Raw genomic sequence first — 72,089 nt, forward strand, 5'->3', positions numbered from 1 at the left:
GCTGGGAACCGTGCTTGTACTTGAGTCCAAGAAATGCTTATTAAACCCAGGAGATACCAGGAGTCTGCCATTAACCTGTCTGTAACTCAAGAGTAGTTATGAGGGAGAACACGAGAATTAAAACGCGTGGGAATATCCGATCACCAGGTAGTCCCGGAGCAGCCCTGGGGAGCTCTCAAGCGGGGTCCCCTCGGGGGTCCCAGCCGCACGTGGCGGGCTCGGGCAGGAGCGTCGCGGCGGTGGGGGAGGGGAGCGGCGTGAGCCCGGGCGGAGGGGTCTAGACAGCCCGGGATACGTTTGAGCAGTCGTGGAGTGCGCAGGCTCGGCCCAGGCGCAACCAGTGCGCGTAAGATCGAGGGGGGGGCACCTGGCGACTGCGCGTCCCGGGCTCCGAGCACGGGGCTAAAGTCCGCTTGTGCGCACCTCCGGACTGTGTGTGATGATCGAGTCGGAGGACTGCTGTCGCCCAGGCCGGTGGCGTCCATTCCGGCCCGGTCCCTCCTCCCGTCCGTAGCTGTGCTCCCCCTCTCCGCGCAGCCGCAGTGGTCGCTCCCGCCTCGCAGCCCCGCCGCCAGAAGGCCTACCCGTGCCGAGTGTCGCGCGTCGGCGCCGCTGCCAGCCCTGCTTTGCGCCCTCCGGCTCTCCCGGCTCCCGCCGCTGTCCCGCTCCGGGCTGCCCTTGCTCCGAGGGCTGCCGAGCCGGCCGTCTCCGTTAGCCCACTTGTCTGGCCGCTGGGCCGCGGCGGGCCGGAGCAGCCGGAGGAGGAACCGCAGCCGGGAGGCGGCGGCCCGAGCCCATGGCGTACAGTCAAGGAGGCGGCAAGAAGAAAGTGTGCTACTACTATGACGGTGAGTGGCCCGGGCGCCTGCGGCGGGGCTGCGGGGAGGAGGTGTCGAGGGTGGCAGCCCGCGGGGACATCGACACGGCCTACCCAGCGGTCGCGTCTCGCGGACGCCCACCCGTCTTCGCTCCTCTCGGGTGCTCCTCTCGGGTGCTCCTCTCGGGCACGCGCAGGTTTGGGGTGCACTGCCTCGGATCGATCTCCGAGGAACCCAGTCTGCACCCGGGGCCCCGACTGCACAAAGCCGGCGGGCTGGAGCTCCGCCCCACGTCCCTGTCCCCTCCCCCGCTCTCCGGGTTCCCCACTTCTCGCCCCCGATCTGTCCGCGCTGCGCTTCCCAGCCTCACCCGGGACCCCGGCACCCGGGTGGGGCTGCGGAGGAGTTACTGCTGGCCGGGGGCCAAGTTCGCAGAGCCGCGCTGTCTCCGCTGGTGTTTTGCGTGGACTCCATCCCTCGCCTTTGTTCGTCGTGTTCTTCTTCGAGTTCCACTTTGCTCAGGGCTCAAATGGAAGGGCTGCCCTTCCTCGGTGACAATTACGGGGTTTGGAGTTGGAAGTCGGTAGGTCTGTGGGGAAGTGATCGGAGAGAGGGAAGCGTGCGGTTGTTCTTGTTTGGTGGGTCCCGGCGGCTTGTCTCTATGGAAGGTTATTACCACCCACTTCTTTGTTGCTCTTTGTTCGATCTGTAGTTGTACCCTGCGGGGGTGGGGGGTAGGAAAGAGCATGGACATCTTGCTTAGGAAGTCTGTCCTAGTGTGGTGGAGACGTTGCTGCAGGAAACTTTGAGAAGTGGACTAAATATTCCAAACAGGGCTGAGCTCACAATGCAGTGAACGGTACAAGGTAAGGAAGGATTCTCTAATTTGGAGTATGAGCAGTAATAGTTTCTGGGTTCGGTTACACTAAATAGACAGTGCCCTTGCCTATATAGATTTCACCCAAGACATTAATAGGTACCTATTGAGAGAAATAATAAGGAAACTGGACAGAACTAGCGAACCACCACATTGACTCAACGCTTGATCTCTAAGCAATATGAAATTAGGAGCGTTTTCTGTAGTTGCGTTGAAGTCATAGTGTCTGGGAGAGGTAGATTAGAAAACTAGACTGAAAAAAAAAGAAAACTAGACTGAATGAAACCGACTTTAACTTGAAAATAGTCGTGCGTTTTCTTGGTTTGGCAGGGTTTTTTTTGTTGTTTGTTTGTTTGTTTGTTTGTTGTTTTTGTTTTTGTTTTTGAGACAGCGTTTTTTTCTGTGTAGCCCTGGCTGTCCTGGAACTCACTCTGTAGACCAGGCTGGCCTCGAACTCAGAAATCTGCCTGCCTCTGCCTGGGCATTAAAGGTGTGTGCCACCACCACCAGCTGGAAAAGACTTTTTGTTTGTTTGTTTTGAGACAGGGTTTCTCTGTGTAGCCCTGGCAGTCCTGGAACTCACTTTGTAGACCAGGCTGGCCTTGAACTCAGAAATCTGCCTGCCTCTGCCTCCCAAGTGCTGGGATTACAGGCTCGTGCCACCACAGCCCGGTTTAGGAAAAGGCATTTTAAATGGCTGGGGTTTTTTTTTGTTTGTTTGTTTTTTGCTTTTTTGTTTGTGTTTGTTTGTTTGTTCATTTTTGTTTTTGTTTTGGAGACAAGCTCTCACTAAGTTGACCTGGCTGCCCTGAAACTCACTATGTAGACCAGGCTGGCTCTAACTCAACAGAGATCCACTTGCCTCTGCCTCCCAAATCCTGGGATTAAAGGCTTGCCATGCGCCACCATGGCCCAGCTTAATTGGCAGTTTGAGAGGACTACCAGTTGCAGGTTTATTTGAAGTTACACCATCATGGAGAGCAGAAGTGGGAGAGCATGTCAGTCTAAACACGAATTCCATTCGTGGCAAACATCCCCCTACCCCCCCATCCCCCCACCCCCGCGTGCGCACGCGTTCTCTGATCCATTGCAAATTTCTCAAGTAAAGGCTTGCTCTTGTTCAAGGTTAGAGGCAAGCTGTGGAGACAGCTTAGGTCACATGTAGCTTTCACCAAGCCTGAAGGAGCTGCTCCCTTCTTCCTGGGTTCATGTGTAGGGATGAACCTTTGCTGAGGGATGGGATAGACTCTGGTCATGGAGATGAGGTATGAATGGAGGTATTTTTCAGTCATGTGATTTTTTTTTTTTTTTTTTTGGCTTTCGCTCATGCAACTGCTTTACCTAGTTGTAAGTGACCAACTGTATAATTGATGGTGGAAATCTGTTGGGTTATCTATCTGTAGTTCTTGTTTTTAGGATGGACTTAACTTACTTTCATTCTGAGTATTTGCATTTGGGGAAAGCTAACAAAAATTGAAGGGGTATACAAATTGGTGTCATAGTTAAGCTAACTAACATGTAATAGCATGTTAGACTACAGAGAGTTCTCTACTGGTCTGTCTTGATTATCAAAACCCAGTTAGTTTATGAAAGTTAACAGCACTCTTTGTCTTTATTAAATTCTGAACACAAGGTGCAAGTAAAGTAACTTTCATACCAAGAAATACATGACTTTTAGAAGCACAAAGCGTTGGGTTTGCTGGAGGACCATGCCAGTTGTATTGAATGGTAACTAGTCTAAGTTAGCTGGTTTTCACTTGGTTAGTAGAGGAAGAGAACGGGGCGGGAGTAGGTGTAACAGGGCGCGAGGCACCCAGAGAGCCTCTTGACGGCGCAGATGAGTGTTTCAGTGCTGGCTGTGTGCTTAGTGAAGAATGCTTCTGCATGTGAATGTGGTCTCCTCCTTGCGTGTGTAGTCTTCAGAACTGTACGGCTAGATCTCTGTAGCTCATCTGTCGACTTGGAACTATCCCTAAACCTCAGCAGAAATCAGAGTTGTTCTTAGTAGACTGACTATTGACTGCTCCTCCTAACTCCCAGAAACACATTTCTGAATGTTGGCTACTCTCTCATTATACTAAAAGATCAAAGCTTCATCAAATGATATAAAGCTAATTATGTAGACAGTAAGATCTTTCCGACTTTTTTTCCTTTTTTCTCTACTAAAGTGTGACTTAGCAGATAGAGCCACATTAGTTCTTAATTCTTTATCTAGAAATGTAAACTGTGCCTTGTTTAGCGTGAAGCTTGGGACCAGTCATGTAGTGCCTTCTAATGTGTATTGTATAACAGAATCTAATGTATGCGTAATTTACATAATTAAACACCAATTGGCTTTATGCTTTGTTTATTTTCTCTGATAGAGATAGTGGTAATCATAATGTTTGGAGACACAGTCCAGAGGAAAGCACTTAGAAACACAAATATGGACTATAACACAAATATGGACTATAACAATTCCAAAATCATACTTCCCAGTGTATTCCTAACTTAACAGATACAAGAGTTATACAGAGCGGCATCCGTTGTCAGATTTATTTTTCTTTTATTAAAAAGGGTAGTGTCAGTGTCATTGGCTAGGTAGCTTTGGTGGTGGTGGTGGTTTGGTTTAGTTTTCACTGTGTAGTCTTGGCTGTCCTGAAACATAACCTGTAGACCAGGTTGGCCTTGAACTCACAGAGATCCACCTGGGTCTGCCTCCTAAATGCTGGTATTAAAGGCACTCAACATCAGCGCCTGGCCTCTGAGTAGCGTTTTTGTAGTCGTTCCATGGGTTTTTAACTGCTTTGGGGTTCATAATGGATAATTGTTTTTTGGTTGCAGACTAATGAACTATTATGGCAGTCTGTGACTACAGATGTTGTTAACACATAGCGTGTAAGTTTGGTAGATGGTAGGTAATTCCCACAGAATTCCCTGAGCCTTGGGTTTCCTCACATTTCACCCGCCCAGAGAGGCCTTCCTGGGTTCTCAGTTGCCTTTTTGTTTGTTTGTTTGTTTTTTGCCTGTCACTTCTATGGCTGAAGTTTTTCTTTTCCTACTAGAATAAAGTTTCAAGAGGACAGTTTCTAAACTTGGACTGTGAATTATTGATAAAAAAAATGACTAGTGAGTTAGTGATTTTTTTTTTTTTGGATTTGTTCCCCCCACCCCCCACCCCCAGACAGGTAGCCCTGGCTGTCCTGGAACTCACTCTGTAGATCAGGCTGGCCTCAAACTCAGAAATCCGCCTGCCTCTGCCTCCCAGAGTGCTGGGATTACAGGCGTGCGCCACCACCGCACAGCTGAATTCTTATGAATATTGTAGGTAGCACTCATTCACATAAAAATTCATATCTATTCTTGTTTAAAAAGAGTGTTATATTCATGAGTGCTTTGCCTGTCTGATGTATAGCCATCTTATGCATGCCCGATGGATGCCCTAGATGTTTAGGAGCCCTTGCGACCTACCACGTCGCCTCCAAACTCGGGTCTTCTGGTAAAGGCTCTTTACCTACTTTCTAGCCCTTGGATTCCCATCAAGTCTTATAGATAGAGGCAGGAGGATGGTAAGGGTTCTGCTGCTTTTAGATGAAAACGGGTGAACACTTCATACTTTCCACATGGGTTTCTGTTTTAAGGAAAGATTAGCACCTAGACTACAAGGATTATTTTTTTTCTTTTGTAGAGTTTTGTTCTTCTGTCCCTAAAATATGTATTAATTGGTATGAAGCGTATTAATTTTAACTTCTTACTAAAATTAAGTATTAGCAAATTCTTAGAACATTTGGAGTTGGTGAAGTAAAGCAGAATTTCGTATGTTAGCAAAATAAACTGTGAAGCCGTTATATAACGGTTTGGGCTTTTTCTAAGACCGCCATTGCTCTGCATAATGACCCGGAGACTTAACTGTATTTATTAATTAATGCCTAGGCCTTAAGCTAGGCCTGCTCACAACTAGCTTATAACTCAGTTATCTCATTTGTACTTCTCAGTTTCCTACAACCAACTTCCTCCAAGTCTGAGTGGGGAACCCCCATGCCTAATTCTCTCCCAGAGTTCCTCTCTCTCTTCCAGATGTCCCATGGGCGCCTTAGGCAGTCAGGGAAGGACAGAAGCACATCTTCACACCGTGTACAGAAACATAACTCCAACACCATTACATTGAGGTTCTGCTCTAACTGTGGTGGTTGCTCGGTCTCGTTGGTTTGATGCATGAAGTCAGTTTTGGGTTCAGAAACATAAGATTGTTTAAAGACCCTGCTTTGTGCTGTGTAGACAAAGATTACTTAACAAGGAAATGGATGTTGTAATAGAGTAAGAGAGGGAACCCTTAATGGAGTAATAAGACAAGCATCTCAAAGAAGAACATGTATCAGTCTTTAAAAGCCAAGTCCTTGGAATGTGTCCTACCCAAGAGAACGGAGACCCAGAGATAGGGACACTGGGCTGAGCCCCAAGGGGCCAGGCACAGCAAGCTTGATTGAATGAGATTCAGACTTCTATAGGGAGTGTCTTGAAGCTTTTAAAGTGGAGGCTAGTCTAAGAGAATTGGTGAGACATAGCGTGTAGGCTAGAGGCAATTTGTCTATTTAAAGTGAAACTAAATGGTTGTCTTTAGACAGAATTGGGTACATTGGACAGTGGTTTATAAACCAAGAAAAAAATCTTGGTTTATAAGATCATCAAAACTACTTGTTGGTGGCTTGGACAAAGGGTTAGAGCTGGCGATGGCGATTACTGGACTGGGCATGAGATGGGCCTCAGACGGCCCATTGAGATTATATGGAATCAAGGGCTCAATGTTGGCTCTTATGTATTTGAGATCTTTATTTAGATCAAATGAAAATACTTTCAAAAATTGCCAGAAACCCAGGGGGAAGTAGTGTTTCTCAGCTGGTAAGTGGTAAGTACTGAGTGATGAAGGGGATGGTGTGGAGAGACAGCCCCCAGGATCCTTCCTGAGAAGATGTAGGACAAAGCCCGCACTCCTGGTGTACTGCTTGGCCAGTGACAAGCTCTTGACTTGTTAGACTGATGAGCAAAGTGAGGAAACTGAGGTTTAAAAGGTCTGAAGGGAACAGGCTTAGGTTAAGGAACACAGTGGAGGGGAACAGAAGTATGGAGATCTCACTCACGACATCTCAAAGAGGAGGGTCTGGCAGAATTAAAGCCTTTTCAGAACCAGTGTGTGTGGCACACAGAAAATCACTGTAGTCTTGATATTCTTGTTCCCTCCCCTCCCCCCCCTACTTTGGGCTGCTTATCTGTCTATGTACAGGGTGAAAGTACTATTCACAGTCCTGAAATTTACAGTGATCCAAAAGTTTTGTTCACTCAGAATCAAAAGCTTATCCTGAATTAATGTAATTCCAATTTATTGTTTTTATTCCACTGTGGTAGTTAGACATTTTTCCTTCAGAAATACCTTTGATTATAGGATGTTGTCCCAGTTTTAGTACATTATATATTTTTATCTTGAGTCAAGCTTTTCCGGTTATTCTTGATAGGTAAAACTATATTTAAGTATTTGAACAAAAATGCGATCACATTTTAAATGCCCAAATTTTGTAACTGACAGCGACCATAGGTACTTGAAATTAAGGAAAGAAGAAGGGGTCCGTGTTGAGTGATCTTGATGAGTATGGTAGTACTAAGTGCAGGCCCAAGACCTGGAGTCTGCACGCAGACCCGTGTCACCTAGGCCCAAGCTCTAGGTGGTTTAGCAGTTTAAAACAGTGGGTACACTTTCAGAGGACCTGGTTGGATTCCCAGCACCCACGGGGTTGTTTACAACAGCAGTCGGTCACTACAGCCCCAGGGGATCTGATACTGTCTCTCTCTTACCCTCCATGGCCACCAGACACAGACATACTTAGAGCAAAATACCCTGTGCATATTAAATAAAATTGAAAAAGAATCAGTTCAGAAAACATTTTCTTAAAAAAGAAAACGGCAGAAAATTTTTTATTAAGAAGTATATGTCTACAAAATAGCCGTATATAGAACTAATACTGAGCAGGAAACATTAGAAATTATTCTTCTTCCCTCTCCCCTCTGCCATAGAGTGCCGGTGTTAAAGGTGCTGCGCCTGCAGAATGTTCTTGTTTGTTTGTTTTTGAAATGATATGATTACACCATTTTCTTCCTCTCTTTCCTCCCTCCAAACCTTTCTGCCTTCCACCTGCTCTCTTTCAAATTCGTACCCTCTGATTTCTTTAATTGTTGTTGCTTATATACATTCCTAAGTACATAAATACAACCTGTTCAGTGTATCTAGTGTTACTTGTATGTTTTAGAGCTGGCCATTTGTTATTGGGTAACCAGTGGCTGGGTCCTTACCTGGAGAAGGTTCTTTGTCCTGTCCTCCGTACTTAGTCACCTGTAGTTCTTTGTTTAGGTCTGAGGCCCTCCTGTGCTTTCCCCTACTGAGGTCCTTGTTCAGCTCATGTTCCGCCAGTCATGTTGGTGAGACTTCATGGGTGTAGCTTCTGACATGTCTAGTCAACAGTCGCGCAGTAAACTCCCTGTTCTTCAAGTTTTTTAAAGCCTTCTTCCTCTCCCCAATGACCCCTGACGTTAAAGTGCAGGGGTTGTAGTGTAACTGTGTCTCTTGGGACTGGACTCCAAAACTCTGCATTTCAATTGGTTATGGTTTTCTGTAATGGTCTCGGTCTGCGGCAAGGAAAAGTTCTCCTTTAAAGGGGTAGGAACTACACTCACCTCTGTTTACACAGACAAATATGTAGACTGTAGACGGGGATTATGCTAGTTTCAGAAAATAGCAATTGTAAATTCTATTCTAAGATGGATGACTTCAGTAGTGCTAAGGAGTTGGCTAGGTTTCCAGTAGTACTAGGCATGATTTCCCTCTTGCTGAGTGGATCTTAAATCTAATTAGAAAGCTGTTTGTTACTGCAAAGGTCTGCAGGCCACCCCTGCACATTCACGGTGCCATGGTGGTGGTTGCTGTGGTTCATGGGTGTCATGGCTAGGTAGGACTGTTGGCTGCTTCCCTCCTCAGGAACCTTGCAGAGTAGTCCTCGAGGAGGATTAGGCTTTCAGTTCTGTCCAGCTCAGAGGCCTCTTGGGCTCTGCTTCTGAATTGCACGATGTCCTCAGCAATATGCAGTTACCTTTGGGGCAACTGAGGGCAACAGCACATACGGTTTGGGGTCTCTTGGACAGTCCTGACCTGTCCTCCAAAGATAGCTTCTCATGCCTAGTATTTTTTTATGGATAAAATGTTAGAAGCTCCACTTCCGTTCCCCTTACATTTCTTCTCCTCCCCCTTCCTTCTTCCTCTCTGCGTTTCCTCCCCTTCTCTTCCCTGTTGTAAACCAAAGGTCTGTACATGCTAGAGAAATGTTCCGCTATTGTATAGCCCAAGCGTTTGGAGGGATTCTGAAAAAGTCATCATTTGTGGCTCAGCTGCCCGTGAGGTGTGAATGTGTCTTTTAGGCTGAATGACTAATGAACAAGGATGATGCTGACAAAAAAAACATGTATACTATATTCTTTCCTCTTTAGCCTTTGTCCTACTGTTACTTTGTTGTGACCCTGCCATTGCTCTGCCAGTGACAATACAAAAGAATATTTACTGCCTGCGGCGGTCTGTCCTTCCCGAATCTGAATGTAGCTCCTATCTGCTAGTTGTGGAATGTTGGCTACATTATTTATTTAACAGGCTTCTCGGCTGTAGAAAATTGTGGCATGTCCTAGAGTTGAGAGATAAAAACTGATGCTGAGTATAGGTAAATGTCCTTGCTGTTACTTCTCTTCTAAAACACTACAGCTTAAAGTCGGCTGTGTAGGGACAGGATCTCAAGGATCGGGAGGGGGGAAATAGGATCAAAATATATTTAAACCTAAAGTTAAATATAATAAAAAAGACAATTTCTACATAGGCCAACAAGATGCATTGTTTTCTGGCTCTAAAGTTTACATTTACCTTTGAAAAGCTAGTTGGCATTCTGAATACTCCTGAATTTGTAAATTATTTGTATTGAAAATGAAACTAAACAAATCAGAAGTACTATACCAACAGAGTCATACTGTTAGAAGACAGGTTTTCTAAACCTGAATTGACTATTCAGCTGGGTCTGGTGGCAAAAGCTAGTGGCCTCTCAGTCGGATCATGAATTCAGTGCCTACCTGGGCTACATAATAATTACTAGAATTTTGTCTCAAGGGGAAAAAAAACAAATGTTTCCTGCATTATTGTCAAGTAGATAGTATGAAACTTTCGGCATTTTTGATTGCCACTGTACAAATGAAAAGGTATTATGAGAGGAGAGTTTGAAATAGGAGTGTTTTTTGAGAGAGGGTCTTACTGTGTTGTCTGGCCAGCCTGGATTCCTGTTTGCAGGTAGATAAGGCTTGCCTTGAGCTCACAGAGGCTCCTCTGCCTCTGTTTCCCCGAATGCTAGATTAAAAGTGTGCACTACCATACCCAGCTTAAGCTTTGACATTCTAAGGGCAGATATATGGGATCTGGAGCCTTTTATCGTATAAACCTGGGCTGTTAAGACAGGTCAACTGTCCTAACAAATTATGAATATTTCATTTTAAACTGCAATATTAATAGTAATTTCTCATTTCTTGCTTGATAAGGCCATTGTAAAAGTATTCCTTATAGGGCTGGAGAAACTGTTCAGCAGTTTAGAGCTCTGGTGCCTCCTACTAAGGCCCAAGGGTTCTGTTCCTAGCACCTAGCATCTGTAACTCCGTTTCCAGGGGATCTGACACATTCTGACCACCGCAGGCACCAGGCAACTGTGGTACGTGTGGGCAAGCCTGCAAAGTGAATAGTGCCCCTCAACTTAGAAAAGTGATACATACAGGCGTTCTCATTGTCAACACTTCATGAGAAGTAGTAAAACCTTGCCTAAAAGTATTTTGTGATTGAAAATTAGATTTTGGCATTATTTTGAGTGTTGTTTTAAGACATTGCCATCTATCTTAGTTTGGGTTTTACTGCTGGGAGGGGACACCATGACCAAGGCAACTCTTACGAATGCAAACATTTACTTGGTACTGGCTTACAAGTTGAGAGGTTCAGCCCATTATCATCATGGTGGGAAGCATTCCTGCATCCAGGCAGGCATCGTGCTGGAGGAGCTGAGAGTTCTACATCCTTATCCAAAGGCAGCAGCGGGAGACTCCTTCACAGGCACACTGGGTAGAGCCTGAGCATAGGCGGCCTCGAAGCCCACCTACACAGTGACACACCTTCAGTAAGGCCACACCTCCTACTAGGGCCTCTTCCCTTGGGTCAAGCATATTCAAACCACCACAGCATTTAAGATGTTTTAATGCACAGGCTACTACTGTCCTTGTTACCCTGAAAAATGCTGTGAGTCCCCCTCTTGTCCACACTTCCATAATACCAGCTCGACTGTAAGAGATTTCTACAGGATGCCAGGAAGTTATCCAAGAAGCAACACTAGCTGACAAAGTGGATCCTACTCCATACTTCATACACCTTATGTATCTAAATTTACAAAATAAACAACAAAAATCCACAAAAAATGGTTTCACCTTAAGGAATCAAACCAGGGAATTTGGAGAACTAAAAGTCAGATAATGCCATGCAGTGGTGGCGCACGCCTGTAATCCCAGCACTCTGGGAGGCAGAGGCAAGCGGATTTCTGAGTTCGAGGCCAACTTGGTCTACAGAGTGAGTTCCAGGACAGCCAGGGCTATACAGAGAAACCCTGTCTCCAAAAAAAAACAAATCAAAAAAATAAATAAATAACATAACTAAACTTCTTCTCTCCACAAAGAAAGTGAATCCTAGGCATGTATAAAATCTGCAAAATGTATTAATGTCTAATGTAATTTGAATGTTATAAAAATAATGTAATTTTTTAAGAACTCTTTAAAATTTTTTTTTAATGTTGGATGCCTGTCAGAGGTGGTGTTTAATGAGCTTCTCTGCTCTTTCAGGTGATATTGGAAATTATTACTATGGCCAGGGTCATCCCATGAAGCCTCATAGAATTCGGATGACTCATAATTTGCTACTAAATTATGGTTTATACCGAAAAATGGAAATATATGTAAGTACTCATTGGCACTGTTTTTTTAAACTGGTATTTGAAAGTTCTTCTTAGGCTGCTGTGGGAGATGCACGTAGTGGATGGAAAGGTCTGAATGAGCACAGACTTTTGTGTTCCTCAGAGAAGGCTTGAGGATTGGATTAATAGTCTCTTCCTTCTGATCATTTCAGACACCTCCCAGTGCTGCTAGAAACAGTTGCCCTGGGGTTGGTGAGATAACTTGATAGGTAGAGGTGCTTGCCACCAACTTGATGACCTGTGTTCCTTCCCCAGACTCTCACAGTAGAAGAGAGACCTAATGCCCCCAAGTTGTCTTGTAATTCCACGTGGGCATAAGGACACACCTCCAATAATGAGTAAACACAATGTAATTTTAAAAAGAACAAAAAGAAAATTGACTTGGACTATTGCAAGAGTTTGGTAGAACGTTAATTAAATAATTACTTGGTTAACATACATATGAAATACTGTTAGACAGGAAGGCAAGTAAAAAGTGGTGTGAGACACACAGCCACCTCGGGAGTCTGCACAGTTTGCAGGAGTGTGCATAAGAAGTGCAAGGAAGGACAGGCTCAGCTGCTCCAGGGGAAGAGGGCTTGAAGCAGCTCAGGGCTGGCCAGTGCGAGAGGAGCGTGTCTGAAGTCACAGACAGATACTGTCGAGGAATGGGGGGCCTTGTGGACCAAGTCTGTCCGAAATGAAATTGAGCTCTTCAGAACAAAAATTAGAATAAAAGAAGGCTAAGGAAGTTCTCAAGCTGATGTTCTTAGAAACATCACAGAGATTATCACAAATAATTATTTACTAGTGGTGAATAGAAATGAATCTTTTTAAGATTTCTGTTCAGAGTTGCCTGAATAGGTGTTTTTTTTCCTAGTAATTTAAAATATTAATATAATTATTAATTCAGAAGGTCATTGGATGAAAGCAGTGGGTAGAGAGCAGTGAGGGTGTGATGGGAAAGGGTCTGTGAAGATGTGGCCTATGTTAAACAGTAGCATTAGCTGGGAGATGAGTATGAATTTTGGATTAGCATTGTAACTTGTTACTCGGGTGGATCTGGGTCATTTGGAGAGACTCATTGTGGAAACTTACACGTATCATTTGATAATTCTGACTTAACAACTAAGACTTCCAACATCTTGGTGTTTTTCTTTTCAGAGGCCTCATAAAGCCACTGCTGAAGAAATGACGAAATACCACAGCGATGAGTATATCAAGTTTCTACGATCAATAAGACCAGATAACATGTCTGAGTACAGTAAGCAGATGCAAAGATGTACGTTATAAATAATTGTTTGCTAGTGGTTAATGGAAATAAATCTTTTTAAGATTTCTGTTCAGAGTTGCCTGAATAGGTGTTTTTTTTTCCTAGTAATTTAAAATATTTAATTATTAATTCAGAAGGTCATTAGACCAATAATAATGTTGCTTTAGAAAAAAAAAGCCTGTTTAAGTTTCTTCTTTTACATTTTATTTTGCACCCATGATAACTTTGGGGTTGGTAGAGAGATCACAGAATTTTATAAAGGGAAAATATATTTCATTCTTTTTTCTTTTTTAATAAGGTTTTTGAGACAGTCTGACTTTATAACCAGGTGTCCTGGAGCTTGCTAATGCAGACCAGACTGCCTCAAACTCATAAAAATACACCTGCTTCTCCCTCCCTAATTCACTATCATATTTAAAGAGAAACCAGATTTGTGCCTACTTTATTTTAATATAGGCTTTCAATTTATTTTGTTGTTGGTGGTGGTGGTTGGGTATAGTTACTTCACAAATATCCTAATAAGATTTGGTAATGGTATTCCATAGATAACAATTTAATCTTGAATAAAATAAGTATTGTATTGTAAAATTATACGTTTTATATTACTGCCTGTGAATTTTAAAATTCATAGGTAATGTTTTAAAATTACAAATTTTACATTGCTCCCATGAAATATGCATTGTATCAGTGCCTGTGATTGCCTGAAATAAATGCTTTTAATAGTTTATAGTTTATAAGAAAAAGCCTTCAATGACTTGATTCACCTTCACAGTTAACGTGGGAGAAGATTGTCCGGTGTTTGATGGACTCTTTGAGTTTTGTCAGCTCTCCACTGGTGGCTCAGTTGGTGAGTATCCTGGCGAGGATCTGAAGGGTTATGGTGTCTGCGTGGTTGAAGCGGATATGGTAGTAAGATTTGTTTGCCTTATTCTGCTTTGTTAGGCTGCATCACCCAGGTAGGCCTCAGCCCCGTCCCCCTCTGTGGCTGCCTCCCAAAAGCTTGGCTACAGACACGCGCTATCATTCCCACTTAATGGAGATGAACTTGTTGTTTTGGTTTGGTTTTGAAATTGTAGCTTACTGAGGAGCCCAGGCTAACCTTGATATTGTAGACATCCTCCTGCCTCAGCCTCTCAAACACTGGGCTTAGAGGCATGGATGATTATGATACTGCTGTTCACTCTTCTGTTAGTGTAACAGAATCTGAGGCAACTGTTAAAAGAATGGTTCACAGTTTGGGAGCTTGGCTGGCCCTGCTCTGGGGACTGCGATAGCACACATTATGGTGTGTGCTTTTGGGGAAAGCTGGTGTACCTCATGGCCGATGAATGGCAAAAACAGGATTCCAATATCCCTTTCCAGCAAGATCAGACCTCCAGTAAACTAAAATCAGATCTCGGCTCTTAGAGAGTCCATCGCTCTCCGGTGGTACCTCACTGGTGACTAAATGCTCCCTGGAGTTCTTAGGAGGCGTTTCAGGTTCAAAGTAGCAAGTATAATGCTCTTTAAAATGCCAGTGTTTAACAATTAGTACTTGGACATGGTTTTAAGGTTGTGTGTTTTTACTCAGAGACCTTTCCCCCCCTCTTTTTTCCTCTGCCATTTTTACTAAGACTTTCCATGTGTGCTGCAATTATAGTTGGGTAAACTGTAGGAAAATAGTCACCCAAGGAAAGCTTAGGCTCCTAAATTATGATCCTTTGCTTTCGAATGTCAAAACCTTTTCTGCTTACACATGGCATATTCAATAGGGTTTCATTGATGTGCATTTTGTGTAATCTGATTTTTTTTTAATTCCAAATATTTTATAAATACCATAGCATGTATCTCTCTCTTAGCTGGGGCTGTGAAGTTAAACCGGCAACAAACTGATATGGCTGTCAACTGGGCTGGAGGATTACATCATGCCAAGAAGTCAGAGGCATCAGGGTTCTGCTATGTTAACGATATCGTGCTTGCCATCCTCGAGTTACTAAAGTAAGTTAATTCAAGGTAATTAATTCAAAGTTAATTAAAGTAAGTTAATTTTCCCTGTGATCAGATCTCTTCACTGAAAGAAAAATGATTCTAAAGAATATCAAATAAATGATATAGGTTAATGCGGAGTCTTCCGGGGCTCATTGTGAGCCACTGCAGAAGTGTGAGAAACAGACCACTGCTACGGGAGAGCAAGAAGGCAGACAGCACCTGAGGTGGCCGGTTTGCAGTAGTCTGAGCTAATGAAAATGACTGCTAGGAGTCCAGAAATGTGAATGCTAAAGTAACTTGAAGACAAAACTTTGAAACCTGTGTTATAAGAAGTTTGTCTAGCCATTTAGTAGCCTGGCTGACCCCAGTTCCCTGTCCAGTATGGTTCTGTCCTCTACAGACACACAGAAAGATGCAGAGGCACACAGTGATGCCCAGTTGCTGAAGGGTTTGGAAGTTATTGTCAGTGCTGTTTCAGAAGTGTGAAGGTCCTCAGGACTGTGGACATTTATACAACTAGATGATTTTCCACTGTTAGCTGTAATGCTGTAGTGAGTCGCATTTCAGCGTTGACTGCACTTGTGTTCTGTCGGCTTTGAGAGTGATGCTCTTGCTCCCACGCACATTCCAGAAACTAACCTACTGACCTTAAATAAACAGCAGCTGAAAGTGTCGTGGAACACAGCTGACTCACCAAACCAGCAGATCCTGAGCTCTCCTTCATTGGCTTGAAGCTTCTGCCACTGGCTTCAGCTCTGAGTGTTCTGCTGCTCTTTCCTTCGTAGCCTGGTCTTGAGCAAGCTCAGTTCTGTCCATGTCTTCACATGCTAAAACCGAGCATGATTTAGGTGGCTTGGTAAGCAGCTCTCCTTGCTCCTCCAGACACGTTGGCCACTCTGGTCATGTTTGATTTTTTAACTTTATGAAGAAGTTCTGCTGTCATGAATCCTGCCGTTTGCAATATTTCAGATGTTCTTAGTGTTGCTTTTCTGTGCCTTGAGAACATAAATGCCTGCTTTGATAATGCCAGCTTACATTGTATGGGCACAGTTATGGCATCTTTACATAATAAATAAAATGCTTTGAGTCAGCCGCAGTGACAAGATGATCATTTACTACCTTAAACGGTGAGTTCAGATTTTGTTTTGTATGTATTGGTGCTTTGTCTGCACATGTGCCTATGCACCACATGTGTGCAGTGCCCATGGAGGACAGAAGAGGCCAGTAGATCCCCAGGAGCTGGTGTAAAATGTTTTTTAATACATTTTTTTCCTCTTGGCACTTTGACATAGGTATGGAACTGATGTCAGTCTATGGTGGAGTGACTCCAGAAGTTCATTTGAGCTGTTGCTGTGACTGGTGGTGTACAGAATATCGGAATGATGAGGGCACGTGTGATGTGTCACAGTCTTGAGGTCTTAAGTATAGGGCAAAGGATGCTGTAGATGAGGCGTAAATTAATAGATGTGCTCATCTTGCTGTAAAGGTGTTCATGCATATGGACATTTGACTGTCACAGACCTGTCATGTTATAAAACACTCTGAGTTTGATTTTATCCTTGAACCATTGGAAACTGGGGAGCGGGGGCTGCCACACCCGTGGGGAGTCGGGGGGGGGGGGATGGCACACATCCTATATTGCAGAGGCAGGTAGGTTTGAGATGAGCCCAGATGAGAGTATAAGTAAAACAACCATAGGGAAAAGGGAACAACCTGCAGCTCCGATCACTTCAAAGCTGTTTAAAGAATAAAAATAATAACGGCACTATGTTGGTTACAGTTGCCCCTGGATTATTTTATAATGCTGAAATAGTTTTTTTATTGATTGATTGTCATTCTATGTCATTGGTGTTTTGCCTACACATATATCTGTGCAAAGTGTTGGATACCCTGGACCTGGAGTTAGAGATCATTGTGAATCTGCTGTGTGGATGCTGGGGACTGAACCTTGGGCCTCTGGAAGAGCAGCCAGTGCTGCCAACTACTGAGCCATCTCCGGGGCCTGCCCTTCCGCCCGTGTTGTGTTTTGTTTTGTTTTGTTTGAGGCAGGGTTTCTCTGTGTAGCCCTGGATCTCCTAGAATTTGCTCTGTAGACCAGATTGACCTCAAACTCGAGATCCACCTATCTATACCTCCTGATGGCTGGGATTAAAGGTGTATGCCACCAAGCCCAGCAATTCTGAAATTCTCTAATGTATCAATTAGCATAATATTTAGTTGTGAATATATAGATAATATATTCCTGTTTTTAAAGTGTAGGTCTCGGAGAAGACTAGATTGTCTTGGTTAGCTAAAGGAGACGTGACATTCTGGGGTCTGGATGCCCTTAGCCTGGCTGTGGGGTAAGAAGTTTGAGCATTGTTGTGAGGTGAACATGCTTCTGAATTCGGGCCTACTTGTGCTTGCCTTTCTCAGGTATCATCAGAGAGTCTTGTATATTGATATAGACATCCACCATGGTGATGGTGTTGAGGAAGCTTTTTATACCACGGACCGCGTGATGACCGTCTCATTCCATAAATATGGGGAATACTTTCCTGGAACCGGAGACTTGAGGGTAAGACCAAATTCTGTCAGTAAATATAAGATGTGCATAGGAGGTTGCTGAGTTCTGCAGGAGCCGTGTTGTCGCGTTCATTGTGTTTGTGTATTTGTGATGGGACGTAGGAATGTGGTGTGCATGGTTTGTTTGTGGAGATGCGGCCTCACCTTAGTTGAGCAGTTGTTCGGATCATTGCTTACGGTTAAGATTTGTCAGGAGTGGAGCAGCTGGATGCTGCTGGTGTTTCGATGACTTTGTTTATGTAGGAACGAGGGATTGGAAATGGTCTTAGCTCAGTTAGGCATAAGTGCTGATCCTAAAACGTTTGGTGACCTCTCCAGGTTGCATAGGTTGTCCTTGGGTAGCAGGGGCTGGGGTCACAATGGGAATGGGCTGCTCTATAGGTGTGGGGTACAGGATATCACATGGTCTTGTGGTGGTGGGTTGGGAGACGCCGAGCAGGGCGTAGAATATGGCAGGTTCCAGGGTGTCTTGGTAGGTGGTGTTGAAAGCTGATTTTGGGGTCCCTACCGGGGGTTGTGGTCACAGGACTCCATGTTGCCCCAGAGTGGTGCACTGGATGTAGAAGCTCTGAGGATTCCTACCTGTGGAATTCCTGTCTGGGTCATGGGACTCCTCAGTTTGAGAATGGTGTGATAACTGGGCTCTACTTTTACATCTTGTAAAATTGTCTCATGCCTCATCCAACCGAGGTTTGTAAGAACGTTTTAGTTTATTTTGTGTGGTGGGGAGGGCACACGTGTGCCATGTTACACACGCAGGAGTCCTGCCCTGTGGGCGGATCCCGGGCAGGGCAGACCTGTACCACTTTAAGGGATAACATAGGGAGTCAGTCCGCTCCTGCCCTGTGGGCAGATCCCAGGGACCCAACTTGTTGGGCTTTATCTGCCCACTTATGTCACCAGCCCAAACTATAATACCTGTTGTTATTTGTATTAACTATTTGTCACTGTTAAGTTTCTTCTCTAAAAACTGCCTTAGAGCTTTAAAAGTACTTCTACAAATACTGGAACATTTAATTGCTTATTTTATTTATTTATTTTTTCAGAATTGTGTGTTACTTGGTCTTTTAATCATTTTATAACATGTCAGGCTGAGTCTCTTAAGATCTACTTTTGTGTTTTAGGATATTGGTGCTGGAAAGGGAAAATACTATGCTGTCAATTTTCCCATGAGAGATGGTATAGATGATGAATCGTATGGACAGATTTTTAAGCCTGTAAGTACTGCTTTCAGAAATAAGATGGAGTTGCAAAATATCCTTAGATGCTGATGTGTCTTATTCTGTGACTAGATCATCTCAAAAGTGATGGAGATGTACCAGCCTAGCGCTGTGGTGCTGCAGTGTGGTGCAGACTCCCTGTCTGGGGACAGGCTCGGGTGTTTCAATCTAACTGTCAAAGGTAAGCGGTTCACATTCCCCCTGTTGTGGTTTTCCTCCTCCTCCTCCTCCTCACGAACTTCCCATCAAAGTTTTCATTGTTGAGGCCTGGACTCATGTTCTTTTTGTGGAAGACCTGGGTTGGATCCCAGCTCCCACATGGTGGCTAAAAATCCAGCACCTTCTTCTGATTTGCAGAAGGATTTGCATGCATGTGGTACACACCATACATGTTTTTAATTTCTCATTGTTATCTTTTGCTTGCCAACTTGATGCCAAACTCTACTTGAATTTTTAGTGGATTTTTATCCTTTCATGTTTTTTTGAGGGGGAGGGATCATGTGGCCGACTAGTTTTATCTAGTTCCCCAAGTCTTATATGTTAACATATTTAATATTTATACATTTATTCATGAATAGTTTGTTGCTATACCAATGCCTGTGGGGAGTTGCCAGTGTTTTTATCAGTTTTTTTTCAGAAGACCTGTACCTTGTTGCCTGATTAAATTACTGTTAAAGAGTATGAGGATTTAGCTTGGCATACTTTATTCTAATATGCTAACTTACTCTCTTCCCTACCCAACCCATAAAAACTTGGGTTGCTGTGGTCAGTGCTCAACGGCATCGCTTCTTAGCTTAGAGTCTTCTCTACTGGCAAGACTCTTGATTTCTGGATTTTTTTGTTTGCTTAGTTTCTCCATTGCTTATTTCTAAACTGTACATCTCTAATATATTCCGCTCGGCTATCTTAGGTGCTTGGTGACTGAGCCCCTCCTGTCTGGATGCAGGGTTTTCTTATGTCTCCTGATCAGTTTGCACTCTGTGTCCTTAGTCGTTACCTGACATGATGGTGGAACACATAAGTGTCTTCATGAGGAAAGAAGTCTAAGGGTAAACGTGTAAGGTGCTGTCGTAATTGTTAAGTCCTCACGAAGGGCTGAAGTCAGGATGCTCAATAGAAGCCTTAAATTGCTGTTATGGAGTGAACTTGGAGGGTGAAAGAAAGCAAAGTTGGATGCTTTGAAACGCAGGATTGGGGCAGCAGAGAAGGATGGCCGGGTCTGCAGAGCAAGCTCCAGGCCAACTGAGGCTTCAGAGTAAAGCCCTGTCTCTCTCACAAAGAAAAAGATAAATAAAATAAATCTTTTTAGTAAAGTTAATGTTTGGATTAGAAGTGACTTAGCTTTTATTCTTGCAAACTTTGAGGTAGTAAGTTAACGTCTTGTTTTGAGTTCTCTCACAGAACTTTAAAAATAACTAACTATAGATATTAAGAACTTGTCATGATTGTCCTCTGCAGACCAGCCTGAGCACTTTGGCGTGCTCTGATACTCTCCTTCATATCGAGTGGCGCCACACAAAATGAGGCACCCACTTTCCTGTAGGTGGGCACTCAGTCAACAGCACTGTCATGGTGGCCATAGTGTTCATAGACATCCAGTGTGTCAGAGCGGATAAGACTTTCCGGAAGTCGTCGGCCACCACTCAGTCCCCTTCTTTCTAGGAGCTGTAACCCCAGTGTAGACTGTCAGTGTTCTCTTTTGTAACTGAAAGTTATAATGCTTATATTTAAAAGTAGTAGCTTTCACTCTAAAGTGCATTTGACTCTTTACAGTACATCTGAGACTGTATTATCTCTTCAACTATATCATCTCAGGCCTAGTGAAGCCAAGCTACTGTCCACCTCACCTCCTTAGTTATTCTTGTGGTGTTCCCTTCCACGCTTCCTTTGTGGGCTCTAGTTTTCATTTTTATAAAACCCCTTTGTAGCAATTTTGCCTGCTGTTGGGTGGTAGAATGCTGGTCTTGTCTGTGCTCTTTCCTTGTGGTCTGAAAGTTAACTTCTGTCCTTAATATCCTAGAAACACTGTTCTAATAGAAGATGCCTGGCTGGTAATTATAATAAAAAAGGAAAATTAGACACTATAAACTTTGATTAGATAATGAGGAGTTTTTTCTTTTGTGCCATTTAATTTTTTTCAAATATTTTAAGCTTTGTTATAAGAAAACAAAACAAACAAACAACAAAATAAAATCACACACTGAAATTAACCAGACCCAGAGATCCAATGGCTTCTCTGCTTAGAGGAGCCAGCATCTCAGTGCCAGGTGAGAGCCCACTGCTAAAGGGTTTGTTATTTTTGAATAAGGCTAAATCTCCGCTCTCATCACTGAGGGACTTCTCTCTTTAGTGGTTCAGTTGTGTGCCTGAATGGCTCCAGAAGGTATTGGTCATTCGTAACTCGTTCCCCTGTGAGGTTTATAATCTTAAGAGAATTAAGAAAATTATTCGTAATACCAGCACTAAAGATACTTTGTGGTCAAACTTTTTGGTATTGCTTTGCATAATTAAGCCACACATGTCTGTGTGGGAGAAACAAAATTTAGCATTTGTAGAGTGTTTTCTCTCCCTTATGAGATCTCTCATGAACATCTTCTATGGTAGTAAAATACATGTGTGCACATTTTAATACTTAATGCAAGTTATTTGTTGGATACAGTCCCTGTCATCCCAGTCATTGCTCCAACCCCCCCTCCCCCATGGGGTCCCCACCTTGGATGGGGAGGCCTGCCTTGTAGTCATGCTGTGTAGTCTAGACTGGCCTCCGAGTTCTGACCCACCTCCCTCTGCCTCCAAAGAGCTGGGATTGCGGGTATGTGCCACTCTGCCTGGCTATCTACAGACCTGTTTTTGGTTGAGTAAAATTGTTTGTATTTATCCTTTTTAAGGTCACTGTTACCCAAATCTTCTTTGTCTTAGGTCATGCTAAATGTGTGGAAGTGGTGAAAACTTTCAACCTGCCATTGCTGATGCTCGGGGGAGGAGGCTACACGATCCGGAATGTCGCTCGGTGCTGGACGTACGAGACTGCAGTTGCCCTTGACTGTGAAATCCCCAATGGTAGGTGTCCAGGGGGCAGTCTCTAGAGAACATCGGCGGGTAGGAGTGGATGCAGTGTGGGGCTCTTCTGGTGGATGAGTGGTTAGATTGTAAGTCTGTGTGAGAGCAGTCCGACAGCTCACTTTCAAGCTTTCCTTGGGAATAATGGTTCTTTTATCTGGATCTGGACTGTTGCTGAGTTTATATGGAAGCTAAGCTTTCAATGTGTAACTTGCTTTTCATTTTTTTTAATAGAGTTGCCATATAATGATTACTTTGAGTATTTTGGACCAGACTTCAAACTGCATATTAGTCCTTCAAACATGACAAACCAGAACACTCCAGAATATATGGAAAAGATAAAGTAAGAAATCACTTTGGCTTAATAAAATTTCAGGAGGTTATAGAAGGTCAAATAAAGGAAGTTGTTTTAGTGTATACATCTGATACTTTTTTTTAAATAGGATTTGAAACCTTAAGGATATTTGTGTTTTTTAATCTGCTATATTAATATGAGTGTATAACCTTTGTAAATAGAAACATTTTTATTAGATCAAATGCTTTATGTCTACAGAACATAGACACATTGATCGGAGCAGGCTGTGTCCTCTCCCATAGGCCAGTGTATGGCGTTGACAAGCACATTTGTTACCTCACTGTCAGATGGGGTGCCGTGGGTTCAGTCAGTTAATGTGTGCAATGTCTGATGCTTGTTCCCTTCAGTGGGTAGCTAGATGAAAGCTGACTTGTGTAGTTCCTCCTGTGTATAACGGAAACTTTACATGCGGTGGATTTTGTATAATAAATTGTGTCGTTTAGACAGCGTTTATTTGAAAATCTCCGTATGTTACCACATGCACCTGGTGTTCAGATGCAAGCTATTCCAGAGGATGCTGTTCACGAAGACAGTGGGGATGAGGATGGAGAAGACCCGGACAAAAGAATTTCTAGTAAGAAAACCTTGATGTGTCTTTTAGCATTTTTCTTGTATATCAAAATAAGACTTAAAATTGAAGGTGCACAGGGCGTGGTTCACAGCACATGTTGTGATTTTCCTTCTCTCCATTTTAATTATATATAGATTTAGCTTCCTGATGTCTCAAAGCCTGAATTAATATCACCAGTTTCATTTTGTGTGACTACACAGACATGGCTGTGTCCAGAAAGTAGGCACTTGATATATCTATATCTATCTATCTATGTAATGATTGTAGAACCTGTGGCTATTAGCAAATTTACAAAAAATGTTTTGTGTATCAGTTCGAGCGTCAGACAAGCGGATAGCTTGCGATGAAGAGTTTTCAGATTCTGAGGATGAAGGAGAAGGCGGTCGGAGGAACGTCGCTGATCATAAGAAGGGGGCAAAGAAGGCTAGGATTGAGGAAGACAAGAAGGAAGCAGAGGACAAGAAGACAGGTCGGCTCATGTTGTGGTGCCATTGCATTCTCACTACCTACGGGTTGCACTGTGTCTCTTAGGGGTCCTACAGTCACACGGGGTCAGGAGGGGGCGTGAGGCAGGTAACGTTTCCTGGTGTAAGTGATGCTTACCTCTCACACTTACTGGTTAATGCTTCAGCACGGACTCAAAGGTTTTTAAAGTGTGTGCTCAAATTTTCTTTGTGGTAGAGAAATCTCTCCTTTTAATAACACAGACAAAAAGAGTAGCGGTTACATGCTACAGAATGGGGCTCAGGAGTGACAGTGGTTACCGACGTTGGGCCTGGCGGTAGCTTAGCGGGCTTGGACTCTGGGACTGAAGGCATGCCGGTGCGCCTGGCTGAAATGCTAAATCATTTGTAACTGGTTAAAGTTGACTTCATGAAGCAAACGTTAAGCTCCATAGTCCTTTGAGAAGTTGCTTTAAGAGTTAAGACTTCAGGAATTGAAGGCTGCTATTGCTACTTACTGGACTAGCCTTGGACTCTTGCCATTGTTCTTGCCCAGGTGCCTGGGTGCTAGGATTATAGAAATGTGCCGCCACATCCAACTCAGTTTCTTTTTATTTTAAAATATCATCTGCATTTTCCTTTTTCTTTTTTCTCCAAATAGGGTAAATTGATTCTCACTATTTTAGAGAAAATTAGTGTTCTTGTAGACAAAAAAAAAAAAAAAAAAAAAACACCAAAATCTATAGATCAAAATCTAAAATAAGACCCACCATCACCCCCTCGTTGGCACTCTGAGTAAAAATTTAGCTAGCCAAAATTAGCCAAGACACTAAAAGGTGAAATCTCCATTGTAGGCCCGTGGATGTGTAGGAAAGGTGGCGGCAGTGCCCTGCCGTGTCGGCATTGGCCAAGTGTGCTGCTGTCACTGCACCTCGTCACTGCACCGTTAGGCCATTGCTTCATAACTCAGGTTCAGTTTAGTGGTAATTAAAAATGTAAGGTGAGAACAATGGAATTTCTTTCTTGTGGCTCAGCAAGGTGGCTCAGCCGGTAAAGGCACTTGCTGCCAAGCCTGGTGACATGATTCCCAGGACCTGCATGCGGGAAGAAGACTGCTGACTTCTACGGGCTGTGTTTTGACCTCCCCGTGGATGTCATGCCATGCATGCCCAAACACACACACACACACACACACACACACACACACACACAGCCCGAGTAAAAAAATGTTTAGAAACAAACCTAATTAGCTTCTTGCCTTTAGGATCACGTCCGTACAGTGCAGACACCGCTCTCTGTGGCTCCTCCTCTCTTACCACTGCCTCCTTGCCTCAGTCCTTCTACGGTTTTCTCTGGAAGATGCCCTCCCTTCTTCCCTGAGCGTTTGTTCATTCTTTGGGACCCCCATTCCAGTGTCCTTCCCTGCTGACAAACAACTCTCCTGACCTGTGCTCTGAAACTCTTAACAGAACCTGTAATGCCCTGATGCTTCTGAACTGAAGCTAAGAAGGGTGAGAGCACACAGTCTCGGGGATAGTGAACCTGGTGTCACTTTCCAGTGGCACAGCTCATGAGTAGTGAAATTGCCTTGCACAGCAATATATATGTTTTATATTTCAAAATAGGTATTAATCTTTTCCTTCTGTCTTTAGATGTTAAGGAAGAAGACAAATCCAAGGACAACAGTGGTGAGAAAACAGACACCAAAGGGTGAGTGACGCTTCTCTGTAAAGGTCATACATGACTCAGGGAGGGGCACACATACGTGGGAAATACTGACTCGACCTGAGAGCGTGCTGTAAGCACCAGTCTGAGTGTGAGCAGTGTGTCTGTAAGCACCAGTCTGAGTGTGAGCAGTGTGTCTGTAAGCACCAGTCTGAGTGTGAGCAGTGTGTCTTAGACCCTTTCCCCGGAACTCTATGTGTATGTGTGTGGTTGTGGTCTTCAGGATGCTCTTACTCCTATGCTTGGAATACGTTGGTGTTAGGAGACAGGAAGGTAGTTTAAGGAAGAAACCTTGGTTAGGCGAAAGCCTGTTTAAGCATTGTATTATCAGAGCGCATGGATGGCTAGGTCGGTGAGGAGGCCGGAGCCATAATCTCAGCACACTGGGGAGCTGAGGACAGAGGATTGCCATGAATTAAATCCACACTAAGCTACATAGTGAACTTTACGTCGGATCACTCGGGGCTGCAGAGTCTGTGTATGAAGCAAGCCCCTGTGCTTGCTGATGCACAGTGGTATGCTAATTGTGAAGGATAATTTAGAGTGCCCAGGTGTAAAACAGCAGGGAACATTAAGGCTTTATCGCCCAGAAAAACAGTGAATTACTTGGTGTGAATCTACAAGACTGGACGAGTAGCTAGATCAGAGCTCTTAAACCAAGACTGTTGTTTTTAATATTTCATGATCCTCTTTCAACAGAGCCAAATCAGAACAACTCAGCAACCCTTGAATTTGAACTTTAGGAACCTCAAAAAGTGAGATGATTCTGGGATAAGAAACCTTCGCTGTTTGAGGACATTGGCTTCATTTTATACTGTTTTGGCATGGACTGTATTTATTTTCAAAATGGCTTGTTTTTTCTTTTCTTGGCAAGTTTTATTGTGAGTTTTTCTAATTATGAAGCAAATTTTTTTTCCCACCATGCTTTATGTGATTGTATTTAAATTGATGTGTTATTATGTCAAAAAACGGATCTATTAAAGAAACAATTGGCCTTTCTGAGCTGATTTTTCCATCTTTTGTAATTATCTTTATTAAAAAATTGTACTTGGATTGCCTTCTGTCTGTTTATTATGAAGGCCTGTTTGTCTTCGTCTGTTTATTATGAAGGCTTGTTTCCATGCTAATGACTTGATGGTCTGTAAGACTGGAACATAGCAAACGTAATTTCAGTGTCAGAGACCATCACTGGTCTATACAGTACTTACTGGCTCTAACAGGCATATCTTACTGCAATAAAAATAACACCATGGGGCTGGAGAGGTGGCTCAGCAGTTAAGAGCACTGACTGCTCTTCTGAAGGTCCTAAGTTCAAATCCTGGAAACCACATGGTGGCTCACAACCATCTGTAATGAGATCTAATGCCCTCTTCTGGTATGTGTGAAGATAGCTATAGTGTACTTAGATAAAATAATAAATAAATCTTTAAAAAAGATATAACACTGTTTCTGGAAGACTGGGATTTCATAAATTATTTCCAAAGTTAATAAACTATGCAGTTGAGATGAAGGAATTAGTTTTGAACTGAATTAAATACTTAGAAATTAGAAATTGTGAATTGAAAAAGAATCCTCTCCAGTCAATAACTGACCCAACTTGAGACCATCCATGGGCAAGCACCAATCCCTGACACCATTAACGATACTCTGTTATACTTACAGGAGCCTAGTATGGCTGTCCTCTGAGAGGCTTCCCCAGCCCTGACTCAGACGATGCAGATACCCACAGCCAAATAGTGGGTGGGGCTTGGAGACTAATGGAGTAGTTGCGGGAAAGACCGAGGGCATGGAAAGTGACAGAAACTCCACAGGAAGACCAACAGAGTCAACTAGCCTAGACCTTTGTGGCTCTCAGACTGAACCATCAACAAAAGACCATACATGGGCTGGACCTAGGCCTCCCCACATTATGTGTAGCAGATGTGCAGCTTGGTCTTCATGTGGGTCCCCAACAACTGGAGAGGGGGCAGTGCCAAAAGCTGTTTCCTGTCTGGGTCTTCCAGCTGGGCTGCCTTGTCTGGCCTCAGTGGGAAAGGATTCACCCTGCCTCAAAGACTGGATGTGTCAGGGTGGGGGTGTACATGCGGTCCCCACTGTCTCAGAGTAGAAGGGGAGGTAGAAACATGCCCTCTTGTGATGTCAGTGTAAAATTAACCAGCTAGCAAAATCTGATTCTTGTCCTGTGGTTTGATCACAACCAGGGTTCCTACTCAAGAAGTAGAACTTAGCATGCTTTGACTTTCGGCACCTAGCTATTTAATTGTCTACTCAAAGATTTTGGTAATTAATGCCGCAGAATAAAATTGTAAACTTACTTTGTTACAGCAGAAACCCCACAAATGGAGTTTCTGCTCCCAGTGTGTACAAGAGAAAAAAATGTTTTTAGGAATTTGCCAAAGTTGGTGAAATCATCCTACTTGCTAGAACCTGGTTGCTTATTTTGAAATTAGGAGAACAGATTGGTGGAAGGCAGTGTCGTGGAGAATGTTCCTACACTGCCCTGGAGTTCAAAGGGTTCATGTGTATGATTTCCCCCTTTTGCTGTGTGTTTTCCAGGAGTCCAGACCCTTAATGACTAAGGCAGCAGGGTCCCTTCACTGCAGAGACCGTTCAGTGTGTAGTGTTCACGAGACGAAGTGTATCACTTGGATACTTCATCTGGTATCATGATCTGCCTTCTGGCACATGTAACTTAGTAATTACTGTGTGTTAAGTTCCAGTCTATGAATCTACTAGAATCACCTCTCAGATGCCACAGTGAACCTCATTGACTGGATCTGGGAGGTTCTGGTTAAATGGTTTAAGCCAGTGAAACTAAAGCAGTTTCAGAACAGGTGATTTGGGATGGTGAAAACACGCAGATAACCAGTAATTTGTAAAGTCAAACCACAGCCCACATTGTTTGGAAGAACAAAGGTACCTTTTACATAGCAGTAATCACAATTTCTACAAATGTGTAAAATGAGTAATGTGAGTAATAATGAGTAAGGTGGGTGTTAATAATACACTGTGGGGACAAAGGTTGAAATTCAAAACAGTGAGGAGACAATGAGGACCAGGTGAAGGGAGAACTGAAGATCCAGAAATGAACCCACACACCTATGGCCACTTGATCCTCGACAAAGCAGCTGAAAACATCCAGTGGAAAAAAGATAGCCTTTTCAACAAATGGTGCTGGTTCAACTGGAGGTCAGCATGCAGAAGAATGCGAATTGATCCATCCTTGTCTCCTTGTACTAAGCTCAAATCCAAATGGATCAAAGACCTCCACATAAAGCCAGACACTCTGAGGCCATTAGAAAAGAAACTGGGGAAGACCCTTGAGGACATGGGCACAGGGGGAAAGTTCCTGAACAGAACACCAATAGCTCTAATAGTAATAGTAATAGTATGCTCTAAGATCAAGAATTGACAAATGGGACCTCATAAAATTACAAAGCAAAGGACACCATTAAAAGGACAAATCGGCAACCAACAAATTGGGAAAAGATCTTCACCAACCCTACATCAGATAGAGGGCTAATATCCAATATATACAAAGGACTCAAGAGGTTAGACCCCCAGAAAGCCAAACAACCCTATTAAAAAATAGGGTACAGAGTTAAACAAAGAATTTTCACCCGAAGAACTTCGGATGGCGGAGAAGCATCTTAAAAAATGCTCAACTTCATTAGTCATTAGGGAAATGCAAATCAAAACAACCCTGAGATTTCACCTTACACCAGTCAGAATGGCTAAGATTAAAAATTCAGGAGACAGCAGGTGTTGGTGAGGATGTGGAGAAAGAGGAACACTCCTCCACTGCTGGTGGGATTGCAAATTGGTACAACCACTCTGGAAATCAGTGTGGCAGTTCCTCAGAAAACTGGGCACATCATTTCTGGAGGATCCTGCTATACCACTCCTGGGCATATACCCAGATGATTCCCCAGCATGTAATAAGGATATATGCTGCACTATGTTCATAGCTGCCCTATTTATAATTGCCAGAACCTGGAAAGAACCTAGGTATCCCTCAACCGGAAGAATGGATGAAAAAAATTGTGGGATATATACACAATGGTGTACTATTCAGCCATTAGAAACAACGAATTCATGAAATTCTTAGACAAATGGATGGAACTGGAGAACATCATACTAAGTGAGGTAACCCAGTCTCAAATGATCAATCATGGTATGCACTCACTAATAAGTGGATATTAGCCTGGAAAACTGGAATACCCAAAACATAATCCACACATCAAATGAGGTACAAGAAGAATGGAGGAGTGGCCCCTGGTTCTGGAAAGACTCAGTGTAGCAGTATAGGGCAAAACCAGAACAAGGAAGTGGGAAAGGGTGGATGGGAGAATGGGGAGGGAAGAGGGCTTATGGGACTTTCGGGGAGTGGGGGGCCAGAAAAGAGGAAATCATTTGAAATGTAAATAAAAAATATATCGAAGAAAAAAAAGAAAAAAAAAGGTATGGGAACCATAATGGACTTGTTTCACTTCAGAGAACGTTATTTTAAAAACAAAAAGTCGTTTTTGTTTTGTTTGTTTTTGGCAAGGGGGTAAAGAGAAAATTCAGTGATTAGGAGTATTTGCTGCTCTCACAGAGGATTCAGGTTCGATTCCAAGCACCCACATAGCTGCTCACAGCCATCTGAAGATCTCCCACCCCTTTCTTTGAGTACCAGGTGTACACATGTATAATACCCATACATGTTAACTAAAAATAGCCTAAAAATGTGACAAGTTCAGTGAAACCCATGAATATAGTGTCTTGTTATGAAAAAACACCATGACCAAAGTAACTTGGGGCTAGCTTTCCATTTCATAGGTTCAGTCCATTATCATGGTGGAGGCATGGCTTGCAGGTAGACATGGCCTTGATCAACAGGGAGCAGGAGACTGTTCCACACTAGGTAGAGTTTGAGCATAGGAGACCTCAAAGCCTGCCCCCATAATGACACACTTCCCCCAACAAAGCCACACCAACAACAGCAAGACCACTAATGGTGCCACTACCTATGGGCCAAACATTCAAACGTGTCTGGTGGTGGGTGTGGGCGGTAATACCTACTCAAACCACTACATTCCACTCCCTGGGCCCCCATAGTCTTGTATCTACAGCATAATGCAAAATGAATTTAATCTAACTTCGAAAGTCCACATAGTTTATCACAGTCTCAGTAATGTTTAAAAGTTGAAAGTCTCTTCTGAGATTCATGCACTCTCTTAACTAATTCCCTATAAAATCAAAATCAGAACCAAATCTCGTACTTCCAGCATACCATTGCGCAGGAGATACATTACCATTACGAAAACATAGGGAAGGGAACATGATGAGGAAATACTGGACCAAAGCAAGACTGAAAACCAGGAGGGTAATTTCCAAACTATCTCCATGCCTGATGTCCAAACGCTCTTCAGGTCTCCAACTCTTTCAGTTTTAGTAACTGCAAGACACTTCTTTTTCTGGGCTGGTTACATTCCGTTAGCTCCCCTTGACAGGTATCCTATGGCTCACATATCTCTAATTTTTGGGGGTCTCCACAGGAACCCAGGCTCCACCCTCACACAGCAGTCTCTCTGGGCCTCCATGCAGAGACACCCCTGACACATTCCCAGTCTCTGAAGCTTTCCTTAATTGTGGAGAGAAATCCCATAATCCCTTTCCTCTATCCTTGATTCTAATTCCAGAACCAAATGGTCAAATCTGACAAGTTCTGCTGCTGCTTGCTTGGGCTGGAACATGGCCCCTCTCGTTCAGTTACATGTTCAGAAGCGCTCTGTTTTCTGTGGTTTTCTTCACGACCTAAGCTTGGCTGTCCTGGAACTTGCTCTGTAGACCAGGCTGGCCTTGAACTCAGAGATCATATGCCTCTGTCTCCTGAGTGCTGGGATTAAAGGTGTGCACCAACATGCCAGGACCTAAGCTTTTAATTCCTGTTTACAAGATGGAACCTTAGCTGGGTGGCATCTTGTCCCGAGATCATCACTCCCTTAAGTCCACTTAATATCTGTTATCTGTTTATCTCCTTGAACAAAGAACTGAGCTCTGCTCCACGTCCTGGTGCCCTTTAATCTTTGAACCATACATTTTGTGTTTTTCCTTCCTAAGCTTTGCTTGATGAAAATGCTCCTCATAAGAGTGAACCACAGGACGAAGTCTAAAGTAGGCTTTTCTGAGATTTCCTTTGCCAGTGCAAGGAAGTAATCAATATCTCTTCATCTTAGCCTCAGGCAGATTCTTTGGACAAAGGGGGGGGGGGGAAAACCCACTCACATTCTTCACCAAAATATCCCAAGTACAATCTCTAGGCGACATCCTAAAATTCTGCTCTGAAACCTCAATCTGAGCCAGGCCTCCACAGTTCACAGCATGTTCAGCCCTGTGCTTTTACTACTATGGCCCGTTGAGCAGGTCCTAAAGCATTCTACTGCTTTCCTAACACAAAGTACCCAAACCCACATCCTTCTAAACAAAGCATGGTCAGTGTTACCACAGCAACACCCTAGTCCCTGGTACCAGCTTCTGTCTTAGTTAGGATATCATCGCTATGAAGACACGCCATGACCAAAGCAACTCTTATAAAGGGAAACATTTCATTAGGGCTAGCTTACAGTGTCAGAGGTTCAGTTTATTATCATCACTTCGTGTAAGCAGACATGTACTAGAGGAGCTGAGAGGGCTACATCTTGATCCAAAGGCAGAAGAATGAGGCAATTTCACACTAGGCAAAGCTTGAGATTAGGAGACCTCAAAGCCACAGTGACACACTTCCTGCAACAAGGCTACATCTACTCTCTCAAGGCTAGACCTCCTAATTAGTGCCTCTCTTCCTGGGCCAAGCATTCAAACACAGGTGTCTATGGGGCCATTACCTACACAAACCACCACAGATAGATTAAAATAATCTCCTTTGTTAGGATTACTAATAGGACTCAGCACTTCATGGGGGGGGGCGAAAATGGACATTTTATAAACATGATTTGAAGATTCTGTTATGTAATACTAAAACAATTTAAATTTTCTGTAAGGAAGAGTTTAAATGACACTTGTGAGTGAACTCTGTGAATGCAGCCTTAACAAATGAGGTCATGGAATTTTGTCCAATTTATGTCAGAAACTGAAACGAAGAAGTTGTATCCCACATCTTTACTCCCAGCACACAGAGGCAGACACAGATAGACCTCTGTGAGTCTGAGGCTAGCCTGATCTACATGGCAAGCTCCAGGACAGCCAGCTCCTTAGAGAGACCCTGTCTCAAAAACAACAACAACAAATGGAAGATGTGAGGCATATGACATGTGCATTTCTACAAAATACAATGTTCAGCGATTTCACTTCCATCCTGGGGAAGATTCATGAAAACTGTGCATCAGAGCAATGGTTGCCTGCAAGGGGATCTGAGCACTGAGCCTTGTGGAGAGTTTTCTGTAATTACAGACAGGTAGTTCCAAGATAATAATCCTCTGTACTCCTGTTCTTTAGAACCCAGTCGTATAGTTCAGGAGTGCTTTAATGGTAGTGGACTAGTCTCCTTCCTTTTATATGCACAAAAGCCCTATTGCAGACAGGGTCATCTGGAAGAGTCATGTGGGAAAAGTCACAATGAGCTACATCCTTGTCTCCTTAAAAATTACACGTAAAGACAAGACTTCAGCTTGGAAATCCAATTATTTATGAAGAATTAATTATGAATTATTTATTGCTTTGCCCTTAGAGTTTCTCCATTTTCAGAGCATCCTGTTCTAAACCAGCGTTGGTGCTCTAAGATAAGATTGCAACTAACCTGTCCAAGAAAGCTTCCAGAAGTCTTCCAGCCGCTAATCTATTCAAATATTTATTTGTGTGTGTTTGTATATACATTTGCATGTGTGGGCACACACCCGTACAGGTGTGCATCCACATGTGTGCAGGTGCAGAGACCAGATGTTGACACTGAGATTTTTATCTTCCTTGATCACTCTCCACCATAGATAAGAAGGCTAGCTTTCACTCTAACCCAGCGCTCATTGATTTGGCCATAGCCAGGTTACCTAGGTAATCCTCCTCCCTTTCTTCCCAAGTGGTGGAATTGCAGGTAAGCTATGATACCTGTCTAGAATTTATGTGCCCGTCGAGGATCTAAGCGCTGATCCTGGTACTTGCATAGCCAGTGCTTTACCCACTGAGCCATCATCTCTTTAGCCCGGGATCCCTTCACCATCATCTCATGCAAATTTTCTTCTGTGTGCCTAAACTGGAAAGACACTCCACAAGGACCTTCGCTCAACTACGCTCGTAGCAGCTTTATTCAGAACAACCAGAAACTAGAAACAACCTAGGTGTCCCTCAACTGAAGGATGGATAAAGAAAATGTGGTTCATTTATAGAGTGGACTACTACTCAGCTATTAAAAAACAAAGACGTTGTGAAACTGGCAGGCAAATGGATGGAACTAGAAAACGTCATCCTGATTGTTAATTAAAATGAGAAAGAGGTCGCTGGTGGTGGCCCAAGCCTTTAATCCCAGCATTTGGGAGGCAGAGAGAGGGAGGTGAATTTCAGAGTTCGAGGCCAGTCTGATCTACAGAGTGAGTTCCAGGATAGCCAGGGCTACACAGAGAAACCCTGTCTCGAAAAACAAAACAAAACAAAACAAAACAAAACAAAACAAAACAAAACAAATGAGAGAGAGATAATGTTTCCTGTTGGGTTCTTTGTTAAATTCAAGTAAATGTCTATGCAGTGCAGCAAACCCAAGCAAGGCAGAGGGTTGTGGAATGGTGTGAGAAAAATGATCACTTCAGGTATTTTTACCAGATGGGCTGATTTTGAGCTTTCGTTGCAATTTGACGCCTTCTGAGTTCAAATCAATAGATCATGGTACATACAGAAGCAATCTTCAAGGCTTCGTTTCCTGGAGGAAATGAATAAATTTTGGCAAGTTTATGGAAATATTAATCTCCTAGTAATTTGCTAGTTATAATTTCAAGGAAAATGATGGTCAAGTGGGTCAAGGAACATGATTACTATTTATGGTCGTGGTAATGTAAATGTGGAGTGAGGAAGTCCACAGCTTTCCAAGCTGCTCCGTTGCTTTTCTGCTATCCTGCCACTAGAGGGCAGTGTCTCCCTATAGAAAAAAAAGTTGTCTATTGTTTCCCAGTAGTTGTTCTTTTAATCAAACAGAAACACCTTGCTAAGGTGCTTCTTTCTTTTCTAGATCTGAGGACATAAACCAGAGCAGTGGTAATTCAATTGAAGCCCCACCCCAAGGTTCTTTTGAACATATAGTTTAATTTGGAGTATTGATCAGGTTTTTTTCTGTATATCAAATAATTGTTACACTAATTCCAAGTTTATATATCCATAAAGCACTGTATCTGATAGCAAATAGTTATTCGTGAATTTTCTAGTTGGAAGTAGGTTAGAACCAAATATTAGAGTCGAAATAATTTTTATTTTTGGCTAGATGTAGTGCATGCTAATAGAAATAACAGTGGAGGATGTAGCGCTGTTTCCAGGAATTCAAGTTAATAGGGTGAAATTGAGATTTAAGGGGATTGGAACACTGTCCCATGGCTGCTGTTAGGAATCTTTGAATAGAGTTGTGAGTGAGGGGTGGGGGGGGGCACCTGCCTGCCAACCAATCGCAGGCCCCGTTTAACCTCCCCAGCTCCACAGTCTGACTGAACAAATGAGAGTGCACACCTGGACGATAGCCTATTTGTTCATGATAATTTATGAGTATTTTATTCTAAATGGTGACCAAAGTTATGAACAGGTAGAATGCTGTGGCTGTTCTGCCTGTGTCCAGTGGTTTGTGTTTAGGAATGAGGCAAACAAAACTGTGGATGAAACCTAAGGCTCTATTTTTAACGTTGTGGTGTGTTGGGTTTATTGATAAGTCAGACGTTTCTAGTATCGGTTGTGTATTGTCTAACGCGTCATCTTTTTCTCTCTTTAGAAACCAACATTTATATTACTTTACAATCATCATTTCTGCAACTGGCTACGTGGCCTTAGGTGGTATTTATAACTACCTTCCTCTGCTACCCATTCTGTATTTCCTTCACCCTCAGCAAGCACCTCAGCAGGTCTTGGCTCTTTTCCTGGAGGATTGACCCATACCTTCATTCCTGATGGGTCTTCATCCTTTGTCATCCTGCTCGGATTAGGCTGTTGTAGTTTCTTTTTGATTTTAATCACAGGACATGGTAGTACTATGAGATGCCCTAAGGGATCTCCTGCACTCCAGACATAATCCTGCTTACCTCCATTGTGGAGAGGCAATCCAATTTCCCCATGGTAATCTGGATCTATCACCCCTCCTAACACTGTTATTCCTTTCTTAGCCTGTTGGTTTAAGGGCATTAGAAGCCCAAAATGGCCAGGGGGGAGGCTGAGCTTCCAGTTCAATGGAATGTTTCTTGTGGCTCCTGGTAGGAGCACTCTCCCCTCTGGAACCAAAACTTCTAGGCCAGCAGAACCTAAAGTTATGGGGGTAGGAAGCAAAAATTTTCCTAAAGGGTCACTAGAAGGGATAGTGAGTGGAACTATTCCCTTTTCTACCCCTTGATTCCTGAATCCATGGATCCTAGCTATGGGAGAAACCATACCATATTATCAGACTCTGATTCAAACCATATACTGCCTTCTGAAGAGCTCTGCCTGAGCCCCCCACGCTGCTGCCACCTTATTGGCACTGTAACTGTGTCTTCAAAAGGCCATTCCATCTTTCTATCAGACCAGCTGCTTCAGGATGATGGGGAACACGGTAAGACCAGTGAATTCCATAATCGTGGGCCCACTGTCGCACTTCTCTGGCTGTGAAATGAGTTCCTTGGTCAGAAGCAATACTGTGTAGAATACCATGACGATAGATAAGGCATTCTGTGAGTCCACGGATGGTGGTTTTGGCGGAAGCATTATGTGCTGGAAAGGCAAATCCATAACAAAACGTTGTCCTTTCTATGGGGGAAGGGGTCCAATGTAGCCAACCTGCCACCAGGTTGCCGGCTGGTCACCTTGAGGAATGGTGCCATGTCTGGGGTTCAGTGTTGATAGATCTTGCATTCAGCAGCAGCTGTAGCCAGGTCAGCCTTGATGAGTGGAAGTCCGTGTTGCAGAGCCCAAGCATAACCTCTGTCTCGGCCACTATGGCCACTGAGCCCATGTTCATGTGCCCATTGAGCAAAGACAGGGATGACTGGGGAAAGAGACTGACTGTCCACAGAATGGGTCATCTTATCCACTTGATTATTGAACTCCTCCTCAGCTGAAGTCACCCTTTGATGAGCATTTACATGGGACACAAATATCTTCACATCCTTTGTCCATTTGGAGAGATCTATCCATATACTTCTTCTCCAGATGACTTTCTCACCAATTTTTCAATTGTGATCTTTCCATGTCCCTGACCGTCTGGCCAATCCATTGGCTACAGCCCATGAGTCAGCGATCAATTGTATATCTGGCCATTTTTTCTTTCAAACAAAGTATAATACCATATATCCTGCCCAAAGTTCTGCCCACTGTGAAGATTTTTTTTCACCTGTATCCTTCAGGGTTGTCCCAGAAAGGGGTTGTAATGCTGCAGCTGTCCACTTCTGGGTGGTGCCTGCGTAACGTGCAAAGCCATCAGTAAACCAGGTCCTAGTCTTCTCTTCTTCAGTCAGCAGGTCATAGGGAACACCCCACGAGGCTATGGGCGCATGCTTGGCAGCAGATGACATTGTAACAGGATTAGAAACCATAGGCATCTGAGCAACTTCTTCATGTAACTTGCTTGTGCCTTCAGGACCTGCTCTGGCCCGATCACGTATATACTACTTCCATTTGATAATAGACTGCTGTTGTGCATGCCCTACTTTATGACTTGGAGGGTCTGATAGCACCCAGCTCATGATGGGTAGTTCAGGTCGCATAGTAACTTGGTGTCCTACTGTCAAACGTTCAGTTTCCACTAAGGCCCAATAGCAGGCCAAGAGCTGTTTTTCAACGGGAGAGTAGTTGTCTGCGGATGAGGGTAGAGCTTTGCTCCAAAATCCCAAAGGTCTCTTCTGTGATTCACCTACAGGGGGCTCCAAACAGCAGCTCTATCTGCCACCGACATGTCAAGTACCATCGGGTCTGCTGGATTATATGGTACAAGTGGTAGAGCAGCCTGCACAGCAGCCTGGACCTGTTGAAGAGCCTTCTTCTGTTCCAGGCCCCACACAAAGCTAGCCGCTTTCAGGGTCACTTGGTAAATAGGCCTGAGTACCATGCCCAAGTGAGGAATGTGCTGTCCCCAGAATTCAAATAGACCCACTAAACATTGTACTTCTTTCTTGGTGGTGGGAGGGGCCAGGTGCAATAACTTATCTTTCACCTCAGAAGGAATATCTCTGAGGGGGAGAGCGAGAAAGCAAGCGAAAGAATTTGTTTCTTCCTGTACTGGCAGAGCTCCTACAAACTAACATGAAGAGAGGATTTTTAAAACTTGTTGCACTTTTTGCAAGAAATATGGAAAGTGCCTACTTCACAAAGGGGCATAGCACAAGACGGGAAAGGCTTCTGTCTGCCCAGGGAAGCAGCTTTCTGAGTGGAAGCCCCCACTATGGGTAAACCAAGCCTGTTTCCCACAAGGCTAAAGTCACAGAGGATTGTGTTCAGCCTTCAGAGTGCTGAGCTCAACTGCAGAGGTAACAGAGTGCGGAGCTGGAGCTGGGAAGAGGTGTGAGCATCTCAATCAACGGAGAGGAGGTTCAAGGGAAGGGCCAAGCGGTCCAGTTCATCTCACTTGGCTGCAGATGGTCTTTTGGATGAGAAGGCAGTAGGGTTATGTGAGAGAGAGAGAGAGAGAGAGAGGGAGAGGGAGAGGGAGAGGGAGAGGGAGAGGGAGAGGGAGAGGGAGAGGGAGAGGGAGAGGGAGAGGGAGAGGGAGAGGGAGAGGGAGAGGGAGAGGGAGAGGGAGAGGGAGAGGGAGAGGGAGAGGGAGAGGGAGAGGAAGAGGGAGGAGAGGGAGAGGGAGAGGGAGAGGGAGGGAGAGGGAGAGAGAGGGAGAGGGAGAGGGAGAGGGAGAGGGAGAGGGAGGGGGAGGGGGAGGGGGAGGGGGAGGGGGGAGGGGGAGGGGGAGGGGGAGGGGGAGGGGGAGGGAGAGGGAGAGGGGGAGGGGGAGGGGGAGGGAGAGGGAGGGGGAGGGGGAGGGGGAGGGAGAGGGAGAGGGAGAGGGAGAGGGAGAGGGAGAGGGAGAGGGAGAGGGAGGGGAGGGAGAGGGAGAGGGAGAGGGAGAGGGAGGGGAGGGAGAGGGAGAGGGAGAGGGAGAGGGAGAGGGAGAGGGAGAGGGAGGAGAGGGAGAGGGAGAGGGAGAGGGAGGAGAGGGAGAGGGAGAGGGAGAGGGAGGAGAGGGAGAGGGAGAGGGAGAGGGAGGAGAGGGAGAGGGAGAGGGAGAGGGAGGAGAGGGAGAGGGAGAGGGAGAGGGAGGAGAGGGAGAGGGAGAGGGAGGGAGGTTTTAAGCAAAACAGAATAAAACTCTGTAGGAACCATCTATTTCGGAAGCAGTCAGCCTCCCCAGCTGAGACAGTGCCGTGGGGGCCACCGCCCACCTCCTCAGCCAGGATTGAGAACTGGGATCTAGACTGTGGAAGACACACCTCGCCTCTGTAGAATGCAGAGGACTCACTAGATCACTAAGGAGGAAGTTTCTGGAAACGTGCTGTCCTCTGGAGTTCCGAGACAAGCTATTCAGAAAAGACATCCCCTGGGAGAAACGAACAGAGACCGGCTGAGCTGCTCAGAGCCTGAAGCTTCTAACCACCATGTGGCTGACCGCTGCGACTGCGCTGGAGACTTGACAGATGGCGATGCTGGAGCTTCTCCGCCTGAGGAAGTCGGGATGCTGCAGAGACCTCATGGGAATACCCTAAAAGCCCCAAGAGAAAAGCTCTTCATCCTTCGCTCTCGCATCTTCCATTGATGAAGCTTTACGTTGTGACAGTCTGAAGAGCGGGAACATTTAAAGGAGTCAAGTCTTAACATTGCAGCAGAGGGGATGAAGGATGTATTCCCAAAGATGCTTTGTACAATGTAGCTATTGTGTACAGGGTGGAGCCGGTGTGGTCTAAACCACGCCCTCCCTCTAGCCCCTACTGCACAGAATCTCTGCATTGGGGGCGAGGTTTCTGAAGCAAGACTTTGGAGGCCGTAGAATTAAATGGCAGCTGTGGAGATAAAGTTGGAGAGAATCCTTAGCCACTGTCTCCCCCTTCCTCTTTCACTGTCTTTTTGGACGGTTTGCTGGCAATCTTCCAGCAGAGATTTTTGTTTTTATAAGAGGACTGAAATTAATTGAACTAATGAAGGTATGCACCCTTGAGGTACAATTACTAGGAAGATGCGCTTGCTGGGTTTTACCATAGAATGGAGGGGACTTGAAGTCCAGGATTGTTTCAGAGCTGGTGAGATGACTCAGTGGGCAAAGGCACCTGGTGCCAAGTCTGACGACCTGAGTTTTGTTCCTAGGGTCCTCCTGGTGGAAGGAGAGACCTGATTCCCATAGAACGTCCTCTGACCTCCACATATGCATTGTGACATGTGCCCCCTACATACATACGTATATACATATAAACACACATACATACATACATATATACATATAAACACACACACACATACATACATACATATATACATATAAACACACACACATACATACATATATACATATAAACATACATACATACATATATACATATAAACACACACACATACATACATATATACATATAAACATACATACATACATATATACATATAAACATACATACATGCATACATACATACATACATACCAAAAGACAAACAAAATGTAATAAAAGACTTCTATCGGAACACTTGCTAAAGCCAAATGACGTTAGAAAAAAAAACCACCTGTGTAACACTACATTTAACAAGATTATCTTAGCAGCCCGAGGACTACTAAACCTGGCCTCAATTATCTACTGTTTCTGTGATGACATGAGGTATAGTTCCTAAGCTTAGTTTCCTTGTCCAAAGCTGAAACAATATCAACATGCTACAGACCAAGATTAAACAAGAGATAAACTTATCTCCAGGTCATCCCCAAGTTCCACTAATACATAAAAAGCACATGATTTTTGCTTGAAGGATGCAAAGATATATAAATAAATAAATTTCACAATAAAGGGGAAAGGAGCATTCTGGGAAATTAAGGAGTGGTAACGGAAACCATCTGCAAGGGAGAAGCCTGGAGGAATCTGTCCCTGTGCCTCCAGAATGATTTAACCCTTTTCCTTTAGCCAGGGAAACACAGAATGGCTGCTTCCATTATCATTGCTTATAGTTGTATTGGAAGTACCAGCAATGCAATTAGGCAAGAAAAGAGAGGGCGATCAAACTGGGAAGAGATAGGTAAGATAGTTGGCAGATGAAATGATTCTATAGAGAAGAGGTCACTAGAAAGTTCCAAAGCCCTCCGATATCATGATAGGTCTTGGTTGCCCACCAGAACTTGATAACAAGACCTATGGCTCAGAACATAGCATACCTTGGACACAGGACAGAAAAATCAAACTGATACTGATCTGGAAGTTCTTTCTTTGTTGGCTAACTCCCATAATCCTAGAAGCTGCCATGCAGACTCCTAGATGGTAGGTCATCAGTGATCTTACACAGACAGGAACCTTGCAAGCTACAATAATCATTGACTCAAAAAGATATATCAAAAGAGATACTTATTTGCTTCAATAATGGTATGAATGTCATGGGAGTTACATTCTCTTGGATAGGTATTTAAGACCCATTCCACAAGAGGAATGCATGTCTGGCGCTGTAAATCTGACCAAGAATCCATAGCTAGGATTTCATAGGCTCTGGAGAAGCATCCACAGCAGTTCTACTAAATGAACATGGCATCAAGTTATCTTCTAAATACTTATCCTGATAGCCATGGATTAGACTTACCCATCATCAGAGAACCTCTTTTGTGTAGTAGACAGAGACTAATACAGAGACACAACTAGTCAAAATGAAAAGAATAAGTAACTGCAGAGTTGTCAGCTCTAAACGGGGACTGCTTTCATATCACATCCCCTACCTTCAAGACCTATGGGACCTCCAAGAAGAAGGACCAGGAAGATTGTGAGAGCCGGAAGATGAGAGGACAGCTGCAAAAGAGTGCCTTCTGGATATGACAGAGCTGCTGGACCAGGACTTCAGGACAGCTGACAGGAGACCTATGCAAACTCTGCTCAGTCAACGTTGCAACCTGAGTGGGGAGACGTTCACAAAGTCCCACCCTTAACTGAGGAATTGTTGGTAGTTGATGCTTGGGAGATGAGAGTTGATTTTCTTCAGAGATATGGCCCCTGATCGAATACTGCCTATCTCCAGTGGATGGCCCTACATCCATGCACATACAGAGAATAAACTGAACTCAGTAGGGAATAATAAATAAATAAAAAGGGAGCACAAATTTGGGACAGAGATATGAGGGAAGGAGTCTAGGAGGAGTAGGAGTGGGGAGAGAGAGTGGATACAATCAAAGTACATTGCACACATGTGTAAAGTTCCTAAAGAAACCATAAGTGAAAGACACTACTAGAGTTAATAACTAAATTGGTTGCTAAAGGCTAATCTGTATGTTAACAAAACGATTCCATATTCTATATCATCCAAAAGAATAAAATATTAAGAGTAGTCGTAGCCAAGGAAGTCAATTATTTGTATACTAAAACTACAAAATTGTTGAAAGAAATTCAGATAGACCAAGATACATGATAAAACCAAGAAAATACCATCTTTGTGGACTAGAAAATATTATTTCTAAGATTCCAATACTATTCAGAGCAATCTATAGATCCAGGGCAATCCCTATAAAATTAGAAAAGCCAACCCTCAGTTTCATATGGAATTGCACAGGGTCTGGATCACTAAAAAAATGTTAAAGATGGAGGAGTTCTGATTTCAAACCTGACATCATGCTACAGTAACCACAATGTGATACTTCCAATATTTATATCAAATTAATAAAACACTTCCATCTGTGATCATTTTTATTTATTTATTTATTTATTTATTTATTTATTTATTCATTCATTCATTCATGTATTCATTGCTGTTTTTTTTTTGTTGTTGTTGTTGTTGTTTTGGTTTTGGTTTTTCGTGACAGGGTTTCTCTGTGTAGTCCTGGCTGTCCTGGAACTCACTCTGTAGACCGGGCTGGTCTCAAACTCAGAAATCCGCCTCCCAAGTGCTGGGATTACAGGCGTGCACCACCACGCCCAGCTATTTATTGCATTATTTGAGATAGCGTTTTTTTTTTTTTTTAATGTGTACCTCTGGCTGTGCTGGACCTTGCTCTGTAGATGATGCTGGTTGGTCTCCAACTCAGAGATTTGCTTGCCTCTGCCTCCCAAGTGCTTGGATTAAAGGTATGTGCCAAGTTTGATTTTATTTTTTTTGGTGCAAGACTGCCAAGGCCATCCATTTGGGGGTAGAGAGGGGTACGGAATAGAGGTGCTGGCTCTGGATAAGGCAAAGCCAGAAGCAAGTGTTTCTGCAGCAGTGGTTTTTAAGGAGAAAGAAAGGAATGTCTGTGTTAGGAAAAAGTTGGTAAGTCATGGTTGGACATATTAGCCAATGTAGGCAAATCATGAATTTTGATTGACCGACCCTGGGGTTTTGATAGGTGGACCTTGAAGTTTTAGTGAAGCATAAGGAAGTGGCCAAATAAGGGACTAGACCTTGAGGGCTAGCTTTAGGAATGTAATCTAATGGTTTAGCAAGGAAAGGAAAGAGGAGAGAGAAAGAACTAGCAGGGCTTGTTAGAGAGCCCTTTGCTTTCTACATTGCCCTGGATGTCCTGGAGCTTGCCATGTATACCAGGCTGACCTGAAACCCACTGAGATCTTTCTGCATCTGCTTGAACAAGTGCTAAGTTAGTTTAAGGTATGTCCCACCATTGCCCTCAGGGCCCTGCAGTTTCATCAATGAATGATCAGTATCAATTGGAATGTCTACTCAAAAGAACGGGGGTTAAGCCCTTCTCTTCTATATATACATTGACCTAAGATGAGTCAGCTACCAGGGCTAGAGAGATGGGTCAGCAGTTAAGAGCCATGGCTGGTTTCTCAGAGGACCCAGGTTCAACTACCAATGCCCACATGGTGCTCACAACCATCTACAACTCCAGTTCTAGGTGATTTGACACCCACTGCTGGCCACCAGGGGTATACAGACATACACAAAGGCAAAACACTCACACACTAAACAGAATAAATTTTTAACTTAAAAAAAATTAACCAGCTACCAAAACATAGGAGCTAAAATAATAAAACTCTGAAAATAAAGCAATAATATCATGAGTTTGGATTTGACAGTGGGTTCTGGGGTTGACACTGAAAATACAAGCAGTAAACAGAATACAAAAAGTGAAACACATTTTAAAATTTTGAGTCTCAAAAGATATCAGCAAAAAAAAATTTAAAAGATGGCATACAAAGTAGGAGAAAATATTTGTAAACTATGTATCTTATAATGACCCAGCATCCAGAATATACCTGGACAAAGATTGAAATTGAAATCATACCAAAGGACACAAGGATCTTCCAGGGTCCTGAAAGCCATCAAACACACCAGGGATGCTCAGCATCACTTAGGGAAATGCAAGCCAAAACTAGGATGTGATAAGTGTCATATGTGAATTATGGATGGAAGAATAATGCAAAATACAGACACTGTTAGAGTTGAAGAAAACGTACTTACCCATTCAAGTGAATGAGAAGATTGTGAATATTTCAGATGTCGCCATGTGTAGTTGCCTAATTCTGAATTATGGGTTTGAGACAGTCTTTTACTATGTAGACCAAGCTGGCCTGGAATTCTGAGATGGGCCTGCTTCTGCCTCCCAAATGCAGGAATTAAAAGTGTATGCCACCACTCCCACCTAGAGATATTAGTGGATAATATCTTTTAATATGGATAATGAAGTAACCAGTCTCTGTACATATCCAGCTTTGACGATTAACTTGCGGGAAATATTAAAAAGATATTAGCAAGTTCCCTCACTTGTACCAGTTACTCTCTGCCCAGTGGCCTCGCTCTAGCTAGCTCCAGCAGCGACCGATTGCGGTCTTCCCAGCCCTAGTTTCTTCTCAGTCATAAACCCTCTATGAATGGTGGTCCCATATTCCAGTAATCCTCCATTGGGGTGTTCTCAACCCTGCAGTCTCTCTGGCCCAGAACTCCTGAAATGTCTGTACTCCGGTCACTGTCACAACATCCCCACACAATGAGCACCCACCCCTCAGTCAGCCACCACAACACCTAGCAACCTGCTAGAAACAAAACTCCAGAAACTTATAATTACTCAGTCAGATTTATATATCAATAAATTCTCAATTCACAAGATGCCTACACAAAAAATTCAGAGCCAATGGGCAATGGTACAAGCTGCCTACCCAGATCAGACAAGTTACCCCAATTATTTTATCCGTATATGATAATATGTCTACCTGTGGCTACTTAAAACCACATTGGTTCTGAATCATCCTGACCGTTGCCCTCCATTTTGCTTCCACTCTTTTCTCCTGACTCTCTGTCCCTGAAACTCTAAGCTCCACCTCCCTTTCCCTGGTCTAATCACAGGCCTCTAGTTGCACTAATATTTAAATTAATTGGACAGGGAAAGTCCTGCTACAATTAACAATATTTTTCAGGTGCTGGAGAGATGACTTAGTGGTTAAGAACACTAACTTCTCTTCCAGAGGTCCTGAGTTCAATTCTCAGCAATGACATGGTGGCTCACAACTATTTGTAATCAGATCTGATGCCCTCTTTTGGTATACCTGAAGAGAGACATAGTATGCTCATATACATAAAATAAATAAGTAAATCTTTAAAAAATATTTTTCAACCTTCTTGGTTGCTTTTTCTTCTTTTTTTATGATTTATTTATTTATTATATGTAAGTACACAGTTGCTATCTTCAGTCGCAGCAAAAGAGGACATCAGATCTCTTTACAGATGGTTGTGAGCCATCATGTGGTTGCTGGGATTTGAACTCATGACCTCCAGAAGAGCAGTTGGTGTGCTTATCTGCTGAGCCATCTCTCCAGCCCTTGGTTGCTTTTTCTTAACACAATGACTTTCTTTTTTTATTTATTTATTTTTAAGATTTATTCATTTTTACATGCATTGATGTTTTGTCTGCATGTGTTTGTGTGAGTGTGTGAGATCCTCTGGAACTGGAATTACAGACTGTTGTGAGTTGCCTGCCGTGTGGGTGCTGAAAATTGAACCTGGTAGAATGACTAGTATTCTTAACCTCCAGCCCAAGTGCACTATAATTTATGGTAGTAACTTTCACAGCAAATATTGTTACGTGTGTGGACACTCTTACATCTCAGCTGGTGGGAAGCGAGGCCAGACTCTGGGTCAGAGACTCCTTTAATTTCCCATGACCCCACCATTTCTTGATGTTTGTAGCCTGCCTCAAACCAATGCTTACACAGTAGGAATGCATTTAACATTCCTGAAATCCATTCTTTAAAATGTCCTATTTGGGCTGGCAAGATGGCTTATTGGGTAAAGGCACCAAACCTGATTTAAGTTTGATCCCCGGGTATAATGTGGTAGAGGCATTGTTCTAAGTTTCAATAATGAACATGCATTATACATACATACATTTATATATATATTTTCCCCTGACATTTGCAAGTTCCTGCTGAGAGAAGCTGGTGAAAAGGCACAAAGAAATCTTCCTGTTTATTAGTCCTGAGACAAAATGGCCAGGATTCAGGGGAAGTCATCCTCTTCTTATTTAACTTTGATTTTATTTCAACACAATATTCAGTAAGAAACTGTACATGGTTCATTAGCATTTATAGTGCTAAAAAAGAAAAGGACCTTAAAAGCAATTTAGCTCCAAAACTGGAAAATATGATCCTAAGTGAGGTAACCCAATCACAAAAGAACACATATGGTATGCACTCACTGATAAGTGGATATTAGCCCAGAAGCTCAGAATACCCAAGACACAATTCACATATCAAATGATGCCCGAGAAGAAGGAAGGAGAGGGCCCTGGTCCGGGAAAGGCTGGATGCAGCATTGTAGGGGAGTACCAGGACAGGGAAATGGGAGGGGGTTGATTGGGGAACAGGGGGAGGGGAGAGAGCATATGGGACTTTTGGGGAGGGGGGAACCAGGAAAGGGGAAATCATTTGAAATGTAAATAAAGAATATAGCTTCCGGGCGGTGGTGGTGCACGCCTGTAATCCCAGCACTCTGGGAGGCAGAGGCAGGCAGATTTCTGAGTTCGAGGCCAGCCTGGTCTACCAAGTGAGTTCCAGGAAAGCCAGGGCTATACAGAGAAACCCTGTCTTGAAAAAAAAAAAGAATATAGCTAATAAAGAAAAAATAAAAGTCTATGCAGACATAACAAATCTATTTTCAAATATCCAGCTTTTGGACTAAAGTTTAAACAGTGTTCAATAGAGATTTATGCCTGGCAGTTATAGTGTTTTTATATCATCTAAGATTTTTGGAATGTACAGATTCTGTTTTCCTAGGAGCAGGAAAGACGTGTGTGTGTGTGTGTGTGTGTGTGTGTGTGTGTGTGTGTGTGTATGAGAGAGAGAGAGAGAGAGAGAGAGAGAGAGAGAGAGAGAGAGAGAGAGAGAGAATCAGAGGCTAAGGTTTTTAGTTGAGAAACAGATTTTCTACTTCCTGTGGTCATTAACAACCTTGTAATGTTCATGCTTTTCAGGACACAAGCATGTGTCCTTTCAGGAGACCAAACTGTGGAAAACGAGACTTTCAACAGCTCTCACCTTGAGAATCCACTGACTTTTTGTCAGAGCCGAACCACCCCATCCTCCACACAAGGCTTATCATGAGAATCAACTGCTCCTTATCTTGGCTGAACACCTGGGGTTGTCTAGGCAGAACCAGTATTCCAGAAAAATTGCTAGATGTTTCAAGCCTGCAGTCAGCATCTGCCCCAGATGACCTTCCCTCTTTCTGCGTCTTTAGCATTTCCCCCTCAGCCCCTCTCTACTTCCTGTCATGGTGTGTTCATAACCAGGCATTCAGCCTTTCATTAAAGAGACCTTGACAATGACAACATTTTGCTTGGTCTAGCTCTCCTTTCCCGCCCGTTTCTCTTTCAGGCTTGGTCCGCCTCGACTCCCCCGAGGGTTCCCGGGGGCCGGGATACAGGCATGTTATCCTACAGTTAGCCCTTGGGAGGTGAGGCTGATGAGATTATAAATTACATGATCTATAGCCCAAAATCAGCCCGAATGCTATAGCAAGATTGTTTTTTTTAGATTATTCATCTTTTTTTTTTTTGAGCTTTTAGGAACTTTATTTTCCTTCCATCTTTTTTCCCTGTGCTCGGCTGTGTGCGGAGCAGCTCAGGACCACTCAGTGGTGGCTCCGACCCACTCGGTGGCCTGCGCTGTGGGAGCTGCTGACCAGTCCTCAGTGGCTGGCTGGGCGCTCCAGTCTTCTGTGGGGAACTGCTGGATGGGCACAGAGGGCACCTGCACACCCTCAGACCAATCGGCCACCTCAGGCTGGGCAGCAGTGAACTCAGGAGCTGGTGCGGTCCATTCTCCCTGGAATTCCTCCTTGGTCACAGCCTTCTCGGCAGCAGCCTGCTCCTCCTTCTCAATCTCCTCTGGGTCTCGGTAGAAGTAAAGATCAGGCATAACCTCCCATGGGTGCTCACGCGAGATAGTACCTCGCATGCGGAGTACTTCCCGGGCCAGCATCCACCACATCAACCCCACCGAGTGAGCTCCCTTGTTGTTGCATGGGATGGCAATGTCCACATAGCTCAGGGGAGAATCTGTGTTACACAGAGCAATGGTGGGCAGGTTGACATAAGAGGCCTCTGTGAGCGGCTGGTGGTCAGCCCTGGGATCAGTCACCTCTAGAAGCCGTGGCTCCCTGAAGGCAGCTTGGATCTGGTTAGTGAAGGTCCCAGGTGTGAAGCGGCCAGCAATTGGAGTAGCTCCTGTGGCAGCAGCAAACTTCAACACAGCTCGCTGGCCAGTGTTCCTGGAGGAGATGACGCTGACGTCAGCAGGGTTCTCAATGGCAACAATAGCTCCAGCTGCCAGCAACAGCTTCTCCCAGGTCCTCTTCAGATTTATAATGTAGATACCGTCACTTTTCCTTTTGTAGATGTACTGCTCCATCTGAAAGTCGAGGTTTGTGCCACCTAAGTGGGTTCCTGCAGCAAGGAATTTGAGGACATCCTCCTCCTTCATCTGCAGGACGTCGAGGGCTCCGGACATTGTGTAAGTTTCCCTTTAAGTTACGATGGGAATCAAGAACAACGCCGTATGGACCCGTCCCCGGGTAGCGCGGAAAGGCTAGATTATTCATCTTATTACTTTGTGTCTGAATGTTTTGCCATTTGTATATATGTGCACCATATGTGTGTTTGGCGCCCATGAAGGTCATGGCATCAGATCCCCTGAAAATGGAGTCCAAACAGTTGTAAGCCATTACATGTAGGTGCTGGAAATCAAATGTAGGTCCTCTGTAAGAACAACAGATGCTTGCAAAAACGAGCCTTCGCTCCAGTCCTCCCATTTCTAAAAAAATTAATTAAATTAAATCACTTTACTTTAAAGGACGATTGAATTAAAAAAAAATCACACAGCTAGATTAAAGTAGCCACTCAAAAAAAAAAATCAAAAACCCTTGCCCAGCCGCAAGCTCTGGGATCTCATCTCCACAGCTGGGATGGCCATTCTGAAGCTAGGAGCTTCACTTGGAATTTCAGACTTTCATTATCAACACATTTTAATGAACTTGTCCATCACACACACACAAATGAAAAACTGGACAGTTGAAGCTGCAATGACAGTAGCTTTCCATCCTCTCCAATCGTCCTCTTGAGTGAGTGCCACTTCTGCTCATCACCCCACAGTGTTCTTTCCTGGTCTCCTTTGTAAACGCTACAACAGAATGCCTGTATTTATATCTGCTTGTGTGGATCCACGCATGCATTGCAGGCTAGATTCTGCACACGAGGGAAAATGTGTGGGTTTTGGTTTTCCTGATTTCAGATCTCCTTGCTTAATATTATGTTTTCTGAATTCGTCTGTTTTCTGCATTTTTTTCTTTCTAGCAGAATCGTATTCCTTTTTGCATATGCACTACATATTCACTTCTCGGTCACATGTTGATGACTCTCTCCTGAAAGGCAAGATGGGTTATGAACTAAGACTGGTCACTAGGCCTTACTCCCATCATATTATATATTTCTGTTTCTATTCCACTAATTTTCAGTTATCTATAATCTTAATGAGCATTTGATTGATGAAGATAATAGTATTATCTTGTACTGAATCATACCAAATCTTTGTGGCTTTCAGAGACAACTCTCACTTTATCATTAGTTCTCATAGCTCTGGGTCAGATTCTGGGTCCCTTAAGTATTTGCATCCTTACACTGCTGGAATTTGGAGTTCTATTGGAAGCTTCTCCAGAAACAGGGCATCAGTACTGGTCTCCAGGCTGACTGCTAGCCTGACTTCATCACACCCTGGCTGCATTCAAAGAGCAGTCCTCCCAGCAGAGAGCCCCAGGAGGAAGTTGTATTGTAGTCTATAACAATACATCATCTCAAGCCTCACAAATTTCATTCCCTAGTGTGCTGACAGAAGAATGAGTCACAAAATCTGCCAGAATTTAAGGTTAGAGATGCAATTTCATTTCTTATTGCAATGAGTGGCAGAATTCTGAGCCTATATTGTAAAAACCCTGTAGAGCATGGGTAATGTGAAAACAAAGACTTCTCTTGGGCTGGTTTTATTTTCTTCATGACATTGTTTGGTTTAAACATCACCTTTTTTTTTTTCTACTAGCAGAATAGCCGATTACCTACCCTGGAATGAGTTCCTTAAGGACAAGGTTTTGTCCCACTCTTTGCTGAAGATGTATCTCCAGAATCTAGAACAGAGCTGAGCACACATGCCCTCAGTTACGATCTGTGGAAGAAAACAAGTCAGACGTGCAAATCTGAATAAACACACTATACCTTACTTCTGCAACCACGGCAGAAGTCATCTGATGCTCTGCACTCATAGAGCATCATTCAATGTGAGCGCCTCTGATGGCTCTTCATAGTTAAAGACCAGCCGTGTCTTTCACAGGCATATCCCAAGGAGCTATACCAGTTCGCAGGGCACCAGATGGTTTTGTTGTCTCAGTCTGGATGTGTTCTATCAGATAGCGTGTTGATGGTGATGTGAGCGGGTTTCTTTGTGGTGAAGCTGTTGTTCTTCGTATGTATTATGAAGAATATAAATCCTATTCATAGATACTCAGTTCCTCATCAAGCGTTGTGCTCAGTATTAGTGTGAACTCATAAGTTTTCATTTTATCTACTACTGCCATTATTCTAACGTTTAAACTATACCATACTTGGTCAATGGGAACTTCATTGACTTCTGGATGCTTTTACATAACTGATCATGCTTCAAGAACCTTCTTACACAGTGTATATTTGAAGACAATTTGATTTTTTTTCTGTCCTTGACCCAGAATCAGCCATAACTTGGAAGAACTTTCATTCCTGTTAGTTGAGGACAATATTGAACATTTGCTGTTTACAAGTTAATCAGAACAAGGTTTGATGCTTGGTGTTAATTTATGATTTTTAGTTTGGTCTAACTTTTGAATCATGAACTAATGGAAAGATTCAATGTAGCCAAAGGAACTTTGTCTCCAAATACTTGTGGTTCCAAAAGCCCCAAGTAGATCTTTTTCTGGAAGGAAAAGTATTGGCAGATAAGAATTTGAACCACTTTAAAGATCAAGATTGTGATGGTGACAGTCTACTACCGTATATGATTCCCCTAAATGCTAAAGACACACCTAGAAAACACACAGCTAAGGAAATGCCCTTCTTTTTCCTCTTTTCAGTCACAAGTGTGAAACTGGCCAAGGATTCCCATTGCCATGTGCCCTTTGAAAGGAAAGAAAAGGACAGATGGATTCATGAGATTGGCAATTTCATAAGTCTTTTAAAGCATGAAATACTTTATTAATTCAATGAAATACTAACTTTCTGTAATTATGATGTAGGTTTATATTCTTGATACAGAAATATATATAAAAATCATGGTAAAGCAGGTTATGTAACAAGCACATTTCCTGAACAGAACAATAATAGCTTATGCTCTAAGGTCAAGAATTGACAAATGGGACCTCATAAAATTACAAAGTTTCTGTAAGGCAAAGGACACTGTCAAAAGGACAAAACATCAACCAAAAGATTGGGAAAGGATCTTCACCAACCCTAAATCCGACAGAGGGCTAATATCTAATACATACAAAGAACTCAAGAAGGTAGAACCCAGAGAACCAAATAACCCCATTAAAAAGTGGGGTACAGAGCTAAACAAAGAATTTTCACATGAAGAACTTTGGATGGCTGAGAAGCATCTTAAGAAATCATCATTAGTCATTAGGGAAATGCAAATCAAAACAACCCTGAGATTTCAACTCACACCAGTCAGAATGGCTAAGATTAAAAACTCAGGAGACAACAGGTGTTCTCCACAACAGAATGTGGAGAAAGAGGAACATTCCTCCACTGCTGGTGGGATTGCAAGCTGGTACAACCACTCTGGAAATCAGTCTGGCGGTTCCTCAGAAAACTGGGCATGATACTTCTGGAGGACCCTGCTATACCTCTCCTGGGTATATACCCAGAGGATTCCCCGGCATGCAATAAGGACACATGCTCCACTATGTTCATTGCAGCCTTATTTATAATAGCCAGAAGCTGGAAAGAACCCAGATGTCTCTCAATGGAGTAATGGATACAGAAAATGAAGTATATTTACAGAATGGAATACTACTCAGCAATTAAAAACAATGAATTCATGAAATTTATAGGCAAATGGTTGGAACTGGAAAATATCATGCTAAGTGAGGTAACTCATTCATGAAAGAACACACATGGAACGCAGTTACCGATAAGTGGATATTAGTCAGGAAGGTCTGAATACCCAAGACACAATTAACATATCAAATGATTCCCAAGAAGAAGGAAGGAGAGGGCCCTGGATCTCGGAAAGGCTTGATGCAGCATTGTATGGGATTGCCAGGACAGAGGAGTGGGAGGGGAACAGGCAGAGGGAAGAGGGCTTATCGGACTTAGGGGGAGAGGAGAGCTGGGAAAGGGAAAATCATTTGGAATGTAAACAAAGACTATAGAAAAACAAAACAAAATAAAACAAAACAAAAAAACAAAAAAACAATGTAACATATATTGCCAGGACCAGAAGAAACTCCATTGAGATGTATAAACCAATGACATGACCACTCCATGATATGGTTAAGGGGATGGATTTTATTGTAGATAGGAGAGAGAGAACAGCCAGAGGCATCTAAAGGAGTCTAGACCAGAAAGAGAAAGAAGTAGATTGAATATAGTCAGCAGACTGAACCTGGGCTATGAGAGAAACAAGAGGAGAGAGAGAGAGAGGGGAGAGAGAGAGAAGGGAGAGAGAGAGAGAGAGAGATTAAGAAATAGCACGGTTATAAAGAGAATGAGTAGCTGCAGGAAAGGAAGCCTGTGAGTCAGCAGGTGGACATGGGTGGAAATGTGTCCCAGGTACTTGTGACACAGAGAGGACCAGCATGTGGTTTAGCACATCAACGGACATTACAGATATCTATTCGTCCCTTCTGTCCTTTAGACCTGACAATTACAGTTTGGTTCACACCATACGAACACACCTGAGATGATACAGAGGAATAAACAAGACAAGCAATTTGGAGGGATAACCAGGATATTTACGTAAGATGGCATCAATATTTCCTATATGCATTTTTATTTTCTATTATTACATAATGTTTCAAATATTTCAAAATATTCTTTGAACTTTTTTATGTGTATGAGCGCTTTGCTTACATGTATGTGTGTGTACTAAGTGCATGCCTGGTATCCTTGCAGACCAGAATGTACCAGGATACTAATCCTGAGAACTAAATCTGCATCCTCTAGAAGAGCAAAAGTGCTCCTAACTTCTGAACCATCTCTCCAGATGTGCATACATATCTTAATCAGTAGCTTTTATTATTCTTGTTGTTGTTGTTGTTGAGCCAGAGACTTTCTGTGTGGTCCCTGTTTGCCTAGATCCTCTCACCTCAATCTTCTAAATACCTAGTTTAAAATGTCAAAACAAACCAGGGACCGAAAAGCATGATTAACTTAATGATCACAGAAATATTAACATTCATATTACTAACATTTTCTAGCGTCCTGCAGTAGACAAAAACCAAAGGTCATAAAAATCCCCACTGAGAAGCAAACTGGGGAATCCTGCTGCTTTTTTATTTTTATTTTTTAACTAAAATCTCCGATTGACACTAGAAAACATGCCCACTGTATTGCCTGATGTTTCTTTGCTGCCATATTAGTTTCGCTTAACCATGTCTCCTAAATATCTAGGCCTTCAAGAGTTTCTAATTGCACCAGATAGAGAAGGATGTGGATTCCCAGTGGCTTCCTAGACCTTCAGCGGGGAAACTGTTTTCTTTTCTCATTAAGATTTTTTAAAAACAGGTTGAAGGTGAAGCTCAGTTGAGAGAGTTCTTGCTTATCGTGCACAAAAGCCCTTTGTACAATAATCCACAGAATTGTAAAAAACCATGTGTGCAGTCCTCCCCTAAAATGCTTACACATAAGAAGTGAAGGCAGGATGAAGAGTCAAAGGTCACTCTTGGTTTTATAGCAAGTGTGATGGACATAGAATTATCTGGGGAAGTCATAATGGTGGATTTCCCAGATTAGGCTAGCCTGTGGTCATGCTTGTGATGTTTTCCTTAAAGATTCATTGAGGTAAGAAGACCTTACCTACCAGGGGCAGTATTATAGGCTGAGTTGGGGGTCCTAGACTCTTTCAAGAATAGAGAAAGTGTAGCTGGGCGGTGGTGGCGCACGCCTGTAATCCCAGCACTCTGGGAGGCAGAGGCAGGCAGATTTCTGAGTTTGAGGCCAGCCTGGTCTACAAAGTGAGTTCCAGGACAGCCAGGGCTATACAGAGAAACCCTGTTTCGAAAAAACCAAATCCAAAAACCCAACCCCCCCCCCCAAAAAAAAAGAATAGAGAAAGTGTGTTAAATTCTAAACATGCACACATTCATTGTTAAATTCCAAGCATGCACACATTCACTATTAAATTCCAAGCACACATTCATTGCTCCATGCTGTGGGTGTGGGGTGACCAGAAACTTCAAGTTCCTGCTGCCTTGATGCCCCTGAAATAATGGACTGAACCTGGAACTGCTAAACTAAAAAGTTATTTTCTCTCCCAAATTAATTGTTGCCAGGGTGTTTTATCATGGCAAGTGATATGAAACCAGGACAATGAGTTTGAAGCCAACCTAGACTACATGAGACCTTATCCCAACAAAACAAAGACTTTAAAATAAAAGACGTTTCAAATAATCAAAAAAGATGAAATGAAAGGTTTAAAATCAACAAGCACAAACAAATGACCTGGCGGGTCAGGTAACATCTCCAAAGGGATAGATTCTGGGGAAAGACTGAGCAAGTAGATACTGCCTGCTTCCCCATCTGTGTCCTTCTCCACACCAGGAGGAGGAGGGACCCTCCCTGAAGCACAAGAAAGCAGGTCTGGGAACCCTACCAACAATCCATGATGGAAACTGGAAAAGGAGACTAATGTTTTGATTCAGCGAATATTTGAAATGATTTCATCCCAAAGAAAACTATCCCAATTAAAGTGCCAAGCATTCAAAATTCCCAAACAGAAAACAGATGCGACATGTGTTCAGTTCAAAACCGGCTTGGGAATAACTCTCCTGAAATCGAGTGAGGACACATTTAAACAATATAATTCATACCAGAGCATTGGAGAGGTTTTTTTTTTTTTTTTTGAACAGACAAAGGGGTATTATGAACACATTTGGTTATCCCTAGAGCATGTATGTGCACCAAATTCAAGAAATATGGCTGCTATTTAGCCCTGACGTTTCCACATGCTTTTTAACTGAGTGAATTCCTGATTGCATAAGACACGTAAACAGGAAACTTAAATATATATGGCTAGTAATGTTTTAAGTACAGAACTTTTCAAGTAATTAACCAGTGGGTGGGGGAAAAATCTACTTTCCTACTTCAATGCTTTCCAAAGAAATACTCTGTTTCCTGGTTTGGAAAATGACTTTGGAGCCAACATTTACTTTGTCTTTAAAAAGACCTTCCCTAGAGGTTTTTACACTTTACTTCTCTTAGGGAAATGAGGGTTACCGCATTTAAAAAAAATTAAACAGTCCTCTGATAATTTCTCACGATATTTATGCATTGAAGAAAAATTGGGGCTTCATCGTTTAGAAAAAAAGGCATCAGATTGGCTGCATTTTAGCCTAGTCTATCCGAGTGTATCAAAAACTTTCATCAGTTCCAAAAAAACGCTTCCACATGTTTTTAACCAGAGCACTGATGGTGGGTTCCAAACTGTGACATTTTACAGCTAGTACTGTCATCAGTGTTTTGTATGTATTGTTTTTATTGTTGCTGTTGTGTTTTGTTTTAACAAGTAGGATTTCCCACATCTTGAATATGTTGTTTTAGCAACAGTTCTCACATTCAAAACAAATTCTCACAGACTTTATCCAACAAATATGTAGTAATTGCAATGCAGAAAAACGCCATGAAATTTTCACTTGAATTAAACTTTTGTTACTTATTAGCTTTTGTTAATTTTACTGACAGTCAGAATTGCATTTTTAATGTGATGTTCTTTCTTGTGTGCCTCACTCTCTAGGATAGCGAGCTCCAATTGTCAACTCGATGAGATCTAGAATCACAGGAGATCTAGAATCACATCGGAGCTGGGTCCCTGGGCATGCCTGTGGGGTTATCTTCATTAGGTTGGTTGAGAAGGAAAGACCTGCCCACTGTAGGTGGCACCACTCCCTGGCTATGATCCTGCTCCGAGTAGAATGGAGAAGGGGACTGAGGGCAAGCATTCATCTTCTTCCTGCTGTGGGTGTGATGTTACCAGCTGCCTCGGCTCCTGCTCCCATAACTTCCTCAGCATAAGGGACTATGCCCTGGAACCATGAGCCAATAACCTTTTCTTTAATAAGTTGCTCTTGTCAGGGTATCACAGTAGTAGAAAAGAAACTAAGACTATTCTATATAATTGAAGCCATACCTCTGTAGTCCCAGTTCATAAGGATTGATATAATCTGAATTGAATTATATAATCTGTATATATATATACATATATATATATATATAAAATCTGTATATATATCATTGGTTGAATAACTATTTATCTGTATAAATAGTTATTCAACAAATGAAGTAAAAAACAAATGAATCTTATTTTAAAATATAAGAAATATTAAGTGTTAAACTGGAAATGTGCAGATATAGTGCATAGCTTGGGGCAAGAATACAATGTAAGTGCACACACACACACACAAACACACACACACACACACACACCCATCTAAAGTATTATGATAGAGGACACTGTTATTCCTAATTCCCCTACCCTATTATTCAATCTCCATAGACATACACTGCTTTGGAATGTTCTCCAACGGTACTTAGGTCACTATTTTCTACCTTGGGCTCAGTAATGTGAATTGTTATGATTAATAGGATAAGACAGAAGTGTTGATGCTCTGGCTTCAAGAGGTAAACATGTTTCCATTCTCTCTCTCCCTCCCTGCCTCTCCCTCCCTTCCTTCCTCCCTCCCTCCCTCTCTCTCTCTACTCCCTTCCCCTTCCCTCCCCTCCCCTCCCTTTCCCTTTCCCTCTCCCTCTCCCTCTCCCTCTCCCTCTCTCTCTCTCTCTCTCTCTCTCTCTCTCTCTCTCTCTCTCTCTCTCTCTCTCTCTCTCTCTCTTGTCTCCATAAGCCATCAGAAGGACCTGCCAGGGACATTCCTCTGCAGGGGTTTTGCCCTAAGATAAAGTACTTAAATAAATCCCATCCAGTGAATAGCCTGAGCCTAGCTCAGCCTAGCTGTACTGATTTATCAGAGATGCCACAACTAAGTGCACCCGGGGTGGAGTTGATCAACAGGAATTCCTTTGTTGAGCTTCTGTCCAGAAGTCTCAGATCAAAACATAAGCAGATTTGGACTCTTCTGAGACCTGTGCTCTTGGCTGTGGATGGCTTTCTGTTCACACAGGATTCTCCCCTTATGTTTGTCTGTATCCAAATGTTGTTTCTTACTAGGACTATTGCTGTATTAGGACCTCCATAATAACTTCATTTAACTTAAAGATGTCATTTTCAAATACAGTCACATTTCAAGGTTGGGCGTAGGTTGTCACAATTTAGCACAGCCAGTCAGATCAGACAAACATTAGGTATTGCACAGACTCATGTGTCTGAGGATGGAGAAATGACTCAGTGATTAAGAGTACTTGCATCTCTTACAGAGGACCTGAGTTCATTTCTCAACTTACACACCTGTAACTCCAGCTGAAGGGATCCAATATCTTCCTCTGGCCTCCACTAGCACTGGCAGTCAGATATGTATACCCTGCAACGCTGCACATTTTTCTGTGTACTTTCTTTTTAAGAAAGAGAGAAAAAAACTAAAATTGGTTGAGTGTGTGGGAGAGGAAGTATCTGTGAGGAGTTGGGAGAATAAAGAATGTGACAAAAAATAGCAAATGAAAAGTTAAAGATGTTTCAATAATTATTAGGGAGTGTGATATGTAGTGATTTTAAAACGCTTTCTTTCTTTTAAATATTTATTTATTTTATGTATGTGAGTACATTGTAGCTGTTTTCCCTCATGCTATACTACAGAGAAATAGTGATTAAAAAAAAAACAACTGCATGGTATTGGTATAGACACAGGTTAATCAATGAAATAGAATTGAAGACCCAGAGATAAAACTACACACTTACGGATACTTGATCTTTTGACAAAGAAGCCAAAATATGCAATGGAAATAAATGCTGCTGGTCTAACTGGCAATCAGTATGTAGAAAAATGAAAATAGACTCATATTTTTCACCTTGAACAAAGCTCAAGTCCAAGTGGATCAAGGACCTCAACATAAAACCAGATACACTGAATCTACTAGAAGAGTAAGTGGGAAAGATCATTGGATACATTGGCGCCGGGGATAATTTTGTAAACAGAACACCAATGGCTCAGGCTCTAAGATCAAGAACTAATAAAAGGGACCTCATGAAACTGGAAAGTTTCTGTCAGGCAAAGGACATAGTCAATTGGACAAACATACAACCTACAGATTGAGAAAAAAAAAATCTTCACTAACTGCACATCCAATAGAGGGCTAATATTCCAAATATATAAAGAACTCAAGAAGATAACCACCAAAAAAAAAAAAGCAACCCAATCAAAAAATGGGGTATAGAACTAAACAGAGAATTCACAACAGAAGAATCTTGAATGACCGAGAAGCACTTGAAGACATATTCAAAGTTCTTAGTGATCAGGGAAATGCAAATCAAAATGACCCTGAGATTCCACCTTATACCAATCACAATGGCTAGGATCAAAATCTCAGGTGGCAGCAGCACATGTTGGTGAGGATGTGGAGAAAGCAGAACACTCCTCCATTGCTGATGGGATTGCAGGCTGGTACAACCACTCTGGAAATCAATCTGGAGGTTCCTCAGAAAATTGGGAATAGATCTACCTGAAGACCCAGCTGTACATGGCATATACCCTAAAGATACCCCACCATGCCACAGGGGCACATGTTCCACTATGTTTATAGCAGCCTTATTTGTGATAGCCAGAAGCTGGAAACAACCCAGATGTTACACAACGGATGAATGGATACAGAAACTGTGGTACTTTTAGACAATGGAATACTAGACAGCTATGAAAAATGAGGACATCATTAGTTTTTCAGGCAAATGGATGGAACTAGAAAATATCATCCTGAGTGAGGTAACTCAGACCAAAAGGACAGGCATGGTATGCACTCACTAATAAGTGGATATTAGCCCCAAAAGTACAGAATACCCAGGACAAGATCCACAGAACTTGGTTAACAAGCCAAAGGGCCCAAGTGAGGATGCCTCTATCCCACTTGGGAGGGAGAAGAAAGCAATCATGTGGGCAGGGGGGGGCAGAGGGTGTGTGAGGGGACAGGGAGGGGAAGGAGCAAACAGGATCAGCTATTGGGAGTGTGTGAAACAGTGCTGAAACCCTGAAAGCCAGCAGAAAAAATGGAAACAGGCAACCTCTGGACATAGAGTTGGGGGGGGGGCGTCTCTAGAATGTACTGGAGTCCTGCAAGGTGAGAGACTCTCAGGACTCAAAGAGAGGGAGCTTGCATGAAATGCTCTACAGTGGGGGGAGGGGGAATGTAGAATCCACCTCCAGTGGAGAGACAGGAGGGACATCAAGTGGAGGGGTGGGGTTGCCATCCCACAGACAAGAGCTCTGACCAGAATTGTTCCTGTCTGAAGAATTGCAGGGACAAAATGGAGAAGAACCTGAAAGAAAGGAGATACAGTGACAGGCCCAAAGTGGGATCCAGCTCAAGGGGAGGACGCGGCATGTGACACTGTTACTGATGCTGTGGAGTGCTTGCAGACAGGAACCTAGCGTGCCTACCCTTGGAGAGGCCCAACAAGCAGTTGGAAGAATCAGATGTAGATACTAGCACCCAACCAATAAACAGAAGCCCGAGACCCCTGTGGTTGTATTAGGGAAAGGCTAGAAGAAGCTGAGGAGGTAGGTGACCCCACAGGAAGACCAGCAGTCTCAACTGACCTGGACCACCGAGATCTCTCAGACACTGAGCCATCAACCAGGCAGCATATACTAACTGATATGAGGCCCCCACACATATACAGCAGAGGACTGCCAGGTCTGGCCTCAGTGAGAGAAGATGCACCTAACCCTCGAGAGACTTGAGGCCCCAGGGAGTGGGGAGGTCTGGTGGGGTGGGGCCATCCTCTTGGACAAGAGTCAGGGGGGAGGAGGTATGGAATGGGGAACAGTCAGGGGGCAGACCAGGAAGGAGATGAAGACTGGACTGTACAAAAGGTATATATTTAATTTATGTATTTGAGTGCACTAGAAGAGAGCATCGGATCCCATAATAGATGGTTGCGATCCACCACATGGTTGTTAGCATCAAACTCAGGACCTCTGGAAGAGCAGTCAGTCTCTCCAGCCCCCTTAAAATATTTTCTTAAAGATTATTGCTAGAGCTGGCTATGGTGGTACACATCATTAATCCAAGCATTTGGGAAGTGGAGACAGGAGAACTAGAAGTTCAAGGTCATGATTATCTACACAAGTTACACTAGATTTGGCTACCAGTGACTCTGCCTCAAAAAACAAACAAAAAACAAACAAAGCATGTAGACACATAATATTATTTGAGCCAATTTTTACTGAGTATAAAGTAATATTTTCTACAATTATCAAGATAGAAAATATAGTTGAATATAAACTAAAACAAGTTCTGCTGATAATCTGCCCCCACCTGATCCACAAATGTATTTAAATGTATTAAATACATTTAAATCATTTTCTTTTTGTAAACACAAACTTTTGCAAATTTTTACACACATACTCACATTTTTACAAGAAGGCATTTTACATTTTAAATTGCCTTAACTTTTATTATAATTTTCTCCCAAGATCTGTGTAAATTTGTGCACACAAGGTCTTAGGTCAATAAATTTAAGTAAGTAGCTATAGATCTACATTCTAATTCTATTCTTTTATGATTTGTTTTTTTTTATATTTAAAAAAGTTTGAAACCATATTTTTTTTTACCTAAAATGTAGACAGTAATACACGTGAAGACTATTATTTTACTCCAGCTGCCCACGCCAGCCTTCTACGAATGGCTTTAATAAGCACGAAGAGAGTGATGTGTTTGGCTTCGGTGCAATGCTCAACAAGTTAAAACAAGCACGATGCTAACAGCACAGCTGAGGCTTTGTGACCTATGAAGTGCAGGACGCTCTCCTGCTCAGGAAAGGAGCATAGATGTGGCTCCTGTGCAGTATCGGCCGAGCAGGCAGGATACTCTTCCGTAACACTATACTCCACAAGACTGAATCTGAAATAAAAGAAATTCCACATCACTATCCAAAGAAACTTTTTTCCCCCTCTCTTTAACGTTTTCTAATTTTATTAGGAACCTTTCTGAAGAGCACGGACTTCTCTTCTGGATTTTTCTTTCTTGAATAAGAAAAGAATAAAAATTTCATTGCCTTAAGACCTTTGCAAGGAGAGGCTTCCTAGGTGAGGGCTTCCTGAGAAGATTGTGGAGTACAACTTTCTGTCTTGAGCACTGGCCAGTCAACCTCTCACTTCAGGACTGGCTTTCCGGTTCTCTCCGGTTCTCCATCTATTGGCCACATCAGGCAGTGGATACTGACCGCCAAAGTATCATTGCTTTAGTCTTTCCATGGTACCAAGGCTGCCTTCATAGATGCTGCCATTGATCGTACAGTTGAGGAACACCCCTTAGCTGTGGCTTTGGGCCAGAGATTCTTTCCCTCTGGAAAACGTGGTGACATTTCTGTCTTATTTCTCCCCCAGAATGCAAGGCCGCTCCCAGTGTCGACTAACACACAAAACAGAGGTATTTTTTTCCCCTGCCAAACTGAAAACCTCCTGGGAGGAAACGCCAGTTTTATCCAAGCACAAAATGAATTCAAGTCAGTGCGATCCAGAAATTACACAATCTCCGTTCCAACATACTTTCTTCATTTCTGTCAGCAGATTTAGAAAGCACCGCCGAGCACAGCTCTGCGGAGTCTTCTTTTCTGTGTCAAGCCATTAGCAATGCAGTGCATTTCCAAAATTTGGTTTCTAGGAGCAGACATGTTGCAGAATCTTGTGAACGAAGAGTCTTTTCACAGACTTACCTTCCAGCACACATTCAAAGTCTGAGACGTAGGAGAAAGAGACTGTGAACCAAGACGCGTAAATTTTCAATTGAGATGGGAAAGGTCTGGGCCCAGGTTAGCGAACCAGCATTTGTATTGGAGGATTTATGGTTTTGTTGTTGTTGTTGTTGGTTTTGTTTTTGTTTGTTTGTTTGGTTTTTTTTGGAGACAAGGTTTCTCTGTGTAGTTCGGGCTGTCCTGGAACTAACTCTGTAGACCAGGCTGGCCTCGAACTCAGAAATCCGCCTGCCTCTGCCTCCCAAGTGCTGGGATTAAAGGCGTGCGCCACCACCGCCCAGCTAGATTTATGTTTTCTTAACAGACCAAGTAAAGGAAGCAGAAGAAAAGGCTGGATTATAATAAGAATAATAGCATTGACTCTAGTCATCACAATAATGAGCAAGTCAACAGGAGCTGTGACTGGCGTTGGGCTAAATATGTGTTCTTCACCACCTGTTCCTTCTCCACTGCAGTATCAATACAGATGCTATCGATACTCAGCTCACTATTATTTCGTCTACTGAAGTGAGAATCTTGAGCCATAAAGCGTGGAGATGGCCTACGTTATTGAAGGATCTAAGACTTGAAGGATCCCAGCCTGGGCCTTCCATGTCTGCTCTACACTAGTGAGCAGGCATTTGCCTTTCATGGCTTTCTTTCTCAAGCTGTTCTTACTTGGGGGTGGGGTTCGAGTCCTCCTCGTGTAGCCCCAGCTTTCTTGGAAGGCAGAAATCTGTCTGCCGAAGTTAACTTTGGGTGCATTCCTGCATCACTCTTCCACCTTATTTTTGAGATAAGGTCTTGCTCTGGGCTTAGAGCTGTGCTGACTGGCCTGCAAGGCCATAGGTCCTCTTGTCTTGGATCCTACACCTCTTCCATTGCAAACACAGCTGGCTGTGGTGAGCTTCCTATTTGGATGCCGAGACCCGAATTCAGGTTCTTTTGCTTGTGCAATCACTGGACCTTCCCTGTGGCCCCTGTCCCATGCTTTTTATTTGAAGATCATAGTTGCATTGTAGTAGGGAGCTAAGACTCACATCTGATATATGTGTATATATATATGTATATATATAGTTGGTGTATATATATATAGTTGGTATATATAGTTGGTATATATATATGTATATATATAGTTGGTGTATATATAGTTGGTATATATAGTTGGTATATATATATATATATATATATATAGTTGGTGTATATATATATAGTTGGTATATATAGTTGGTATATATATATATAGTTGGTGTATATATATAGTTGGTATATATATAGTTGGTGTATATATATAGTTGGTATATATAGTTGGTATATATATATATAGTTGGTGTATATATATAGTTGGTATATATATATATAGTTGGTGTATATATATAGTTGGTATATATATAGTTGGTGTATATATATAGTTGGTATATATAGTTGGTATATATATATATAGTTGGTGTATATATATAGTTGGTATATATATAGTTGATATATATATAGTTGGTGTATATATGTAGTATATATATATATATATATATATATATATATATATATATAGTTGGTGTATATATATATAGTTGGTATACTCATTACAGCTATTGCCACATTTCCTGAATATATGGTGAGTGTAGAGAAGACATTATACAACACAGGCCCAGGCTGTTCTGTGGAATGTTCTTGCTGCAGGTAATGAAAGATGCGACGAAGAAGAAAGGGGAGGAAGAGGTAGGAGAGGAGGAAAATGAGAAGGAAGAAACGGAAGAAGAGAAAGAAGGAGGACGGAAAAAACAAGCAAGGAAGAAATAGTCAACATTGCTGTTTATTCCACCGACATAAATACTTCCATTCACACTCTTTCTAGACCTAAGTCTCTCTTCACCATCTTCTCCGGGCTCATCCATTCTACCTGAGTCACCGATGCATTACTCACCCTGGGGAGGATATGTCGGCCTTCCACACAAAGGGTATGCAGTGCTTCAGGCATCGAGGATCCAGAGACAAAGGACAAACAAGCTGCCACTATGTAATCTGCTCTCTTTCAGGGCAGCAGAAGCCATGCTCTTAGGAGCTCACAGGCTACTCAACAGTCACGAGGCACCATGTTGTTGCTCCTACATCTCTGGTAAATGTCAAGATGGACGGACGGCTTCAACATTTCTTACCTGTGCTGTGTCCCGTCTGGCTTCATATTGATTGTTCCACACTGTGAATCTAACAGAGCACGTGCTGTAAGCATTGCGTGATGATCCAGTAATACAATTCACCCCAGCCTCATGAAGGCTGGTGAGACCAGTCATGCCTGGGGTGCCCATTAGACACTAGAGGACATCTAGAAAATGCAGTGCTACTTTTCTTTCTGTGAAGCAAGTCAGCAGCCAACTAACATGGTAACATCATATCCTGGAGTGGTGGCTCATGCCTGTAATCCTCATTACGCATGAGTTTGAAGCAGGGAGACATCTTGTTTGCGGCCAGGTTTGGACTACACGGGAAGCTGCAGATGAGTCGGGGTTATACAGTGAGATCATACAATGCTTTTCTTTCTTCATGTGGCTTTCTTCATTGCATAATGTCTTTTTAAATTTTGACTATACACGTGTGTGTGGGTATATCAATCGGTGTGCAGGTACATCCAAAGCCTAGAGGCATCAGATCCTTCTGATGAGTTGGAGTTATAGGCAAACGGACGCTGAGTGATGTGGTTGCTAAAGACCAAAATCAAGGCCCACTTTTCACTCTTGACCGCTGAGCCATTTCTCCAGCTCAAGCATATTTTAAATTCGTTGTAACAAATTCCAAGGTCTCTATTTTAGGGCTAAATAACATCCATACACACAGACTCTCCCCTCCCAGTTCTCCCTCCCTCTTCCTCTCCTCCTTCTTCATCTTCTCTTACTATCTTTGCCTCCACTCTGTTTTAATCAAAAATCCATTGATGTGAACACTTAGGTGTTTCTGGGTCATGACTCTTGTGAACAAAAATACAATGAAATAAATGTGCAGATATCTTTATTATATAGAAATTTCATGTCTTTGGTTATATACTCAGAAGAGAGAATATTGAATTGTAATTGTGTGCTTAATTTCCTTAAACATAGCTGTACCGATTACAATTTTCACCAACATATAAGGGTTCCCCTTCCTATATATCCTTACCAACTGTTGCTCTTTCTGCTGCAGATGCTTCTGCTTTGAGACAGTGACTCACAATGCAGTCTGAGCTGACCTCAACCCACGATCCTGTTCTTCTCAGCCACGAGAAAGTGGTGAGATTATAGAGATGTACCACCATGTCTGCCTTGTTAAGTTTTGACCTTTTGAGAACAGTTATCTCAGCAGATGTAAGGTCATCCTTGCCTGGTGTTTTTGATTTTCCTCCTCTTATTTATTTACAGTGTCAAACCACTCGCTATTCTCACTGGCCATTTTTAATGACGTCCTTAGAGAAATGTCTCTTATATTCACCTGCTCGCTTTAAAATTGGGCTATTTATTCTTTATTTAATTGTAAGAATTCTTTGTACATTTTGGATATTCACTATTAATAAATGTATGGCTTGCAAATATTTCCCTAATCCATTGGCATGTTCATTCATGTATCTCATTATAAGTGGTTCACACTCACTTGTAGCAGCTTTCTGAGCCCTCTCTTCTGGCCAGTCTTCTTCCTCCCTTGGAGTAGTCTCTCTTCTTTCATGATTATATAATGTATGGGCATAATATATTCATTAAACCTAGAATCTGCTGTTGAGGTTTGGTCTATTTCTATGTATTGTAATACTAAATTCTATACCTGAAGATCTAGGCCTACAAGGAACTTCTCCTGTTTACAAGCTTTTGTTGTGCACACCTTGTTCCTGTACTGACCACAGGACAGTCAACAGGGTCCTTGGACCACCTAGGGAAAGGAGAGACAAGAGACAAGAGAGATGGACAGCAAGACAGTATTCTGATCAAGCTGTCAAATTTTATTTTTTACACAAGGCAATATGAAGGCAAGCAAGCAGGTATAAGGAGGGGCAAAGGGGGAAAGTCATTGTATTCGGGGGAACAATTTCAGTGGGCTAGCATCATTTCTCAGGAACAGTTTCTCAGAATTGTCTCTCAGAATCTCAGGGAAGAGTTTGCAAGTGCTGTTGGAACTTGGCATAGAAAATTGATCATGAGGAGGTGAAGCGGAAAGGAGTTGCTATGGTAACCTAACCATTACAGGTGAGCTTCATTTGTTTGAGCCCACTCGGGTGAGCTCTGCATGTACTAACCATCTAGCTTACTTGGCCAATCTTTAAACGAGTACATTTCCTTCTAAAAGCAGACTAGAGAAAGCAGGCTAGAGACGGCTGAGAGGAGGGGGTTTTGAGATCTATGTGAGAATGGCTCCTGGCAGTTCCTTGATTTAAAACTATTGGTTAAATAAAATTGGCGACAGACAATCACTGGAGGGATTAGAGATAGGTGGGCTAGGAGTGACCTGGTTGGAGGAGAAGCAACTGGGAGGAAAGAGGAAGAAGGAGAGGGAGGAGTACGCTGCCATGAGGGAAGAGGAGCCATGAGCACATGGCCAGGAGAAACAGCAAGTATCGGGGTACACCGCTGGGGGGTAGCCAGGCCTGCAGTTAGAAGAGTAGATCAGGGGCCACCCCCAGTTGTCACAGCCAAATAAAATAACCATAGTCTGAGTCCCATTTGTTTGTAAGCTACTCGGGGATAAGCATAAATTGTTTTTACTACAATCTGCACATAAAGGAAACTGTGGTCTTCGTCTCCCCTACTCCTTTTGCTTCCTTCCTCGTGCCCTCATTTTAGTCTTTTTCCACCTTCCCAACTGGATCCTGATTAAATTTCATAAATGCAGATTCTGCTTATGAAAGAAAATATGCAATATGTGTCTTAACCTGACTTATTTCAATTAACATGAGAATTTCCAGTTGCATTCATTTTCCTGGAGCTTGTAAAATTCTATCCTTCTTTCTAGCTCTGTAAATCCCCATATGTATATGAATATGTATGTCTGTATCTGTGGGTTGGGCCCTTTCACCTCAATCATTTTTTTTTATTCGATATAATTTATTTACATTTCAAATGATTTCCCCTTTTCTAGCCCCCCCCACTCCCCGAAAGTCCCGTAAGCCCCCTTCTCTTCCCCTGTCCTCCCTCCCACCCCTTCCCAGTTCCCCGTTCTGGTTTTGCCAAATACTGTTTCACTGAGTCTTTCCAGAACCAGGGACCACTCCTGCTTTCTTCTTGTATCTCATTTGATGTGTGGATTATGTTTTGGGTATTCCAGTTTTCTAGGTTAATAACCACTTATTAGTGAGTGCATACCATGATTCACCTTTTGAGTCTGGGTTACCTCACTTAGTATGATGTTCTCTAGCTCCATCCATTTGCCTAAGAATTTCATGAATTCATTGTTTCTAATGGCTGAATAGTACTCCATTGTGTAGATATACCACATTTTTTGCATCCACTCTTCTGTTGAGGGATACCTGGGTTCTTTCCAGCATCTGGCAATTATAAATAGGGCTGCTATGAACATAGTAGAGCATGTATCCTTATTACATGGTGGGGAATCCTCTGGGTATATGCCCAGGAGTGGTATAGCAGGATCTTCTGGAAGTGAGGTGCCCAGTTTTCGGAGGAACCGCCAGACTGCTTTCCAGAGTGGTTGTACCAATTTGCAACCCCACCAGCAGTGGAGGAGTGTTCCTCTTTCTCCGCACCCTCTCCAACACCTGCTGTCTCCTGAATTTTTAATCTTAGCCATTCTGACTGGTGTAAGATGAAATCTTAGGGTTGTTTCGATTTGCATTTCCCTAATGACTAATGAAGTTGAGCATTTTTTAAGATGCTTCTCAGCCATCCGAAGTTCTTCAGGTGAGAATTCTTTGTTTAACTCTGTACCCCATTTTTAATAGGGTTGTTCGGTTTTCTGGAGTCTAACTTCTTGAGTTCTTTATATATATTGGATATTAGCCCTCTATCTGATGTAGGATTGGTGAAGATCTTTTCCCAATTTGTTGGTTGCCGATCTGTCCTCTTGATGGTGTCCTTTGCCTTACAGAAACTCTGTAACCTTATGAGGTCCCATTTGTCAATTCTTGCTCTTAGAGCATACGCTATTGGTGTTCTGTTCAGAAACTTTCTCCCTGTACCGATGTCCTCAAGGGTCTTCCCCAGTTTCTTTTCTATTAGCTTCAGAGTGTCTGGCTTTATGTGGAGGTCCTTGATCCATTTGGATTTGAGCTTAGTACAAGGAGACAAGGATGGATCAATTCGCATTCTTCTGCATGCTGACCTCCAGTTGAACCAGCACCATTTGTTGAAAAGGCTATCTTTTTTCCATTGGATGTTTTCAGCCTCTTTGTCGAGGATCAAGTGGCCATAGGTGTGTGGGTTCATTTCTGGATCTTCAATCCTGTTCCATTGATCCTCCTGCCTGTCACTGTAGGAAGTAACAATCACTATTCCTTAATATCTCTTAACATCAATGGACTCAATGCCCCAATAAAAAGACACAGACTAACTGACTGGATACGTAAACAGCACCCTACATTTTGCTGCTTACAGGAAACACACCCCAGGGTCAAAGACAAACACTACCTTAGAGTGAAAGGCTGGAAGACAATTTTACAAGCAAATGGTCTCAGGAAACAAGCTGGAGTAGCCATTTTAATATCAGATAAAGTTGACTTTCAACCCAAAGTCATCAAAAGAGACTCTGAGGGACACTTCTTGCTGGTCAAAGGAAAAATACAACAAGAAGAACTCTCAATCCTGAACATCTATGCTCCAAATGCAAGGGCACCCTCTTTCATAAAAGAAACTTTATTAAAACTCAAAGCACACATTGCACCTAACACAATAATTGTGGGTGACTTCAACACTGCACTTTCCTCAATGGACCGATCAGGAAAACAGAAACTAAACAAGGACACAATGAAACTAATTGAAGCTTTGGACCAATTAGATTTAACTGATATATATAGAACATTCTATCCTAAAACAAAAGAATATACCTTTTTTTCAGCACCTCATGGTACCTTCTCCAAAATCGACCATATAATTGGTCACAAGACAGACCTCAACAAATATAAGAAGATAGAACTAATCCCATGCCTCCTATCTGATCACTATGGAATAAAAGTGGTCTTCAATAGCAACAGAAACAACAGAAAACCCACATACACGTGGAAATTGAACAATACTCTACTCAATGATACCTTGGTCAAGGAAGAAATAAAGAAAGAAATTAAAGACTTTTTAGAACACAAGGAAAATGAAAACACAACATACCCAAATCTATGGGACACAATGAAAGCAGTGCTAAGAGGAAAACTCATAGCCCTGAGTGCCTCCAAAAAGAAAATGGAGAGAGCATACATTACCAACTTAATGACACACCTGAAAGCCCTAGAACAAAAAGAAGCTATTTCGCCCAGGAGGAGTAGAAGGCAGGAAATCATCAAACTCAGGGCCGAAATCAATCAAGTAGAAACAAAGAGAACCATACAAAAAATCAACAAAACCAGGAGCTGGTTCTTTGAGAAAATCAACAAGATAGATAAACCCTTAGCCAGACTGACCAAAGGGCACAGAGAAAGTATCCAAATTAACAAACTTAGAAATGAAAAGGGAGACATAACAACGGAAACTGAGGAAATCCAAAAAATCATCAGATCCTACTACAAGAGCCTGTACTCAACACAACTGGAGAATCTGGAGGAAATGGACAATTTCCTTGACAGATACCAAATACCAAAATTAAATCAGGACCAACTAGACCATCTGAACAGTCCCATAAAGCCTAAAGAAATAGAAGGAGTCATAGAAAGTTTTCCAACCAAAAAAAGCACAGGACCAGATGGTTTCAGTGCAGAATTCTACCAGACCTTCAAAGAAGAGTTAACACCAATACTCTTCAAACTATTCCACAAAATAGAAACAGAAGGAACACTACCCAATTCCTTCTACGAAGCCACAATTACGCTGATACCAAAGCCACACAAAGATCCAACAAAGAAAGAGAACTTCAGACCAATTTCCCTTATGAACATCGATGCAAAAATACTCAATAAAATTCTTGCCAACCGAATCCAAGAACACATCAAAACGATCATCCACCATGATCAAGTAGGCTTTATCCCGGGAATGCAGGGTTGGTTCAATATACAGAAATCCATCAATACATTCCACTACATAAACAAACTCAAAGAACAAAACCACATGGTCATTTCATTGGATGCTGAAAAAGCATTTGGCAAAATTCAGCATCCTTTCATGCTTAAAGTCTTGGAGAGAACAGGAATTCAAGGCCCATACCTAAACATAGTAAAAGCAATATACAGCAAACCGGTAGCCAGCATCAAACTAAATGGAGAGAAACTTGAAGCAATCCCACTGAAATCAGGGACCAGACAAGGCTGCCCCCTTTCTCCTTATCTTTTCAATATTGTACTTGAGGTACTAGCTCGGGCAATTCGACAACATAAGGAGGTCAAAGGGATACAAATTGGAAAGGAGGAAGTCAAACTATCATTATTTGCAGACCTCAATCATTAATTAAGAAAATGCCCTACAGATTCTCCTATAGACTGATCTTATGGAGGCATTATCTCAATTGAGGCTCCCTCCTCTCCAGCAATTCTGTTGTTTCAAGTTGACATAAAGCTAGCCAGCACAGCGAGATTCTGTCATGTGATCTTGCTAAACATTTACTTCCCAAGTTCACCATTTTCCTTTGAACTTTTGACTTCATTTTCTTTAGTGATCAGTGGTATTCTATTTCTTATAACTGCTAAATTTTCATTATTCATTCATCTGTTGATGGATAACTAGGTTTATTTCAATTCTTTGGAGCAGAACTAAACATGGCTGTGTAAACATTCCTATGATATATGGAATTCTCTAGGAGTATGGCAAGAGTGAAACAAGAGGCTCACATGCTAGCTTTATTTTTAAGTTTTGGAGAAATATGCAAACTGATTGACATAAGAGCTGTATTAATTTTTTGCCCCATCAACAGAGAATAAGGGTTCCTTTCTCTCCACATTCTCTCCAACATTTGTTGATAATAGCCATTCTGACTAGTATCTCAAAGTAATTTTAATTTGTATTTCTCTGTTGTCTAGGTCTATTAGATACTTTAAAATTGGTTATTAGCCATTTGTATTTCTTAAAAAACCTTTCTACAGGCAATTTGCTCATTTGCTGATTGGCAGTTTTATTCTCTTGGTATTTAATTTCTACACTTTGTAAATTCTGGATATTAGCCCCTTGTTTGAAGCACAGCCAATGAAGATATTAAAAAATATTAAATTTTCATGTAGTCTTATCAGTTTTATGCTCTTGGTATTCTATTTTAAAAGTTCGTGCTTGTCCTAATATCTTAAAGGGTATCCCCAGTGTTTTCTTAAATTTCAGTATTTCAGGTTTTAAATCAAGGTTGTGGATCCATTTCCAGCTGATTATTGAACAAGGTGAAAGATAAGACTCTTCACTTCATTCTTCTGCAGGTAGAAAGGCAAGGTTGCCAGTTCCATTTGTTGGATAGATTCTCTTTCATTCAAAGTATGTTTTTGTCTTTGTCAAAAATTAAATGAGGATAGCCTTGCTGTTTTATTTCTTCCATTTATTCTGTTGATCTTTCCATCTATGTTTATGGAAGTACAAGGCTGTCTTTGTCACTATAGCTCTATGGCATAATTTGAGGTTGGGTATTGTGATATCTTCAACATTGATCTTATTCCTTAGAATTGCTTTGAGTATTTGTGGTCTTTTGTTGTTCTATGAATTACTATACAATTTTTTTCTAAGCCTGTGAAATATGGCTTTTTTTTATAGGTATTGCCTTAGTTCCATATATTAATTTTTGGTAATATAGATAGTTTTGCAATGTTAATTCTGCATATCCAGGGATACACACTATTTTTTCATCACCAAGTATTTTCTGTGATTTCTTTTTTAAGTATCTTGAAATTTTTGTTGTAGAGGTCTTTCATTTCTTTGGTTGGATACATTGCTAAATGCTTAATTTTAGGGGAGTTATTTTGAATAAAACAATTTTTCCTGATTTCTTCCTCAGAGAATAGTTTGTTGGTTGTAACTTTAATTTTTAAAATTTTACTTTTAATGATGGTTTTTAAATGTTTTAACCTTTTTTGTAACACACCAGAGGTGGTGGAAAAGAAAGTATATGGGAGGAGAGGGGAGTGGACCTGTTTAGAAAGGTTCTTTGGAGCAACTCTTATCTGTCTGGCAATTGGCAGTTTGGTTCACAGGTTGG

The 72,089-nt window shown here is 42.5% G+C and overlaps 2 protein-coding genes across 2 annotated transcripts; one reads left to right on the forward strand and one right to left on the reverse strand.

Annotated features, from left to right (window-relative positions):
• The first annotated feature begins 694 nt into the window (after positions 1 to 694).
• On the forward strand, positions 695 to 25,965 carry Hdac2 (histone deacetylase 2). Its single transcript, XM_052163603.1, has 14 exons — positions 695 to 848; positions 11,623 to 11,735; positions 12,897 to 13,014; positions 13,778 to 13,852; positions 14,844 to 14,982; positions 17,389 to 17,530; positions 18,663 to 18,755; positions 18,831 to 18,939; positions 21,678 to 21,818; positions 22,053 to 22,161; positions 22,617 to 22,747; positions 23,058 to 23,213; positions 24,840 to 24,897; positions 25,612 to 25,965. Exons 1-14 carry the CDS (start codon positions 797 to 799, stop codon positions 25,640 to 25,642), a joined length of 1,467 nt encoding a protein of 488 aa, XP_052019563.1. The 5' UTR covers positions 695 to 796; the 3' UTR covers positions 25,643 to 25,965.
• Positions 25,966 to 47,235: 21,270 nt separating this feature from the next.
• On the reverse strand, positions 47,236 to 48,267 carry LOC127669908 (40S ribosomal protein SA-like). Its single transcript, XM_052164153.1, has one exon. The coding sequence runs from the start codon at positions 48,192 to 48,194 to the stop codon at positions 47,307 to 47,309; it is 888 nt and encodes a 295-aa protein (XP_052020113.1). The 5' UTR covers positions 48,195 to 48,267; the 3' UTR covers positions 47,236 to 47,306.
• Positions 48,268 to 72,089: the final 23,822 nt, after the last annotated feature.

This window comes from Apodemus sylvaticus, chromosome 19 (genome assembly GCF_947179515.1).
Source record: "Apodemus sylvaticus chromosome 19, mApoSyl1.1, whole genome shotgun sequence".
Classification (NCBI taxonomy): domain Eukaryota; kingdom Metazoa; phylum Chordata; class Mammalia; order Rodentia; family Muridae; genus Apodemus; species Apodemus sylvaticus.

Bases quoted from the DNA above. Each gene is read 5' to 3' on its own strand.
- Hdac2 (XM_052163603.1), top strand. From the start codon at position 797: ATGGCGTACAGTCAAGGAGGCGGCAAGAAGAAAGTGTGCTACTACTAT. The intron at 11,736-12,896 runs GTAAGTACTCAT...TTTTCTTTTCAG, and splicing joins ACCGAAAAATGGAAATATAT to AGGCCTCATAAAGCCACTGC. The intron at 14,983-17,388 runs GTAAGTTAATTC...TGCCTTTCTCAG, and splicing joins GCCATCCTCGAGTTACTAAA to GTATCATCAGAGAGTCTTGT.
- LOC127669908 (XM_052164153.1), bottom strand. From the start codon at position 48,194: ATGTCCGGAGCCCTCGACGTCCTGCAGATGAAGGAGGAGGATGTCCTC.